Source organism: Protopterus annectens, chromosome 14.part0 (genome assembly GCF_019279795.1).
Source record: "Protopterus annectens isolate FY-2018-M chromosome 14.part0, PAN1.0, whole genome shotgun sequence".
Taxonomy (NCBI): Eukaryota; Metazoa; Chordata; order Ceratodontiformes; family Protopteridae; genus Protopterus; species Protopterus annectens.
In genome coordinates this window covers 780,424,968-780,494,868 of record NC_056748.1, presented here as the reverse complement: position 1 = coordinate 780,494,868, position 69,901 = coordinate 780,424,968, and the positions used below count along the sequence as shown (strand labels likewise).

Here is a 69,901-nt window from a genome sequence, read left to right as displayed (position 1 = left end):
TCATAAAGTGGAAGGATCGGAAGATCGCAAGCACAGAAGTGCGAAATTCAAAATCTCGAATGCAATTCTGGTGTTGCGATGTGTTTGTTGATTCAGGTAAGTGTTTATGTTTAAGGATGTTGGGTGGGAGCTGTAGTGTGTATTAGTGTGTGTTGTTACTGTGATGTGTGTGTGTGAGTGATGTGTGTGTGCGAGAGGAATGTACTTTGTGTGGTGGTGTTTTGTGTAGGTGTATGTAGTGCGACCTTGGAGTTAGAATATTTAAGTAAGGATAGGTGTGTGTGCTTGTTTACTTGTGTGCATGTGTGTTGTAATGGTGTTTGCAAGTATTAGGAGTTTGAATTTTGCGGTTTTGCAGTTTCGGGATTTACGGCTTCATGACTGTGTAGATTCAGGTATTTGGATTTTCTACTTTATAGGCTCGAGATTCTGTAATTTGAGATTTCAGAAGTTCGAGCTTATAAAGTGAATCGAATATATATATATATATATATATATATATATATATATATATATATATATATATATATATATATCGTTTAAGCCACTTAAGCTAACCTAATATATTAAAACCTCTATCACTCTGTTCAAACAGTTACAGGCTCCTGAGAAGCTTACTTTTCAAACTGCTTCTCCTTCATAGATCAAATATATATCGAAAATAAAATTGCCAAAGATTCCAAGGACAACCACAAGGCATTCCATAGTTATGTCAAAAATCTAAATGGAAATGATTAGATCTGCTCTGAGCTACAATAGAATGGCATTAAATATACTGATCCCAAGGATATTACCAATATCCTGGCAGATCGATTCAGTGCCAACTTCACCCCCTTCTCAGCCCTTAATGGACCCATCTCAATACCAAAAGATTTCCAAATTCCAGTAATCACGGCCACACAGGTAAAAAACACACTCTCCAAAGTAAAGAATACAGCATCTTTGGAAACAGATGACATCCCAGGCTGTGTACTACATGAACTACAAAATTAACTGGCACCTCACCTAAGTGTCATGTTTGATCATAGTCTCATTTCAGGCTTCGTGCCCAATGAGTGGCGCACAGCTACAGTTATCCCACCCCACAAGGGAGGGATCCACCTTGGATACCGGGAACTATCGTCCCATCAGTCTGACGAGCCTGATCTGCAAAGTCATGGAATGCATTATCATGGAACTTATAAACAAAGACATTGGCAACCTTCAAACACTGGACCCCACCCAGTTTGGTTTTATAAAGGGCCAATCTTGTCTCCTCAACTTGAACGACTTCTTCAAATCAGTCTCTAGAGCTGTGGATGAGGGTAAGGCAGTCCACACAGCCTATCTGGACCTCGTCAAGGCCTTTGGCACCATGGAATCATAGATAAGCTTACTAAGCTGGGCATTAATCCCTACGTCACTCAATGGGTTACTGACAGAACCCACACTGTAAAAGTAGCCGATTCAAAATCCAGCTCCAGACAAGTGACAAGCGGAGTACCTCAGGGTTCAGTCCTGGGACTGCTCTTGTTTGGCATCTACTTCTCTGAAGTACAGGCCAGCACTAAGGGACTCTGGCTAACAAAGTTCGCAGATGACTGCAAACTGGGAGCCATTACTGATTCCCCAAATGATGTGGATATTCTGCAAAAGGGCCTTACAGAAACAGATGCTTGGTGCCAGAGCCATGGACTCAAGCTCAATGCCAATAAATGTATAGTTATCCCATTTGGGAAAAAAACATGTACCCATGAATTACCATATAAGTGGCAATACACTAAACACCAAAAGTGTGATAAGGGACTTAGTGACACAGGTGGACACTGGTCTCACCTTTGATAACCACATAGCCAAAACAGTCAGGAAATCCTTCTATGTGGCACACCTCATCACTAAGGGCTTTTCATCCAGAAAAATGGAGGTAATTGTCTCACTGTACTCATCCCTCATTAGATCCATTATAGAGTACAATGCCCCATTTGGTATGTACCTCACAAGACATCTGCAACAACTGGAAAGGCCACAGAAATACCTCACTAAAGGAATCACAGGCCTAAAGCAGAAGCCCTATGCTGATCATCTAAAAGAACTCCAGCTATACTCTGTTACATATCGCCAACTCAGAGGTGATCTCTGCATAACATAAAAGGCCATGTCAAACCCAGTGCTGTTGGACATGCTGCACTTAAAGAAATCCCAATCCCTCAGAGCCACACTCTCCAGGGATCTAAACCTGGTCATCACAATGAACAAAACATGCTGGAAGGATAGGTTTCTGACCCAGAAACTCCCCATACTCTGGAATAGACTTCCCATACATGTTAAGCTGAGTGCCTCTTTGGTCCTCTTCAAAAGGAACCTTGACGATTGTATGGGAGATAGGAAATTCACCCCAGGGATCACGTCAGTTGCATTGCTAGACAGGGGACCAGGGAAGTAAATATTCTGGGAAGAAATAGCCAGAGAATTGTTATGGCTAGGCTTGTATAGGCCCAAGGGCCGCTAGCCTAGTACCAACCTATGAACCTATGAAATAGTGCAAGCAATAATTGCTCCTTGGACATAAACCCACACTATGAAAAATCTGCTGGTTTGACAGATTTCTTACCAGATTCAACCTGCACCTTTGAAAAAGTATCCCCGTGTACAAGGCAGAGCGCGTACATGAGAACCTTCAAAACAAACCGTGATGACTGGATAGGTAACCATAACATCAAAAATTCCTTATATTAATCCTAATGATACAACAATAAAAAAATGCAAACAAGTCAACTACAAATAAGACAAAAAAGTCTGAATAAATCTCAAAGTTAATTTATAAGAAAAAAATAACTAATTAGATGATTTTGTTTTGTCTGTCTTCTTTTTATTTGACCTGTTTGCAGTTTTTGCATTTTACTGTGTTACAGCTGTTTGTCCAATGGATTCATCTCAACTGTCTAGATTTTTCAGAATGTACAGGTTTTCAACTCATAATTTTGATCTATTCTTGGTAAAAATTGTAGTTTCCTGGCAAATTGCTGGGGACTGAAGTCATTAAACAATGACATACACTTGAGTTTCAGACTTTATATCCCTTCATGTGTCCCTTCAAGAATAAAAATTGCAAGTGTGACTAGTGCCCTAGATAGTGCACACAAACTCAAAACATTTTACTCTATCAACTTTCTAAGTTTATAAGAACAATATTTAAAATCTGTCCCTTTGTTTGGGCCTTTGCCCATCCCCCCATTATTTCTGTCTTTGCCCAGAATTATTCTGCTGAGAGGTTGAGTGGTATAGTCCAAGGAATTTTAATAATTGTATAGCTCTCTTATCTAGCCTAACTATTCTATCCTTTTCACCACAATGGTGATATGGTTACATTTCCTTGTGACTCTGCAGCACTAATCAGTGTAAAGTTATAAATGCATCATACCAGCCCATTGTTGTTAGGATGGCAGTCTTTTGCATTCTGTGGCACTCTAAGATAATTATAAACATGTTTGCTGTGTACAGATGTAAAACAGAGTAAGAAATGATTGTGCCACCATGTCTAGTAGCTAACACATCTACTTCCATAATGAAAACAGCAGGGATCACGACCAGCAGTTTGGCAGTTATCTAGGGCACTAGATGTGCTTGCAATTTTTATTCTTGAAGGGATACATGGTACTTGGTTATATGATATTTAAATACTGCTTCCTCCCATTTAGTTGTTGAAATTCGAATGGTGCTATTTGCATCGTTAAATCAGTGTGTTAAAAGTTTTTTTTTAAATGGACTACAGTAATATTTTTCTACAGTATGTGGAGCAAACTGGATTATAGAGACTCATTCAGTTTCACATTTAATGAATAAACTGTGCATGGCTATATCAGGATTTATCCACAGTTGACGTGGTTTAAGCCAACCATCGGTAATATACCCACAAAATGGAGTGAATTATTACTACTATACAATTACATTATTTAAGAAAGAAATTGCTTAACTTTCTTAAATAATGTGTTTGTATAAGGGCACTTCAGTCTTCTTCTGTGGTGTCTTCCCTATACTGATATACTGACATGTTTATGGGACTTACATTCCCATGCCTTCACAGTACAATAATGCAAGAAAAACAATGGAGAAAACAAAATTGTTGAGTCACACAGATGTTAGCGTGGATAAGGATAAATTATGTGCTGTTAATATTACGCAAGAAGCCAAGAACTACAAGATAGAAGATATTCAAAATGAGAAAAAAATTAGAGGAAAAAAACTGTCAAAAGCTTCAAATGGAAATTTGCATTAATTAATGCAAGAGTTCAATGATTATTATTGTATAAAACAAGAAACTTTGGGCCATTTTGAAAATGAAGTGACAGAAGGAGGGTGAAAATATAAAGAACAAAACCTACAGATTTTTGAAAGGTATAAAAATGAAACATGGACATTTGAAAGAAACCCAGATGTGATATGGTGCAATATTTATGCAAAGGAGAAAGTCAAACTAATCAATACAAAAAAATAAAAAAAATCAGTTCCAAAGATATTTAAAAAAAAAAAAACACAGGCAAAGTCACCTAGATATGAAACATTTCACAATACAAAAAAATAAGATCACAAAGGTAGAATGTAGAGCAGAGGATTAGGAAAACAGAAGTTAAATAGAAAGTGAACGAACTAGAAAGAAAACGACGGCAGAGACAAAGCTGAGACAAATAAAATCCAAACAGTTTATTTAAAGATGAGCACTTTTGTGCCAACCAAGGTGCTTCTTCAGATGAATAAAAATGAATTAAAAATAATTACATTTAAAAACTGTGGCAAAATAGAATACATCCATTCAAAATCCTACATAATCATCACATGAGCCGAGTAAAAATATATCAGCCAATAAGATTTGTCAATTCCTATCTCATGATTGGCTGTCCCTAAAAGGTATTGGGTTAGTTCATCAGGAAAAAAAGAAAAATGTTTCACACTTGTCAAAGGATATATAAAAATCAGTGTTTATCAGGATTACATATTCCTTGTTCTGAAGGAGGTACAGGCATCCTCAATATTGATTACACGTACAGATTCACACTCATAGGACTGCATGCATATCAGCCAACCTCACAAAATCCAAACATAGTGAACATTTTAAAATATGAGGAGAACAAATCTAAGATGACTTCCTTGCTTAGTTTAGCAGGAGCATATCAGTGTAAAGCCAGAATGGAAATCAAACCAGAAGTCAGCAAAAATCAGGCAGCAACTGAAAGTACCAAAAAAACAAAAGAAAGAATATAAAAAGAAGGATCACATGAGAAGACAAGAAATGTGGAAAAGGCATAGTTATAGTTGCAAGTACAGAAAACTCCTAGAACAACCTCATGCCAATCAGGATCTGATGCAGGAATGGTTAAGTTGAAGTGAATTTAAGCCAAAGATGAAAGGTTAATATTGACTGGCCAGGATAGTGGACTACATACATGTTGGTTTTCAAAGTGTATTAAACATGGAAGAGAATAGTGCAGGTTTTGTAAAACAGAACTGGAAACAGTTGTACATCTTGTTGCTGGGTGTGATACACTAATTTCAGAGGCCCTGTATACTGAAAGGCATAATAATGTGGCAAGACTGTTGCACTGGCGATTCTGCAAACATTATAATAATGAAGTAGCTGAGAATCATTGGAAACATAAGCCACAAAGCAGTGCAGAGAATGATAATGTTTATATCAAATGGGATTACCCAATTACCTAGAGCCAACAGTTCAGAAAATAGATATGAGAAAACCAGATATAGTAGTGCATGAAAAATGACAAAAGTAGCATTGATCTTTGAAATTACTACACCCAGTGTCTTATGCACAGAGAAAGACACAAAGTCATAAAATATCAGGATCTGTATGCAGAAATGAGGACAATATGGAAGAAAGATACCCAGACAGTTCCATTAGTAGTAGGAGCAGTGTGTCTCATAAAAAAAGAATTTACAGTCATATTTAGACATAATACCAATACATGTAACTCCATTTGCAGGAGGAGTCCATTCTGGGCACATTGCAAGAAAGAGAGAAACAGAATCTCTTTTGCTGTTTATTTTTTTAAGTATTAAAACAATAAAGATTTATGAGTGACAGAGCAAACATATAAGGAAAATCAAACAGGTTTCTGTTTGTTTAGCTTTGAAGAATGTACCTGATTTTTCTTATATTTTGCTCTGCTCTTCAGCATAGCCCAAAAGAAAGGCTGGCCACTCGATGGTACTTCAGCGGCCAGTAATTTTTCTATTGGCATATGCTCGATTTACAACAAGCACACTGGTTGGGCTGTCCAGTCACCATGCTCGCTTTTAAATAGTAATTATCATTATTGCATAATTCCTTTTGCTTTATTTTATTATTCCATTAATTGACAGATTATGTGTCTGATTATAAAAGAAATGATTAAAAGAAACTTTGATCAGGTAAGCAGGGTACTATCTCAGAAAGAGGTCATGAATATGATTTACTTAGACTATAGCAAGAAAAACCATCACTGTACCGCACAACAGTTTAATGAACAAACTAGAAAAATCTAGAAATGGTGTTAGTCCACCATAGGTAAAAACAGTAATTAGGGAATGAATCACGGGAGATCTTAACAAAAGGTGTTGGTTCAGATGAAGGAAAGGTAACATGTTGGATTCCACACAGACCACAGCTGTGGCCAATCATTTTCTAGTTCATTTTAATTGGCACTGCAGAAAGTTTGGAAGGAAAAGTTTGTCCATCTGTTGATAACACAGGCTTATTCTGTCAAGAAAAAAGGGTACAGAAACAGGAAAGGCTAGGAGAATGGTCCAAGATATAGCAAATAAACCTTGAGCAAACTATAAAGCCCAACATGATGGGCATTAAAGAGAAATAACTGTCTGGTCAGGAGTGGTTATGGAACTGACCCTGCAGGTGGAGGACCTCCCCTAGGAAGAACTATTATTTGCCTGTAACACCTATGCTGAAGGACATCATTTTACTTAGAAAATGAGCCTTGTGTTAAGTTACTTTGCATTTGCTTTGTCATTAATAACTATTATTTTTTTACTTAAATTAGTGGTGGTTATGTCCTTGTTGTTTGAAGAAGCATTTCATATACAATTCCCATAGTGTGCTAATCAAGTGCACACATACGCACACACAAACACACGTGTGTGTGCAATGACACACAGACACAGACAGGCAAACACACACACACACACACGCGCACACTATTTTTAAGGTATGGTAGGACTCCATCTAAACTAATTTAAAGAATATTTAAAAGCTGTTTTTTATATATATTTTAGTACTGCGGTGGTGGTGCTGCGGTAGCGTTGTCACCTCACAGTTAGATGTTGCCCATTCGATTCTCAGTTAGAGCGTCTTCTGTGTGGCGACATGCATGAATGGGTGTTCCTTCGTTGAAGGTTGTGCGTTAGGCCCGGCAAGCCAGCACGTCAAAATCTACTGCCAATCATTAGCAGACCGGAGTTCCGCTGTGGCAACCCCTAACCGGGAAAAGCCGAAAGAAACAAACAATTCTATATAGCTTAGCATGAATCTCAGAAGTAGCAGTATAATTACTTTTGATATGCTTCCTAATTCTGCTACCATATTTTGACTATATGACAAACCTGTGACCAGAATGCCTATGAGATGCAGTTTCCATGTTGTAGCTCCATTAGAAGACAACTTTTGTGCACTGTCAAAATTGAATGCGAAATCTCATAGAAACTTATATTGAAATCACAATTCTTGATTAAACTTCCAACACTATTTATTCCAGAAAATAAATATGTTTATGTAGAGTGCAGCATATCTCACTGGAGAGACTTTTTACTAAATTGAACAGAAGCCACAGCTACAGAATGGAAAGCAACTGATGGCTTGAAGAAAAGTTTTTAATCATGGTATATGGATATATTGTCATAAGTAGGCAAGTAGGCAAGCCTGTTTGTAACCAGGATCTCCATGTACATTAATATAACCCAGTGGAAGGTAAAGCATCAGATATGGATATATATGCAGCATGTCCACTCTGCACTGTATAGCAACAGCTTGCCTATTCTGCTGTTTTTACCATTGTCACCAAAAAGAGGCCTGTAACAACCCTGTCGCATGGTAAATGAATAATCTGGTAAGAAGAGAAACATGTATGGTACATGGGTTAAGCAGTTCATAACCGACATCAGATTTAATGTTTCTTTGTAACAGGTTTGTGAGAATAGCGTACATGTAACAGATGCATGTGACATCAGAAACGGCATAATTAGGTAGGCATAATCAGATGTGACATGTATAGGCTGGTTGTAGCAAGTATAACACAGTAAGTAAGTGCTTTCAGACGTGGAGTATGAGCTTAGTGAGCCATACTTGGATCTGGTCAGCAGGTTTGTCAATCTTGTAGACAGTTCTGCAGAGAATTAACCATGGATTACACACCCGTGGACTCAGTTTTAATTAGTGACTAGGGAAGTGAAGATTCCAGTGGAAGGGCTAGGACAGGAGTAGCCCTTATCAGCTCGTGTATCCTGGGAATGAAGGAGAAGGTATTGTCATCTTAGTGTTAAAAGCCCTGTTATGAGATTCTCTGACAGAGACTGGGGGAGTTATAAAATGTGTCAACTTAATAAAGGGGAAGGGTTTCGAGTATGAACAATCACTTGTGTGAATGAGTCAAAATTCCATATTATATCCACTACATGGTGATGGCAGAGTCTGGAATTGATGACCATCATGCTACAGTGAGTCAGGAGATTTTTGTTTTTGCTCCTAACCTTGGACGTAGTTGCCTTTCAGATACAGTGCAGCAAATGCTATATGAGGTCCCTGTGCAGGTGCTTACTTCCACTTCCACATTTCCGCTGTGCTTATCTACAGGAAGATGCTCTCCTTGGCAGGTTTGCAACCCCCGCTTTCCACTTTCTTGCATGGGGCATGCACCTGCTGTGTGACTTTCTGGTAATGCTCCTGCAGTCAGTCATGTTCCAACCTCTCCCACCAAGGTGGCTGAGCTGCCACCTCTCAATGGTCAGCTCCAATACAACCCAGTTTATACAGACTGCAACAAGGGAATTAAACTCCAAGTGCCACAAAAACAGACTTCAGCCGAGGCTTTTCAAGTAAGAAATTAGTATTTTAATCTTTCTGCAGGACATCAGACTGACAGTTGCAGCATAGCCTATAATGCATTGATATCGGCTACTAAATAAGCATTTAAACATATTCATATTATCTGTAGACAGAGTATGTAGACTTAAAGGAACTTTTAAAAAACAGACCAACTTATATTCTATAAGATTTTAATGAATTTTCATAAGAATTTAACAGCCCATGATAAAACCACCAAATGCAAAACTAAATCATGTATATGGGGCTAAATGTGAGTCATGGAGTGATCATGACATATGTGTTAATTCCTCTTTCCTTCATCTTTCATGGTGTACCACCAACATGCAGGGATACACATCTTGTTTTAGTCTGAGTGCTCCCCTCACGTGTTTTGTCTTATACTGTAGCTAAAAAATGTGAATTTACATACCACAAGCCATCAAAACAAAGTATATTCCAGTGTGGAAACTATATAGTCATAATAACAAAGTAGCTGTATCCTATGAAACAATCACATTTAGGGAAGTGGATATTGAAAGCATATGTTGTGAGCCTAAGTACTGATGCAAACTTTCACAACATGGTCAAGCTTAATAGAGTTCAGCATTGTTCCTTTGATCTGTTTTATTTTTGTTAGCCTTATCTTCTGATCTTCGTCTTCTTCTTTTGTCTTCACTGGAGTCGTGATAAAGGCCTTCATCACTGGCAGTCTGTAGGCTATCAAATGTACCTTCCCTTTCCTTTGCTTTTAATGCCTTTTCACCACGTTGGGGTCTCTTAAATAATTCTGAGCACTTTTCAATGCAGTTAAACCGAGTTTCAGCTGTACAGGCATACATTCCCGCTGGAACTGCAAGCACCATGGCACACACGATGACAATAATGTGAATTAACTTTTCTCGTTGTTCCAGCTCGCTAACATCATTACCAGTCACAAAAACTATGCATTGGCCTCTTTGAGGAGGCTGATTCCTTAAAGCCACACATGCTTCATATTTTGTGGCTGGTAATAAATCATTTAGAGCATAGCTGTTGATGCCTGGCCCAATTGAGATGGTTGCCTTTCTAGCAGTTTCATATCTGCCAAAATGAACTGTGTACCACGTTTCAGCTGGATTATCGACTGCTGCATACCATTCTAAGATTATTCCATACACTGTTTGCTTTGTGATTTTTATATCTATGTATATGTTTTCTTCTGATGTTGAAGATGGTGACAGAGCAACGGATGGAGCAGCTGTTTCTGGGGTCATAACACTGAGCACTATCTCAACTGAAGAGTTACCAATGAAGTTAGTAGCTATGCAGCTGTAATGTCCACCATCTGTAGACTGCACCGAAGGAATAATCAACTCCGACTTGACTGTGTCTTCATCAACATGAATAAGGGTCACTGAAAAATGATCAGAAAAGGTTAGTGTTGCACTTCTGTTTTAAGTAGGATTTGCAATTACACAGTCTTTTCTGTTTGGAAGGACTAACTATAATATTGCTGAGCATTAAAAATAATTTGTAATAATACAAAATAGGATCATTAGTTTCTATTGATTTGGGAGGCTTGTTATAATGCACAATTCTGAGTACTGACAACTCTAACTTGAAGCATTTTCATGGGTAAGGCTTTTGAAGCTATTTTTTTGCAGGCAGTGGCCAGTTGACTGCAACCGCTGCAAAAGGGCCCACAATGGTAGGAGGACTCACTACAAATAGATCAACTCTAAGAAAATATTAATTTTGCTAATCCCTTTGAAACTGTGTTTATCAGTTCTGCAGCTGTTTAAGAAAATCACAGCTGTAGTTCACATAGCACAAAAAGAGGAAAATGTGTAGCAAAGTCTATTGCTCGCAACATGTAATTTCTGTTTACATGTACCATACTAAAACACATACAATATATATAATTAATTTCTTTAAAACCCAAAAACTAATGGTACCATACATATCAAGACTGCTGCAAATTTGATATGAAGCAAACTGTATCAAAACTTCTAGGCCACTGAAGCAGTGGTTAACACATGCTAGTTTCAAACTATATTTCTACAACATTTTAACTGAATAATTTGTATTTAAAATGCTGGAAAGTGTACTATACATGCCTGAACACAAACAATAAAGGAAATATCTGGTATTGTAGAATGTCTGTTGCTAGAACCAATCAGACTTATGCCAGAGGTGTTAGAACTGATTGGCAAGTCAAACTTTCCCAGACTGCTAAACCATCCTCCAATATCCCATAATGCACTCTTCCCTCTTGTCTCGGTTCTATTTTTCCACTGCAACAGAGTTGTGGTATATTGGATGGACCAAAGAAATTTGATGGCGTTCTATTTCTGGTGAGTTCCTTGTTTTATTTCTCTTCTTCTTTCATTGCCCTTATTTATATGAAGACTCACACACTTCTTATTTTCCCCCCATTTTGTTTTTATAGCTTGCACAGTCTTATAAATGTGGAGAAATGTTCTACTTACAGAGCTGTAGTATTCTCTCATTTGTTTGGCTGTAACTTGCAACATCCATTTGCTTTAATTCTAATGGCATGAAGCAAGGGTGGTCACTTTAATTCCTTACTAAATGACAGATATCCCAAAAAGATCTAGCAATTAAGGAAAGAGTCTTCAGGAAGAAAAGATTCTCTACCCACTTTCCCTGTTACTCCTCTTAATAGTAAGGCCGACAACAAATCTGAGTTTACATCACAAGCACTCATGTTCCTCTTCTTTAGAAATAAAGAGCTTAAAAATGATGGTACAGAAAGCTGAGTCACTAAGAATGGCAACCTTAACTACACTGGAACCTGATACCACAGTTACAGATGATTCCAGGTTATCAGTGTATCAGTGGTATCTGCATTTTCTCCTCATCTAAATTTGCCCCCCCCCCTTTTAAACAGATGCAGTTAGATACAGTTTTCTAATGAGTGCTGTGAAGCACCTAAAGGCCAAAATCCCCTAGCAGAGCTTGTTATTTTCTACATAGGTTCACAGGTGTGCACTAGGCTAATGGCCCTGGAGCCTTTACAAGCCTAACCCATAGAAGTGCCCTGGCATTATGTCGCCCAATATTGGCTCCTAGTGCCTCTATCAAGTAGAGCCACTGGAGTGATCCCCGGGGTGAACTTTCTATTTCCCATCCATACATCAAAATTTCTCTTAAAGAGGGCCACTGAGGTGCTTTGCTTGATATGTATGGGAAGTCTATTCCAGAGCATGGGCTGTCTCTGGGTTATGAACCTGTCCTTCCAGCATGTTCTGTTGATTGTGGTAATGAGGTTGAGGTCATCTTCTGGTGTCACCTCTTTGTCAGACTTTCATGCATTATCACTTGGAATCAATTTACCTGTCACCAGTGTGTTGAGCATTAGCTCATCTGACATCTCACAGCACCAGGTATAGGCATTACCAGCACTGGAAGGGCAGACATTTGCTTCCAGGTCCCTGCTTTTTACATGAGATAATTTGAATGCCAGTACAATTCCCCTCTATTCTGGGGATTGCACTCTTCTCTTAATATGGAACAAAATTGATGCTATCCCAACTGGAGACATCAAGTAAAACCATTATTATCTGTAATGTGCCCATGCCCTACCAGTTCTCATAGCAGAAGTGTAGCCATGGTTAGTCAGTCACAGTTTTGGTGGTATCCCATGGCAGATACAACCAGAGAGGCCTACATCAGACCTTATGTGCACAATTGTCCAAGGAAAAGGACCCAAATGGAAGGTCCAATCAGGGTATTAGAGGTACATAACAAGCTTCTAAAACAGATGACATTTTCTTCTAACACCATAGTGGGTAAACCATTTGCTCTGTCTTCCTATTTAGTAACACTGAAATTAGATATGTAATCCAATTCCCTGTTGTAAGACCTGGAATTGTGGGTCCTATAATCATGAAAACTAAAGTGTGGTTTACACAAAAAGCAACAGATCTTGTAACTCAATGGAATTTTGTAGGGTGTCTGCACTCCTGCTGAAGTGGGACTGAGCTGTACCTACCACGCTGCTGTTTAACACAGGGATGATATTTTGGAGTAAGGGGAATCTCATATATATATATGAGTGTGTGTGTGTGTGTGTGTGTGTGTGTGTGTGTGTGTGTGTGTGTGTGTGTGTGTGTGTGTGTGTGTGTGTGTGTGTGTGTGTGTGTGTGTGTGTGTGTGTGTGTGTGTGTGTGTGTGTGTGTGTTTGTGTGTGTGTGTGTCTGTGTGATGTGTTAATGTCCTAATCCCCAAGACTCAAACCGCCAATCAAATTCACTTGACTGCACTATCAGTTAAATTGACAAAAGAACAAAAAAAAGATCTTTTTTTCTTTTGCTGGAGGCAAGTTTCCTGTACCCTCAACACCTGCTGCTACATATCTATCTACATTAGATATATCTATACATATGCATATATAGAAACATAGACAGATAGATATATCCCCACCAAGATCAAACATTAGTGGAGAAAATGAAAACTCAATAAACCTCATTATCTAGCAATCTCACCCAAAGTCCATCTCTGCATTCAGCAAAGCATGAATTGGCCAAAACTGCTTTCAGCAAACTCTCTAGCTGCTACAATCAAATTGCCAGGTTGGCCACAGAAACTCCCTACAGGGAACACCATTGTCAAAGCCTAAACCTCTTAGGATGGCTAGAACTCCCCAGGCTAATTCAATATAATCAATTTACTGTAGCATTCAAGGTTATTAACCATCCAGAAAAAAAAACATTATCCATCCTTACAAAAACGCTAGGCCACTTTGTACCACTACAAGACTTTTGGTTCAATCTGTTAAAGCTTAACAAACTATCTGGAGAATTTTTGTTTGCAAATTCAGTAGGCAAAACCTGGAATTTGCTCCCATCTGACCTTACTCTGAACCCCTCCCTTAATCAGTTAAAAAAAAATCTAACCCAGTATTTTAAAACTCACTGGTTATGTCCTTGCTCTAACCCTGACTAAAGCCTATTATACTTCCATATCCCTGCAACTTTTTATTCACAACAACTTACACTAAAAGGTTTGAAAAGAGAAACTGTAACATCTCTGCAGATACTCTGTATATAGCTGCACTTATAGGTTTGATAAGAGAAACTGTAACATATTTGTATATATTTCTGAATATAAACTGTATTCTTCATAGGCTTGAAATGTGAGACTGTAACTTGTATGTTAATACAATATGTTTGTGCATATACTGTAACTTGCTTGTCTTTATCTGTTTTTAAGTTTGGAGCTTTTCTCCCCAGGCCTCCACTGAAAATGGACATGTATCCAGTCAAACTATCCCGGTCAACAAATGTAAAATAAAAAAAATAAAAATAAATAATAATGATCTTGAATTCCATGTTGCAATTGTCTTTCTGTCTTTCCAATATAAAATGTCTGACATGCATTACAGCTGGCCAAATATGCAGCACTGCTAATACCACAAGTTTATCTGTCATTTCCTCCATAAGTCTGTTCTTTACTAGGTCCTAAAATAAAGGACGCTAGCCATGTATTTGCATATCTTATAGCTTCCACAAATAATATTGTGTCATTTAAGAAACTTTCCACACAATTAAATCACTCTTCCAAAGATCATAATTGTCAGCCTTGCACTTTAGCCTGAACTGAGTAAAACATGCTGCCTTGGAGACATAGTTAACAGCTGGCTCCACAGATAGTAATCTAAGTTGCATATCATCACTTTGGAAGTTGGAGAGGTTCTGCTGTTCATTCAGTCTTTGCAGGAGTAGAATCTGCAAACTTATATTTACATTCATCCTGAAATTTTGCAGTGATATAGTCATTCTAAATGAACAGATGGACTCATTAGTATCTCCTCTGCAATGTTTTGTAGTTTTTGTGTTGCCCATACCATACTTGGATAGAAGGAAGTTTCTCTGTTCACCAGTGAGAGTGGGGAGCTTTGATCAGCCTATCTGTCCCTGGAGGAGTGTTTTTCAGCTCAGAATTTGTAGTTTATTGGCCATTTTGGGCTAGTTTCTATCTCCTTCATCTTTCTGCGATAAAAAACCCGCATTTGCGTGGTTTTGCACACTGTGTAGCACCGGTTAGCTAGGGTTAACTATCCCTGGCTTCACAAAGACTGCTCTTCAGTTTTTCCCTTACAACTAGTCAGTCTTTCAGCCTAAAGCACTCAGACCTGCACCTTTTAGCCCAGCACTTGTTCTAAATCTGCTGCAGCACTAAATAACCCCCAGCACTCAACCCCCGCATCTGCCAGAAGGGAATAGTCTATGTACTTCCCTACTTGACAACTAGTTCCCCATTTAACAAAAGCAAACAGTCTTTACTACTTATTCAGGCATGTCCAAGAGACAGCTCCCAGTGTACTCTCCAGCCTACCTTATGAACCTGGGCATCTTGAGGCAATGTTACAACTGCCTCATGTACACAGACAACCCTCTCTTTCTACCACCAACCACTAACACTTACGAGAGATGCACTTATACAGCCAGTCTAGAGGCAAATGTCTCTCCAACAAAGACTGGAACAGACAGTCAAGAGGAGAAGGTAATAACTTGCAGCAGCCCACTCACTACCCATAGACCAACTAAACCAACACCTCCAAAACCCACACATAGTAACACCAAGACATATATGGAGGTTCTTATTAAAAATCTAAATCTTCCTAGGCAACAGAGACCTCCACAGTATACACACAAGCAACCACCTCCCACCAACACACCCCAAACAACACATAGCCCACAAACTTGGTGTGCCACACAACCACAGCCCATAAGGCAAAACAACATACCCAACACACTAGTGATAGGTGACTCTATAGTCAGGCGCACCAATGTCTCACTCACCAGGTTGGACAAAGGGAAGGTTACTGTCAGCTGCTTGTTGGCTGCCAGAATCCGCCACATAATGCATGCACTCAGGTCACTACAAAGCAACTACAAATATGACTCTGTTATTGTCCATGTTGTTGTAAATGACCTGAGACATACCTCCCTGGACTACATGAAAAGAGACATGGAAGAGCTCTCCGATCTTGTAGCACAAACAGGTATGACCCTAGCCCTGAGTACCATCCTGCCTTCACGAAGAATGTTACAAGGATAAAATGATCAACTTCAACAATTAGCTGAGCTTCTGGTGTCATTCAAAGGGGATCCAGTATCTGTCTGCCTGGGATGACATGCTTGACAGGCCACGATGCTTCACCAGAGATGGCCTGCACCTGTCACCCCTGGGATTCAGAATATTGGCCAAGGCTCTTGCCTCCTCCATAGTGCCTTTTTTAGGCAAGGCTCAAAAAACAAACCCACCACCATAAGAATTACAGGTGACAAAAAACTGAGGGCAATGCTGTTCAATGCTAGGAGTCTAAGCCTCAAAATGCATTCACTCGAGGCACTCCTCAAAATGGAGAACATCAATATCTGTGCAGTGACTGAAACCTGGTTTAAGGCTACCAATAGCACCCCAGCACTACCAGGCTATAGTTCATCCCACACGTTTCGGCCACAAAACCTGGACCAAAACACGAAAGGTGGAGGTATGTCCATCTTCATCAAGGACATCCACACCTCCAGGCTAGTTGCAAAACACGATGCCTCTGAAATCATCCAAGTGCAACTAACCCTGGACAAAAATGCATTCCAAATTGTAGCTTGTTATAGATCTCCCACCATGACCCAGGACCCTCACTCCCCATTCCTGGGGACATTGAAAAAAATGAGGGTCCAACCAAATAACATAATAATGGGCGATTTCAACTTCTCTAACATAAGCTGGGAAAACTACTCTTGTACTAATCCCCTTACTCAATGATTCCTGGAATTTATAAACTCCCACCAGGGGCAACAGTATTCTGGTTGGACTTGATCATTACCAACATGGGTGACCGGTGCTCAACGCCCGAGATCAACTCCTCACTTGTTAGATCAGACCATAAACTAATCACCCTAGATATCTACATTCCGACCCCACCTCCACACAAGGAAACCATCGTAAAAAATTTCTCCAAAGCGAACTTCACGCTACTCAAAACTGAGGTGGCTAACTTCGTGAGTCCCCTGCAGATGGATAATACAGTCACTACAGTCATGATTGCTGAATCCTACATGAATACACTCTACAAGCACCTGCATGAGTGTATGGATCGTGCTATCCCTAAAAAAACCAAGACGCTATCCTCCAAAAAAGGAAGTCGATCTGGTGGTCCCCTGCCATTAACAAACTCTACAACAGAAGGAAGAAACTGTTGCAAAAGAGAGTAAAAACCCAGGTATGGAGGAACTCACTGACGAGCCTCAGTAAGAAACTAAGATCTCTCATTAAATCCTTCAAAGCTAATTTTGAAAGAAAAATTGCCACGGATACCAAAGACAACCACAAGGCATTCTTTAGCTATGTCAAGAATCTCCATGGTAACACCCCAATCTGCACAGAGCTACAACAGAATGGCGCAAACTATACAGAGCCAACTGATATTGCCAACATGTTGGCAGATAGGTTCAGTGTAAAATTTATACCCCCCTCACCCCCAAAGGGCCTATAACTATACCAGATGGTTGTAGAGCCCCATCAATCACAAACACGCAGGTAAAAAATGGCACTCTCTAAAGCCAGTAACACAGCATCCATGGGACCAGACAACATCCCAGGGTGCATCGTACACAAACTCCAAAATGAACTAGCGCCCCCACCTAAACTCCATGTTCAATCAAGCCTCACCACAGGCTATGTGCCCACAGAATGGCACACAGCAATGGTTATCCCACTCCACAAAGTGGGAACCACCACAGACCCCAGGAACTATTGACCTATTAGCCTGACAAGCCTGGTCTGCAAGGTCATGGAGCGTATCATCATGGAACTCATAAACAAAGACATTGGTAACCTCCAAACTTTGGATGATACCCAATTCAGATTTGTGAAAGGTAGATCATGTCTCCTAAACCTGGCAGACTTCTTTGAAACAGTTACCAAGGCCATAGACGAGGCTCCTTTTGAAGAGGGCCAAGGAGACGCTCTGCTTGACATGTATGGGCAGTCTATTCCAGAGTATGGGGAGTCTCTGGGTCAGGAACCTATCCCTCCAGCATGTTTTGTTCATTGTGATGACAAGGTTTAGATCCCTGGAGCATGTGGCTCTGAGGGATTGGGATTTCTTTAAGTGGTGCATGTCCAACAGCTCATGGATTGACATGGCCTTGTATGTTAAGCAGAGATCACCTCTGAGTAGACGCTATGCCACAGAGTATAGCTGGAGTTTTTTAGATGGTCTGCATAGGGCATCTGCTTTAGGCCTGTGATTCTTTTAGTGAGGTATTTCTGCGGCCTTTCCAGCTGTTGCAGATGTCTTATGAAGTACATACCAAATGGGGCATTGTACTCTATAATGGGTTTAATGAGTCTCTTGTGGCAGGAGAGGGTTGATTTCAGCTATAAGAGCTGGAAATTGCTTGATGAAAGCTTATTTTGTACTTATTTGATTGGCCTGAGGTCAAACCTAGTCTAAAAGTTGCTTTTTTTGGATTATACATAAGCCTTGCATTTGCACAACTCTGCTGCTTGTGCAGTGGTGGTTAGCGATGCCCTGTATAGTCATAAACACCTAGAAATTGTATTGTAGAAGATGTATTGTAAAACTCTGGGTAAATCCAGGTAATAATGGTTAGGCTTGTGAGGCTCTTGAGCTGTTAGCCTAGTAAATCTCCTGTGAACCTATTAAACAAAGTCAATAAAAATGTGTTATTGTTAACTTGCCTATTATTCTGATATAGTATTTTAATTGTAATTTAAGAAAAAAGAAGGGTAACATTACGCAAGATGTTAAAACACTTAAGGAGATAATATTTACTTTTAAAAGTGGAGATTTAAGGTGAGAGAGAAATTTCGTCTTATGGTCCAATGATATGACAGAAAGTAGCAGGGATGCAGATTTCTTGGATCACAGGGCACTATGGGTAATAATAGGGGAAAGGAGGAAGTGCTAAAAGAAGGAAAAGGGATTAAAAGGGAAAGTATAAATAATGAATGCTTAAAGAAAAAAATTATTTTGGAATGATCATTTAATGAAGAAACAGTTTTACAGAAATTTTGCTTATTGATGTGTTGTATACAGTAAATTATAAAAAGATAATCTGACACACACACATAGATACACACACACACACACACACACACACACACACACACACACACACACACACACTGAAAGAAGGAAAAGAATTAAGATATGTGAATCTGACAGAAAAGGGGTGAAAATGTATTGGAGATGGGAAGTGAGAATTTTGAAATAGAGAAAAAATTATATGATAAAAAGGAAAAAGTGAAACTATTATTGTTTAGGCAGATTTTTGAAGAGATAAAATAGATGGTATAACCTTTTCTGAGGAAAAAGTGGAATGCAATGAAAGAAAAAATGAATTTTATAAAAGACAAGGATGGAAAGATGAAGTGCAGACAAGAGAAAATTATGAGTATCATGGAAAGGTATGTAGAAAAGATTGTTGAAGAAATTCAGATATAGGGGGCATTTGAATGTTAAAAAATTGGAAAAGAGCTTATGGAGGAAACAAAACAAAATTAAAAGAAAAGAATTTCAGAAAGCAATAAATGTGGGTAACAAACATTCAGCTCCTGGACCAGATGGCTTAGGATATGGTTTTAAAAAGTAATATCTGTTATGAGAAGGAGGGCCTTTTGAAGGTTATGAATAAAGGGATGAATGAGGGAATTAAAGAGGAAGAGATTCACAGTGGTATGATAACATTTTTATGGAAAAGGGGATAAAAAAGGATATAACAAATGAAGACCTATAATATAAGCAACACAGATTATATTTGTATGAAACTTATTCAGAAAATAATGTAAGTTTTGGAATAAAGAGTGAGGGGGTAAATGGAGTGAAGGACAGTGGGATAAATGAAATGCTTATTATTGTAAAAGAGATGGTAAATTATGTAATAAGGGAAATGCTGAAGGGAAATTAGTTACATGTGATGTAAAATCATTTGACAGTATTAATCATATGAAAACATAGACATTTTTACAAGAATATGAGATTGGAAAGAAATTGATTAATGTAATGAAGTCACTTTATGAGATGGCATAAGCATCAGTGATGGTAAATGGATGGATGGATGGATAGGGAAAAAGATAAAAAAATAAGAAGAAATGTAAAGCAAAGGTGCCCATTCACCATGTGGTTATTTGTGATGGTTATGAATGCAGTAATTCAAAACTGTGTTATTAATAAACAAGAAGCAAGAGGACATGTGAAATATGGAGTGAGGTTATGTTTAATGTTATCTAATAACTTGGTACTGGTAGCAAAAATAAGTTATGGATAATGAATGTTAAAATAAGGATAGAGAAAATGCTGGGAAAAGATTTGCTGATAAATATGCAAAAAAGTAAATGAGGAAAGTGGTGCAAATTAGAGTAATTTATTTTACAAATAAAGATACATGAGTTTTAGGAATAAGATTTGGGAGGTATATAATTGTAGATGAACAACTGAAATAAATGTTAAGAAAAATAAAGAGGGTAAAATTCTACACTGACGGGAAGTTTTCCATTTGTCCTTTAAAAAGATGCATATGTTTCATGAAAATTAACAGTTTTATGGATAAATAAATAATTGTTAGAAAGTTTTTTTTTACTTTTTAGGGTAGGTCAAGATGATTATGGTGAAAAGTTAACTTGAAAGATATATATATATAACAGAATGTAAAAACTATGGAATAAGTGTATCATATGAAAAAAAAAATTACAGCTGTTATATATGAAGATGTGTAAATAAAGCAACCTTTGCTCTTTGTAATAAGTGCAGTGGGATATTTTACATGCACCTGAGCTACCACAAGTCAGGCAGATTAAACCTTGGTTTAACATCTCATTTGAAGGATAGCACACTCAGGCATACAGTACCCCCTAATGTCAGAATGAATCCAGTCACCTGGGTGAGAATAGAACCCATAGTGTTCTGATGATCCAGCACTATAGGTGAGTGTGTTACATGCTGAGCTACTTACACTACACATTTTCAATTCATAATTTCCTAATTCAGTATATTTATACCAGGGTACTATAAATTCCATGTCCTACCCCTATCTATAATGTTCAGTTGAGTATACTGAAGGGGTACTGCAAAAAATGAAAACAGTTAGAAGAAGGCATGCCATTATGTACTAAGCAAAGACAGAGAAAGTGAAATGTGCTGTGCCCTTTTTCTCCAGGCTCAGTACATGTAATTATGTTTTTTAGTATGCAGGTCTTGCACAAGTGCTTAATAATGTACTAGTGTGCAAAACAAGCAATTTCTGCTACTTACTCTACATCTGAACTGTCTCTTGCAGTTTTCTCAAGTAATACACAAAATACCACTGATTGCCAGAACTCTTCTCTTTCGACTGTTCCCGTTAGGGGTCGCCACAGCGGATCATCTGTTTCCATTTCTTCCTGTCCTGCATATTACTCATTCACACCAACAACCTCTCTCACCACATCTATAAACCTTATCTTAGGCCTTCCTCTTTTCCTCTTACCTGGCAGCTCCATCCTTAGCATCCTTTTCCCAATAAACCCATCATCCCTCCTCAGCACATGTCCAAACCAACGCAATCTCGCCTCTCTGGCTTTGTCTCCAAACTGTCCAACTGGGGCTGACCCTCTAATATACTTATTCCTAATCCTGTCCACCCTTGCCACACCCAGTGCAAATCTTAACATCTTTAACTCTACCACTTCCAGCTCTGACTCCTGCCTTTTTGTCAATGCCACCGTCTCCATCTCACTACCCTCTTGTAGACTTTCCCTTTCACTCTTACTGGTACCCGTCTGTCACAAATCACTCCTGACACTCTTCTCCACCCACTCCACCCTGCCTGTACTCTCTTCTTCACCTGTCTTCCACACTCACCATTACTCTGAACTGTTGATCCCAAGTACTTAAATTCATCCTTCGCCAACTCTACTCCCTGCATCCTCACATCCTCACCATTCCTCTAGTCTCCCTCTCATTCACACACACATATGCTGTCTTAGTCCTACTGACCTTCATTCCTCTCCTCTCTAGAGCATATCTCCACCTCTCCAGGGTCTCCTCAACCTGATCCCTACTCTCACTACAGATCACAATGTCATCTGCAAACAGAACTAGTTCAGTTAAAATAAGACAAAAATGAGTTATTTATGTTAATTTGGTTATCTACAGTTATCAAGTAAAGCAGTCAAACTACAGTTATTTAAGCATAATCCTAAAACATGATCATATTTTTGAATGTTATCATATGACTCACACATTAGGATACTAGTAATACATAGTTTATCTTAGGCCATGGTTAGATCTTCCTTGGAACCACAAGTTTCAGTTTGTTAAGCTAAAATTTACTTGAAATTTAAAACAGTCAAGTGTTAGAGAAGGGTAGTGTCATTTTTAAAACTGTGCAGTGCACCTTGTTTGTCTTATATCTGAGATCCCCTTAATTTGGTTGAACAGCATTTGATTGACTCAGAAAACATTGAAACAATTGGGTGAAAGTTATTTTTATTGAATGTCCATCAGGCTGAAACCTTATTTCATATAATATAGTTAGTTAAATGTTGTGCTGTAATAGACAAGAAGAAATATATAGGAATGTTTGAAGATGTTCATCTGGGCATTTATCAAAACAGTGAGTGGTGCTGTGTATGACAAATACTGCTTATGTAAATTACATTTGTACCCCAGTAGTGATTCACACTATGTGGTCTTTTCTCTTTTCTACAAAACTATCTGACCACAGAGTTATTATATTTAGGTAAGGATGTGTGGGTAAAGCCCCTTACATCAGGTGAAGGAGGACTTGCCTCCCATTCAAAATGCTTTTCAAGGTACTTTTTGTATGATGCTTTTGGCTAACTATGATTCCAATAAATTATTTTTCAAATAAATGGGTTTTTACTTATTTTCTATGTTTTGAAATGTATTGAAATATGTTTTAATTAACATATATGTAATCTGCTAATTTTGACATCAGCAGCTGCTTAATTTTTCATTAGAGGCACTATTTAATTGCTAATAAGAGAAACAGTGTATGCTAAAAATCACTATACAGAGAAGCAGAAGGGAAAATCACCATGAAAAAAGAAAACAGCTCTGCTATACTGTTATACAGTTTACATGCAATCATTTGAAAGCACTGCTGGCTGTGTGGGCAAAGATGTGTTATTACCAATCAAATGCACAGCCAGTCAAAGTACAGGCACTTTTGTCCATGTGATCATGGTACAATGGAAACTGGAAACATATTCTTTCCATTTTATTGTGTATATACTGAGAGATGTGTGGTGTGGGGGTACAGTCTCCTACTAACAAAAAGAATTGTAAAAGCACATAAATCTTATATTTATGGTATTTTTTATATGCCAATACTTCAGATGGATTTTCTCAACCATTTATCTCCTGACAAGTTTACTTTTAGGCTATTAGACCTACATTCCATTACATGTATGATCTGATGAAGTACAGTATACATATTCCAAATAATAAGGAAAACAGGGTAGTGATTGCTATCTGAAAAAATGTGTCTGTCTTAAAAAATCATCTGAAGGTATAATATGTTATCCAAATGCTCACAGTAACTGACTTTTTTGTTTATTTGCTTCTGCCCCATGTATTTGCCATCAGCTGCTTCCCAGTGACCCACCTTATCTTCCACTCTTATTTTCCCCAGCACATCAGGCTTACCATCATAAAACAAGCTACAGCAAGTAGTGAAGGCTTAGTCTAAGAGACTAGCAAAATGGGTGGAGAGGAGATCAAGGTCGCTCTGTATGGTGTCATCCTGAGAGCTGGAGAAAGCTCAGTTTGGCAGAGCTACTCCAAGTTTGGCAACTTAGCCTGAGACCTGGAGAGAATCTAAACTAAATCTGAAGCATCCACCAAAAACTGCAAGCATATCTAAAGCTTGCATTACACGTTTTGAATTGTTTTCTACTTGCTGCTGCTTGATTGTTTTTTTCTGCACTTTGGAAACCTGGTTCTACTGTATCTCATAGCATAGGATAGAGCTGATGAATTTAGACTGTTTGAAATTTAGTGAGCTCTAAAACCAGCCAACCTACACGAGGAAGGCCATCCTACACCTTTGTGGGAGAAGTATGCAACACAAGACCCATCTGAGTTGGGGATTGTGAAAAAAGGGCTCTGTTTTGAGCTCCCCCATTGGATAATTTGAGTTTAAACTGCTTAATTCCATTTGTATTTAAGTACCACGTTTGTGCAGTTTTGCACTTAGTTTGGCAGAGCTGCTCCGAATTTGGCAACTTAGCCTGAGACCTAGATAGATTCTAAACTAAATCCAAAGCATTCACTGTGAACTGCAAAAAATAAGTATTATATTTAAGCATCAAGTTTTCATGTTGCTGCATACCGCTCAGTGGGGTTTGGCACTGCCATGTATAGACACAAATGTTTATAAAGACAAATTTTACCTTGATAACTGCTTGGGAACCTTCCTAAGCTTCCCTGCTCAACACAGCTATGCACTGCTGCCCAGAGCACAACTCAGCTGCACATTTTGAGGCATTGACTCAGGTCTCTACTCCTTAACCTCTCCATAGATTAGCTGATTTTACTAGTCCTGCAACAGAACCTCGTCCATATTGCTCACCCCCTACTTATTACCGAATACACCAGACATAATGGATGGACAGCTTCCAACCATTTCTTCAACCAGGCTGAGTGACATGGGCATCCTGAGGCAAGGTAACAATTGACTCATTTTTACTGACAACCTATTACTCCTAAAACATACAATTACAACATGTGAGAGATATATCCATACTATGAATCTGGAATCGATACTCTCTCTCTCTCTCTCTCTCTCTCTTTCTCTCTCTCTCTCTCTCATATAGCAACAAACCATATATCAAACAGGTTGTCAGCACACGCACTTCATATCTTCCACAAACCAAGTGCACAACACATAAACCACATATGCGGAAGTTCTCACTAGAAGTTTACCAAAAGAGCAGAGACCTCACAAGTGAAAACCTTCTGCACACAATACAGTCCCTACAGAATTTACTACACATAAAAACAAACATATCAGTGTCTCAACTAATAAGCCCCTAAGGCAAAATACCTCTAAACTAAATGTCTTGATCATAGGACACTCCATAGTGAAATAGACAGATGTACCCCTCACCTGGCTGGATAAAGAGAAGATCACGTTCAGCTGCCTGTCAGGTGTCAGAATCTGCCAGATCACTCAAGCACTCAAGTCTCTAAACCACAAGCACTGTTATGACCCTGTCAGAGTATATGTTAGAGTGAATGACTTGAGATGTACCTTACTGGACTATATGAAGAGAGATATGACTGAGTTTTCATATTATGAATCCCAGGCAGGCATGTCCGTAGCCTTAGGCAGTTTTCTACCTTCATCCAGTATGATGCCGCAATACAAACAAAAATGATTGACTTCAACAATTGGCTTTGATTCTGGTGTTTATCCAGGGGGATCCAGTATTTGTCAGCCTGGGATGGTATGGTTGACAGACCATGCTGCTTTGCCAGAGATCATCTTCACCTGTCACCTACTGGCTTTCAGTTACTGGCAAGGATACTTGCCTCCCCCATAGTGACTTTTTTTAGGCAATGTCATAAGAGCAAAATTCCCGATGTAAAAATACCCTCTAGAGAAAAACTCAAGGTTATGCTGCTTAATGCTAGGAGTCTAAATCAGAAACTGCACTCACTGGAAGCACTCCTTACTTTGGAAGACATCGATGTCTGTGCAGTCACAGAGACATGGTTCAAGGCCACAGAGAATACCCCAGCCATGCAAGGTTACAATGCCTTCCATACATTCAGACCGAAAATGAATGTTGAAGATGCAAATGAGGAGGTGTATCCATCTTTAATAAAGATAAATTCACCTCAAGACTGGTTAAACAGTACAACTCCCTAGAGTTTCTCCAAGTCCAACTAACTGTGAGAAAGACCCCCTCCACTTCATTGTTACCTGCAGTGCCCACACCATGAATCATGAAACCCACACTGCCTACCTGGACCTACGTGAGTCACTCACAATATAGCCAAGCACCATGGTCTTGGATGACTTTAACCATCCTTCCATCAATTGGGAAACATATATAAGCACAAACATGCTCGGCCTAAGGTTCCTGGACTTTGTTAACACAAACTCTCTGGAATAGATAGTCTACACTCCCACAAGGGGCTCTAATATCCTTGACCTAGGACTCACCAACATGGGTGATCACTGCACCACTCCATGTGTGGGACCATCTCTGGTAAACTCTGATCATAAATCAGTTTTATTCAAAGTAATGATCGCACCTGACCCCCACCCCCACCCCAGCAAAAAGATTGAAAACTTTCTCCAAAGCAAACTATAGCCTCCTAAGTGATGGTATAAATAGTTGCAAACCCCCTGCCACCACTGACAGCAGTGACTCCTATACTGAGGTGTTCACAAATGCCCTGTATAGACAGCTCTACAAATGTATAGACTCAGCCGTACCTGAACAGATCAAACCAAGGTCTTCACGAAAAAACAAGCCACCCTGGTGGACATCTAGCATAAATAGGTTATACAACAAGAGAAAGAAACTGCTGTCAAAGAATAAGAGGGAACAACTTCAGCAGAAGAAGAATACCCTCCACAGATTAAACAAGCAACTTAGACATCTTGCAAAGTCCTCAAAAGCTAATTCTGAACCTAAATTAGCATCCCTAGATAAGGATAATCACAAGGCATTGTTTAGCTACATCCAAAATCTAAAAGGAAAGGCCCAGCTTTGTGCTGAATTAGTAGTGGACAGTACCACTCATACTGAACCTGAAGATGTCACCAACCTGCTAGCAGACAGGTTTGGTGAAAACTTCACTCCCCTGTCCCCACCAATCATACCCCAAAGCATACCTGCCAGTAGTACTCTACCCAGTATCAGGAAAGAGCATGTCATAGCTGCACTCTCCAAGACCAAAAGCACAGCCTCTATTGGACCAGTTAACATCCCATGTCTAAATGGTCTAAAACAGGAGTTAGTGGAACCACTGAGCACTCTCTTCAACCACAGTCTATGTACTGGCTTAGCCCCAGCAAAGTGGAAAATAGCAACCATAATCCCCTTGCACAAAGGCTGTCCCTCAACTGACCCTGGGAAATATAGATCCATAAGCTTGGCCAGTCTTATCTGTAAGGCTATGGAGAAAGTCATCATGGATCTCATCAAAAAGGGTATAGGAGACTTTCAAACTCTTGACCTAACTCAATTTGGCTTCGCCAAGGGCAGACCATGCCTATTAAACCTGGTGGACTTCTTTGAGAGTGTCACCAAAGCCCTAGATGAAGACAAATCAGTACATATTGCATATCTCGATATGGCCAAGGCCTTTGATACAATCCCTCACTCAGGCATCATTGAGAAATTCACCCAGCTGGGGATTAACCCATATGTCATTAGATGGGATCCCAACTGGCTCACCAACAGAGCACATACAATCAAAGTTGGAGATTCTACCTCCACCAGCAGACCTGTTATCAGTGGTGTTCCACAAGGTTCTGTGCTGGGCCCACTACTATTTGGAATCTATTTCTAGGAAATCTAGGTGAAAATAGATAGCCTGTGGCTTTCCAAGTTTGCTGTTGACTACAAACTGGGTGCAATCATAGAAACCCCCATCAATGTCAACATTCTACAAAATAGGCTCAAACAGATAAATACTTGGTACCAGAGCCATGGACTTAAACACAATGGAAAAATGTATTATCATCCCCTTTGGCAAAGGAGATGTCCTTGCAAATTATAATATTAATAATACCACCCTAAGTTCAAACCCAGTGGTGAGAGATTTGGGAATGCATGTTGATAGCAACCTTAACTTTGATCACCATGTGTCCACAGTGATAAGGAAAGCCTTCTACATTCTACATTTCATAAGTAAGGGTGTAGCATCTAAAGTTAAGGAGGTCATAAACTCCCCTGTACTTGTTTCTCATCAGACCAATAATAGAGTACAATGCTCCCTTCTGTATGGACCTAACCAGGCACCTGCAGCAGTTGGAGAGACCTCAGAGGTTTCTCACAAAGAAAATTCAGGGTCTACAACACATGACCTACATGGACAGACTGAAGGCCCTGTCACTGTACTTTGTCTCATATAGACTGCTTACAGACGGCTTGTGCCTGGCCTACAGAGCAGTCTCAAACCCTGCCTTAATGGAAATGCTGTACATCCACAAATCAAATGGGACAAGAATCACTCACTCTTGGGACTTGAACCTAGCCTGCAACATTAACAGGACATGCTGGAGAGACAGATATGTCTCCCAGAGATTGACACTCCTCTGGAACAAACTCCCAAGTCATGTAAATCAGCGCTCCTCAATGACCCTATTTAAGCATAACTTGGACAATTGGATGGCAGACCGTAAATTTATCCCAGGGGTTTCACCTGTGTCCCTCTTGGACAGAGGCAGATGGTGCTGATCTTAGATCCATGACCAGTGCTGGTCTTTGATGCATGTTGCAAATATAGACTATATATCTTATACTATAAGGGAACAAGGGTATAACATGACTAGGCCTGTAAATCCCTAGGGCCAATAGCCTAGCAACTTCCTATGATCCTATGAAGCTATGATCCTATGTATGCCCTACCCACCATCCCACTCAATAACAAATGTACATTAGGTATGCACATAGTGCTGGATGATAGTCCACCTTCTTTGCTTGGACACCCCCCCCCCCAGATAGGTGAGCTGACAAAAATACCACTCAGTCTGTATGCCCCTGGCTGACTCTTCAGGAACTGAGTTTGATAATCACACCTGAGTTGTTTGTGTCACAACCAAGGCATCATATTTACAGACTCCAGAACCAGTCTTCTTCACAGTAACTGCATATGGAAAAACAATACACAGATAGACAGACAGACAGACATTTTTGTTCTTACCATTAAATCCTTTTATAACTTTCAGTGCATGTGTCCACCAGATAACTGGAGTTGGCCTTGCTGTAGCCAAACACGTAAGTGCAATGTTTGAACCTACAGGCGATGTGATGTTAGATACAGGAGAAGTGCACAAAGGTTTCATGCAGTCCTTTAGTTCTATGTCATGAAAAAATGAGCCAGCTCTGAACTCTGGACCTGTACATGTCAAATAGGGATTCATCAGAATAATAGGTGGCCCAACCAGCTTAATGAAAAGAACAAAACCTTTAAGGCGACAGTCACAAATCCAAGGGTTGCCATGGAGAGCCACTACAACATTTGGTGTAGCATCTACTTTTTGTTCAGACACATGAACTCTCTGGTATAAAGGCCAATTAAGGAAGACATCTTTAGAAATGATGGTAAGCTGATTGAAGGATAAATCTAAGTAGGTCAGGCTGGGCAGATATCGTAGTGCATACTCTGGAAGAACATCCAGTCTGTTATGCTTCAGATCCAGTATTTTTAAGTGTGGGTTATCCTGGAAGCTTGTCCAGGGTACAGAACGTAACTTGTTTCCTTGCAGCCGTAGTTCAGTCAAGTTTCCCAGGTTTTCAAGACATCTGATGTGCATAATAGTAATGTTGTTGAAGTTAAGCCACAGGTATTCCAATGATGTCAGTATGGAAAATGATCCATGAGGTAACTCTGTGAGGTGGGAATTTTCAATCCTAATCTTTTTAATATCTTGTGGAATATTGTCTGGTATTCTTCTTAATGATGTGGTCATACATAAGAGTGTTCTGTAGAAGTAAAAGAAACAGCAGTTAATTATCAGCTTCTATAGTTTCCTCATTATCTCTTAACACACAGAAAAATGTATTTATTTACTCTTATTAATCTGGATGAGTTCAGTACCTGTTACTCAGAACACATTTTGGTTAGAAAATAGAGCTAATGTGATAAACAATCTCAGCTCAAACTAACATTTTTCTTCACTAACTTGACAAAAGTATACTAGCATCATACCTACTTTATGAAATTCTGCACTCTATCACAATTTTAAATGCAGTCATTTACAGTTTATATTGAGCTCTAGTTTAATCAGATGGTTTATGCAGCTGAAAGTCTGTATTATGTACGGTATAAAACACCTTACCTGCCAAAACTATCATTTCTACAGTAACACCCAGTGATGCAAGATGGAGAGGCAGCATTTAACTTTAAGCAACCTAGAAACACAAAGCATATTCTATAAAGAGGGTCCATATTCTTCTTAATGAAATCACAATGAGCAGTTTTTAGCAAGATGGGCTAAAAGCTTTGAAGTAAAAAAAAATCCTATTAGGCATAATCTTCACTGACGCAGTTCTAATCTCTTGTCAGTGATCAAACGACAACAGAAGATATACCAGGCTAATATCTTTACTGAGAAAATTGAATACCAATGATTATTTCGTCTGCACTAAGTGAAATTAATAAAAATATATGTCTTACCTGACGCAATACATATTTATCTTAATCTAAGGCAAACATAACTGTCATCAGAATTCATTAAGCAAGGCTGCTCAGAAAATAAAGAATTACATTTTTTTTTAAATTATAAACTGTCATTTTTTTGCAGCATAATAAATATGAACACTAGTCTCAAACTGCATCATACAGTAAATAAATTATCCCTCAGAAACTTTAATGATTTGTGATTTTTTTCATTACACAAGCTCAAAGTTATGGTTTTCTAAAACCAAACATTATAGTCTAATAGAAATGCAGCTGTTTCTTTTACATGAGACTACAGAAATAATATTCCCTAAATAAAAATACAAATGCATAAGCAGCCGTTATTTTCTTGGGAACTATAGCCTTCTTACACTTACAAATTTATCAGAAATTTCTTACGGTTTTAGAATCTAGTCACAAAGCAAATGTCAAAGAGTTTGTTAGTAACATATTCAGCCCTTTTAGGATGTCTTAGTTAGGGCAATACATTACAGTATGCGGACTGCCTGATGTTATATCCTTCCTTATCACTCTGACTTGAGGGCAGAAGCTCTGAGATGGCAGATTTACAGTGATATGCAACCATTAAGTTCAGCTCAATCCCTTCTGGAACAAAAGCACTCAAACTGGTACATCAGTTTTATTGTTGGAATAACAGTTTTTGATGGGGAGGGGAGTACCTACTTTATATCTCTACCTGCACATGCACTGACATTATAATAGTTTGAAATTCATATGTGTTGTTTCTCATCTGCTCTAATAAAAACATTAAAGCCTGTAAAACATGCAGTGGGGAAGATGCTTCAGAAATGTTCAGGTTTTCCTGACTTGTGGTCTATAATCCAAGTTGGTATTTAACAAAAGTGCCCTTCTCCGTGTTCTCATATATAGTGTTCATTCCTTACCAGTCCTTCTACAATGCCTCTGGTAGGTAGACATTATGCATCATAAAATACCTGTTCTGGTACTGAGTCAGAGAAATATATGTGCTGTCCAGTACACATAACCACAAAAATGGCCCCTGCTAATGCGCAGATTTACTTCATTCAGACACTGCTTCTCAGCACATGTAATATGGGAAATGGGATTGTGTGAACAACACATGGGAGAACACTGGATATTTAATATGAGGGTATTTCTAAGGAATTCTGAAGGTTTTTACCAGTCTTTATGCATTCACTGGCTGGTAAACTGAAATAAGTTTCCATCTACTGTCCAGGAACTAGAATTCATGAAAACCTTTAAAATTGCACAACACCTTTCTGCTCAAGACCATGCTGCCCAGCTTTTGTGAGGATGTGGGGCAAAATTATCTAGAGTGGGAGGGGGTCACCATTTGGAACTACTCTTCTTATTCGACCATGTTGAAAAGATCTTACCTTTTTTGCATACTACATAAGCTGTTATATATTTGTAACACATATCATATCTCTTGTCTTACTTTTGATGTGAAACATTATTCCAAAGGTCTTTCATGTTTTTTTTCTTTTATTGAATATGAAGTGCTCTCAGCTTTATTTAACTCTTGCTAAGCATATTTTACATTGTCAAAATCAATAAAAGCATCTTGTTTTTATAGCCTAATGGGACATCAGTTCAAAACTAATAAATGCATGCTTCAAAAAAAAAAAAAAAAAAAAACAGAATAAGCATTTGTGAATTTCATTCCAAATGCTTACCTGCTGGAAATTAAAAAGCTTCACTGTGTTGTTTACCGTCACATATAGTGAATCTAATCTACTAATTCTGAGAACTAATTAAGTTAGCATGAGGCTTTACCAAAAGCCTTTACTCCATATGTTATGTTAGGATAGTGCTATCCTTGAAGTGGAAGTGGAAATGCAAGAATTTAAGTACTTGTTTGATATGGCAAGCATTTCTTGGTAAATGTTACATGTGTTAAATATGAAAAACTACAAAGGGAATTAAGCACTGGCAACCAAACTAATTTTAAGAAGTTGGTTAAGAAAAGATAACCTGATTGCAAAAATTCATTACCAGATAATCATAGAAATAGATAACAAGAGAACATGAGCAATCCTTATATACATATGGGTGCAGGACGTACAGAATACACAATAGCAATAGTCCATGTATAGTTCTACATGCATGCATGCAGGCTTGGTTACAAAAATGCAGAACCAGTAAAACTAGACTGCACTATTAGTGACTCCAGTCATGCATACTTCCATGACCCTTCTCCTCATATTTCCTCCTCACTTCCTTATATGCCATGCTCTTTTAAAGGATTCTTTAGTTTTACACTGTTCTAACAAACTATTTATCAACCACCTACTCACTGAAAAGACACTTGGTCATATCAAACTCTAACATGGACCTTCAGTTTGAAAATTCCATTCTTCTTAGCACCATTCGTCTTTCACTACTTAGTTCTTTAGAATTGTTTTGTGTCCCTAAATCATCACACACTTTTCCTCTTTATATTCCAGAATGAAAAGAACTGATTTCTCCAAAATTTCTGAATCCATCATTTCCCTTTATCACTTTATTAACCATCGTTTGTGTTCTGTCTTTCTTATATCCCTTTCCTAATATGGACTTCAGGACTACATGCAATATTCCAAATGTGGTCTCAGCTCTGGAACAGAATAGCTCATGTTCATGTCTGCAGTTTATAACCCTTGATATGCAGCCCAACCTTCTATTTGCCTTAGGTATTGCACTTCTGCATTGTTGCTAGTGATTAACTATAACAGTCACAACTAACACCAAAAATGTTTTAATTTCCTGTCTCTTTAAGCTGCAGTTTCACAGACGTGGAAACATATCCATGATTGCTGGTCTTCAGATGAAACACTTTAAATTTGTTGGTACTGAATTACAACTGCAATCTGTTTATGTTGACAGTTTCCTTAAACCCTCTTCAGTCTTTTCAAAAGAGTAGTAGTTAGGCTCTAGGCGATCAGTCTGTAAACCATTAAAAGCCTAGCCAATGACCCATATGCAAAAGTCCCAAGAAGGGAAATACAAGACAGACTGAGGGAGAATTTGAGGCTGCCCACCCAGTAATCTAGGTATATCACGAAGACAGTAATGGCGCTATTCTGCCTGACAGTTATTTGACATTTGTTCTAGAAGCATCATTCCAATGTCTTTTATTTATCTGTTGATGAAGGTTTAGTTCCTTTAACCTGGTATTTAGGGAACCATTAGTTCTATGAAGGATTAGAATGTCAAAGAGAGTTTGATCTTTTATTTCTAGAAAGACTAAACACAGATCTTCATGGAGGAGACTACGAGAGACTAAGCACAGAGAGAGGGTTGTCCGTCTATCCTGATAACTAAGATTTTTGAAGTTACTGATTTTTTCAGTTAGGAACCTCATAGGTATCTTAAGATGAGTGATATGTTTAGACAAATATATCCCAAAAGGGGCATTATATTCAATATTTCTTTGGATCTAGTAGAAATGCCTCTGGAAATTAGATGAGCCAGACAGTAGGCTTTCCTATCTACTGTGGAGACATAAAGGTTCAAAAAAATAAGGAATTAACAATAACAGTGCCTAGATGTCTTACAGCAGTGACTGACTGGAGGGATGTGCCATCGATATGATATGGGAAAATGGTGTGTTTACCAAAATGAACTATACTACTTTTTATTTTACATTTTATTTGAGACCACTATCCTTTCACCAACTGCTAACATTGTGTAACACATGTTGGAGCAATTGTGTGTCAGAGAAATTTGGACAACTTCCAATTTAAAATTGTCTCCAAGTTTATATAATCATGAGCCAGGAATGTTAGCCTGAGGGTTTGAAAAACAAATGCCAATGGACTATTGATGAGCCCTTTTGAATACCATGGTAACTTTCTTTTTTTACTTTCAGAAGGGAATTCTATAACTCTACCAACATGGGTTCTGTAAGACAACATTAAGTTATTAACTACATAAATTAAGGATTTGTATTCAAAATGACATGTTTGTCAATAATGCCTACATGGTGAAATGTGTCAAAGGCCTCGGCCAAGGACAGATATGCTGTATGCACTGCATAACTACTATTGACTGCTTTGATGACTTTTCAAATAAATTAGTGTGGTTAAAGAAGCAGGACCTTGCATTTAAGAAAACCAAATTGATGAGGGTCAAGTTTAACAGATTTTCACTGTCCTGAGTATTTAGGTTTGAGATAATATTGTCCATAGATTTGCACATGAGACTAGTAAGAGTAATGGGTTTTTAGTTACCAGGGTCAGTTGCTGGGTAAACCTTGTGCAAAAACATTACAATGGCTGTTTTCCAGGCTTCGGGAATCTAACCAGTGAATAGGCTTAGATTAAAGAGGGTAAATAGGGGTTCAGGTAGGACATATTTGGCACTGATAATCAACCAATCAGCTGAGTTACCTGAGCCCATGGATGAGGTGTTCTTAGCTTTTGGGAGGGCTTTCAGACTTGTTACGTAGTAAGTAAAGGTTTGGCTGGAACTGTGGAATCAGCGGAATACTGATAACTGTTGGTGGAGTAAAGTTTCCACTAAATTTGTCATCTAGGATATTAGTTATTTCCTTTGGGTCAGAGTGCTCAATATTATTGTGGACTAACTCTGAATAATGTTGGGTGTTAACTTCTTAACTGTATGACATACTTAAACAAAGATGTGTAGTTGTTTGAGGTTTTAGTGGCTATTTTAAGTTCATATTCAGATTTTAGCTTCTTAATGGCTCCCTTGAGCTATTTATTAGTTTAAGTTCCTTCCATCCACTACTGTGGCCAAAACATTTATGTCACCTACAGTGGGTTTTTATCCATTTTCTATGCCTCTTCTATGGATTCAGAGAAAAGGGCTGCAGACATGAAAGCTGCCTACTGCAAGTAAGTGCATTCTAAGCAAACATGGAAAAACTGATTCAGAGATGTGTTTAGTTGCAGTTTGTAATTTTCTTGTCTCTAAATCACATGTAATTATTGCTAGTGCTATAAAGCATTTTAGTGGTAATAACCACTGTCAACCCATGCATAGCATGGCACACAAACCCCTCTCAATCACTCTCCTGCTCATACACACACTGACAGAAAATCCACACACACACACACACACACACACACACACACACACGCACACACACACACACACACACACACACACACACACACACACACACACACACACACACACACACACTCACACACACACACAGACACACAGAGGCATTAACTCAACATGACACATACGCTCCTCATATAAACTCTCTGAAGGATAGAGTAACCCATTTACCCATACACACACACACACACACACACACACACACACACACACACACACACACACACACACACACACACACACACACACACACACATGCACGGATCTACACTATTGATTTCCTATCTAACCTTCCTACTGCAACTACCCAGACAGACATATACTAGTATACACACACACACACACACACACACACACACACACACACACACACACACACACACACTGCCACATACATACACACACTACCACCATCACAACTATTTCTCTACTTAACTTCCCTAAACATACTTGCAATGCAGTCTTTCCCACTGAAAAAAATGTAAAGAAAGAGAGAAAAAGGCACTTTGGCTGTGTTAATTATTACTGCTAGCTGTAATAAATTATGTAGCTGAGTGATTCTCTGAATCATTTCGCAAAGTAAATCCCTTCAGACAGGCATTTCCAGAGGAAAACACAAAGCAAATTAGTGTTAGCTGTGCCTCAGGAATGCCTCACTGTAAAATAGTATGGTCATTGGGATGGCTCATCACTCTGATTATTCCATGTAAAACCACTACTGTAGGCCTGTCTCTGAATCAGAAAGGGTTAACACGAGGGGCTGGCTGCTCATGTTAGGGCTTACTGCTCACTGTAGCCCCTTTTGAATTCCAGGGCTTCTGGTGTGAAATGCCAATATGAGAAAGGGCCCAGAACTCAAGGCAGACTTCTACTGTACTTTATTATTTGTCTCGCTCTCTCTCTCTCTCTTTCTCATGTGACAATACCACCTCACTGTTACTCTCTGCTTAATTCCTTCAAAATACGTTTTTATGTATGTGACAGCAATTTTATTTCCCACCATAGCCTATTTTAATTTGCTCACTAACCCTATTTGGTACAGAGTCAAACACCTTACTAAATTATAAAAAAATTACCAACTGGATATCCTGTACTAAATTCTGCTAGTATTCAGTCATAGAACTGAACCAAATCTCGCAATTGTCCAGAATTTTGCACTGTCCACATTATTGCCTCATGGTTTTATCTGTTCCTCATAAAATTTGTGGTTTTCTGGCAAACCATTGAAAACTGTATTCACTGAATAATGACCGACATCTGAGTTTCAGACTTCATATTTTTCAGAAGATGCATGCTAATGCAAAACCTGTTATTCTATCAGCTTTGCAAGTTTATAAGAGCAATATTTAATATCTGTCTCTGATGTTGGTCCTTTGTCCCACTATTTTTGGCTTTGAACAAAATTCTAAGGCAAAGAAGTTGAGGTATAAACTCAACTGATTTGCTTGACGTGATCTTCTGGCTACAATTTTTGGCTGTTGGCTCTTAGGTCATTACCCTACAGCTATTTTTCCATGATCTTTGCAGCAACCAGTGTCAACATCACAGCCTAGCAAATCCCCAGATTGTTTCCCTCTCTGCCTTGTGAATCAGTGCAGCATTTGCAGACTCAAAGTATTCTGGAATCTTTACTTAGTCAAAGTCTGGTATTCTGGCAATATCCCAGTTATTTTTAAGGATTCTTGGAAATGACATCACTTCTTTGCGCATTTCCCTCCATTAGAGCTGTAGTCAGTTTTCCCATCAGTGCCTCTCTTATCCTCTATGCCACAGCAGTTGCTAGCTAAATTGTCATCCAGATCTGCTTCACCCAAAAACAAAAACTGAGGAGCAAAAAGAAAGAGGGAAAAAAGCATCAATCTTCCAAATCTAAAAAAAATCAGCCCCTCTTCTTTTCTTTTTCATTGATTTTTGTTCTGGTTTTGTTCACTTCAACATTACATTACTGCTATCCTTCATTCATTCATTTATTCACATTCATTCACTCAAACGGTTGCAAAACTTCTAATGTTAAAATGAATGAATAGAATGTCAAACAGCAATCCATTCTGAATGTTGACAATACTTTCTTCAAATTCCACTTTTCCACTGGCATACTGCTGATCAGATGATGCCCCCTAACAGTTTGCACTCAAGCAGCTGTCCCCTTCGTCCTACCCTAGCTATAGTTCTGCTCTCCCCTTCGTCCTACCCTAGCTATAGTTCTGCTCTCCCCTTCGTCCTACCCTAGCTATAGTTCTGCTCTCCCCTTCGTCCTACCCTAGCTATAGTTCTGCTCTCCCCTTCGTCCTACCCTAGCTATAGTTCTGCTCTCCCCTTCGTCCTACCCTAGCTATAGTTCTGCTCTCCCCTTCGTCCTACCCTAGCTATAGTTCTGCTCTCCCCTTCGTCCTACCCTAGCTATAGTTCTGCTCTCCCCTTCGTCCTACCCTAGCTATAGTTCTGCTCTCCCCTTCATTCTACACTAGCTATAGTTCTGCTCTCCCCTTTATCCTACCCTAGCTATAGTTCTGCTGTCCCCTCTTTCTCCTCTGCTATAAAGGAATCCTGCATATCTTCTGTTTGCTAAATACAGAGGCAAAGAGTTTGCTAGAATCTATCTCTGTTTTTTTTTTTCTTTTTTTTTTTTGCTTTAATGCCTTTATTAAATGATCAGTTAAAACAGAAACACAAATACATTAACAGAAAAGCAAACAAACCATTTTCCATTTATCATATTCATGCATTATACATTATATATATGACTTCTTTCTTTTATAACATTTTTTCACTCCAATATTACATAAACTGCTCAGTTCCTGCCTTCATTTTTATCTCACTCCTCTTTCTCCTGGACATTATTTTGGACATATTCTTTCCATAAATTTCATTTAGTTCTATGTAATTTGCTCATTTTTTTTCTAAACGTCCCACCAATAGTTTTTCATCTCCTTTGCAGTACTTCAGTTACAGGCAATTTATATTTTGAGTTCCATTTTCTATTGGTTGCTTTTTTAGTAACCAATAGAATTAAACTTGGCAAGGGAATTCAAATTATGTGATCCAGCTTGAAAGAATAATTTCCTTAGTTACAGCCATTTGCTCCTCCAAAATTTCTGAAAGAGTATACTGTAGTGAATTTTTAAAATATGCCAACTTGTTGCACTGCCAAAAAGAATCTTCCCAGTTACCTCTTTGTTTTCCATCACTCCTTCAGCATTTGCTTTCTACCCGAGGAAAAATTCTCTGAAGTCTGCTTGAGATATAAAAATATAAAAATTCTACAAACAAAAATCCTAAAACATACAGACTTGAAGGCCTACTTGGGGGTCATACATATTTCCCTCCATTGTACCTTTGTGAATTACCTTTCCAATCTCTCCCCCAAATCATTTGAAACCTCTGAGTGGTTGTTATAATTACCGTGCAGTATTTATATGCCTTACTAATCATCACCTTTTAAACAGCAACTTCTGTTCTAGATTTTACTAAAAAGACTACTAGAGCTGGTCTTTCACTAATCACTCTCCCATCCCTTTATTCCTGCCTGTACTTTGATATCATTTCCTACCCACGGTAGTGGTAGCAAGATGTTGTCCCGTTCGATTCTCAGTTAGAGCATCTTCTGTGTGGAGACATGCGTGAATGGGCGTGCCTTCGTTGAAGGTTGTGTGTCAGGGCTGGTAACTCGGCATGTAAAAATCCACTACCAAACATTAGTGGACCGGAGTTCCGCTGTGGCGACCCCTAACCGGGATAAGCCGAAAGACACAACAACTTTGATATCATTTCCTGGTAAGGAAGGCAGTCTCTGACCTGCAGTCCAAACTTCTGCTTGGTGTCATCCTACTGTATTACCTTTCCCCCTCAAGTTATTTGCTGCCAATATTTTGGTTCTTTTGCCATTTTTCAATAAATTCCAAGCCTCTGTTGACTATTTTCTGGACTCCTACTTGCAGTTATCCATATTAGCAAAATCTCCTTACTCCTTCCCCATGTTGATTTAGTTCTTTTTATTTTATAAATACAATCTTTTTTGTTCTCTATCATACTTCAGTTCTCTGCACACTTTCATTAATGCTCTTGTCTCTCTCCCCATACACCACGAGAATCGCCTTTCCCCTTCCCCTTCCTTAGTTTTTTCCATCAAATTTGTCATTTTGACCTCCTTTCCTGTTATTTTTAATTCCCAAATGTATTCTTCTCTCCCTATATGCCATTTTACCTCCCACTTCTTTAAGCTCTCTACTTGCCCTTTATTGCCTTCCAGAGCTTGGTATTGAATCATTTTGGCATTCTCCTCCTTCTGTTATGGTATACGGATTCTGTTGTAGCTCCAAAAGGAAACTACAATGTACTATGGCCAGTTTTTGGAAGGGGTGACCTCATATCCATCACTTCTGTCCTGCTTAGTACTTGCTCAAGGATTGAATTGCAAAACAGTTTGTATTCAGGGCAAGGCACTACACTGAGTTATTAGGACTAAAAAGAAGTAGTGTGAACCTGTCCCTGCCTTATTATTTGGTCATCTAACTGAAAGTTTTCTTGCCCTGTCTTCTTTTTCAAAAAGAGCAGATTTAGTAACTCTTACCTGTATAATCACGGTTAATAACTGGTGCACATCACCGTTGCTACTTATCTGAAACATTTTCAAAAAATACTTTTGATTTTTCTTCTTTAACCTAAAATAAAATCTTTTTTTCATTACCATCGCCATACAGTAATGTTTTTCTTTAGCTGTGACACTCTTCTACTTACCAAACAGCAAGCCCCTGTGTCTCCTAACAATATAAAACAAACCTTAATATAATTGTATTTATTAATCCTCCCTTCATTAGTACTGCAAAAGAAAACCATCACTAAACACATTACTAATTTATTACCAAATCATAAAAAAAAATATATATATATATATATATATATATATATATATATATATTCATATTTCCAACAATTTACTTCATTATTGCACAAACACTCTGGGTAGGATTCAGAAAAAGTGCCTGCAGCTGCATAAACTGACTACTACAGGTGGGTCAAGTGGAAACAATGCTTTAGAGATGGTTTTAGTTGCAATTGGAAGACTCTATTATCAGCTAATTTGCATGTCTTTGAATCGTTCCTCTATAATTTGTTCTTTACTGCCCATTCTAACAAAGCACTCCCGGTGGTAATTTCATCTGGTGCCTAATGCATTACATTGGCACAGGCACCGCACCTCTCACATACAAATTTAGACTTGTGTATATGTGTATAAATCTATATATATATATATATATATATATATATATATATATATATATATATATATATATATATATACATATATGCACACACACATATATACAGTATATACACACACACACACACACACACACACACACACACACACACACACACACACACACACAGTCATCTTATTACATTCATGGAATTGCAGAGATGCACATATTCACACACACGAAGACATACACCACACACACTCCACTTAACTGTAATGCAGTTTGCCCCATTAACTTCAATGGGCAAATGGCATCTTTTGTCCAAGATAATAAACACAGTTGAATGATTTTCTGAATCAATTTGCAGTGTAAAAGGGTTGTTGCAGGAATGTCCAGGAGAAACACATGACTAATTAGCATCAGCCATTCCCCTGGATTGCCTTCTTATCTTGCTGCATGGCTAGAGGGAGTGGTTATTTTTCTGTTAGTGAAAAATCACTGTAGGGCACTCTCTGAATTAGAAAGGGTTACTGACAGCAACCCTTTCTGTATCCTAGGGTTTATTTTAATGTTCATCGTTCAGCACTTTATCCTTATGGAACATTCAGTATCATTGTCTACTATCACTATCACTGTGGCTAGATAGGTTGAGTGTTGACCTACAGTGTCGTAGGCCCTGGGAAGTAATACTTCTGAACCTATATTGGATGGAAAATAGGAAATTCACCCCGGGGATCACTTCTGTGGCTCTGCTAGACAGGGGTGTAGGAAAATAACTTTCTTGGGTGGCGAAAGCCAGGGAACTTTTTTGGCTAGGCTTATATAGGCCCCAGGGACAACAGCCAAGTACTATCTATGAACCTATGTATCTGCAAATATATTTTCATCTCCAATTCTCTCTTCTCAGTTTAACTTCCTGCCCCTTCCATCAAACTAAGAAACACATCTTCTGTTCCTAATCATTTATAACTGTATTGCACTGTGTCTGTTCCTCCTTTGTCACTTAACTTATAAATTAAAGTAACCTTAAAATAATAACACCTCAGTTGTCATGCTACAGTGTATCACGGATTCTAACCTTGCATGCCAGCTTCATACAGAGCAGCAAATGAGATACTTTATCTTAAACAGAAATAGGTGCATGTACAACAATATCATCAAAAAGACATACACTTTTACACCATTGACATTGATTTACATTTGCTCATTTAAAGTATTTATTTATTTATTTTATTTTACATTTGTTGACCGGGATAGTCCAACTGGATATATGTCCATTTTCAGCGGAGGCCCAGGGAGAAAAGCTCCACATACCAAAAAGAGACAGTATATACATCACTGAGTGATAAACTCAGGCAGACATGTTTAGAAAAATACTGACAAAGAATACAGGCAGATATCAATATACACAATGTGCAGACATTACATCTGATTGGCAAAGACGTATCAGAAAATGTGAACATAGAATATAATCAGATCTCATAATTCACGATGCTTAGATATTCAAATGCTATGAGACATAGATACTTGGCTAAACAACAGGTTGGGTAGCAAGACATGTATTAGTGAAGTTGTTAGTCAGGTTTAGAACAAGAGCACAGCCAATGCGATATGAGGTATTTTCTGAGTTCTCTTTTAAATAGGGGTAGTGAGGTTTCCTTGGTAATGGTAGTAGGGAGTAGATTCCAGATTTTACCAGTTGAGTTGGCAAATGTAGCATCGCCTGCAAAGTTGTTGGATTTTTGGGTCAGTATCATTAGTTTATCAGCTGAGCGTAATGGCCTGGGGACACTATGAGGGGTGAGAATATTTTTGACGGCAGGGATGTTATCAAGTTGATGGAGTATTTTATGTGCTACTATAAGCTGGTTGAACTATAGAGGGTTAGGATACTCTAGCCATCCCAGTTCTTTGAGGTTCTGGTAATGGTGGGTCCTAAAAGCCATGCCAGTAGCGAATCTAGCTATATGATTGTAACATCCTGATAATTTGTTGAGATCAGTTTTGGATAAGTTGGTGAGAACAGGGGAGGCATACATAAGGGTAGAGAAGAGGTGTGATCTTGCAATAGCTACCCTAGCTAGGGGGGGGTGAGGAAAGGTTTGGCTCTGTACAGCGAGCCAAGTTTTTTGTTGACAGACTTAATAGTGTGATTGACATATTTATCAAATTTAAGGTTGTTGTCTATTATTACTCCTGGAAGCTTTGTGTGGTCATCAGGGGAGATAATGGTGTTATTGCTAGATTTGATGTTGAAGGAAGGAGGAGAAATTCTATGGTTAGGGGAGAAAAGTAGTGGCTTGGTTTTGTTAGGATTTAGAAGCAGGCAGCAATTAGCTAGCCATGTTTCTACCATGCTGAAAGTGGTCTGGGTGACGGTTAGAAGTTGTGTAGGAGAGGAGGTGGAGCATATTAGCATTGAGTCATCTGCATATTGGATGCAGGTGGCTCCTGGGATGGTGGTGTGCAGATCATTGATAAAGATTGAGAAAAGAAGCGGACCTAGTATGGACCCTAGTGAGACACCTAGGGTTAGAGGAAGTTGGGATGACAGCTTGCTCTGCCATAAGACAGCCTGCTGTCTACCGTTTAGGTATGAGTGAAACCATTGTATTGCGTGTTGGTCTAAACTGATGGTTTGTAGGGTATTGAGCAGTAGCTGATGGTTGACCATATTGAAAGCTTTTGAGAGATCTAGGAAGAGTGCTGAAGATAATTTGTTGTTGTTACGATGAAGACTGATACCATTAGAGAAAGATAGAAGAGCCGTGGTGGTACTGTGGAATGACCTAAAGCCAAGCTGAGAGTCGGTGAGCTTTCCGTTTTGAATAAGAAAGTGCATGATTTGTTTGTGTATCCATCTTTCCATGATTTTAGCTAGTGGTGAATGAATGGCTATAGGTCTAAAGTTAGATAATTCTGTGGCACTTCCTCCTTTATGGAGAGGTATAACATGTGATATTTTCCATATTGCTGGGATAGATCCTTCTGAGATGGATCTGTTGATCAGAATAGAAATGGGAAGTGCTATGGCATCAGCTGCTTTTTGAAGATATTCAGCTGGGAGGTGGTTGACAGGTAGTGTAGTAGGTCTTAGCTTTTTGAGTAAGGTCAGCATCAGGTTGGTAGGTATGGTTTGAAAGGTAAAAGTAGGTTGGGTGCTGGGTGGATCAGGGCTAGATGTGCCAGAGCTGGTGTTTGTGTTTGATGGAATCAGATGGGTAGCTAGAGACTGGACAGTTTCAGTAAAGAAGGAGCTGAAGCTGTTTGCAATTTCTACAGGGGTTTTATCAAGGGCAGCTGATGGGGTAGGAGTGGCGGAATGGCCTGGTTGAAGAAGATCACTAATATCAGCCCAGAACCTTTGAGGTTTTAGCTAATATTTTTGTTGTAGGAGAGTGTAGTGATTTAATTTGTCTAGAATGACAGATTTTTTGATTTGGTTCCTTAGCTGCCGGTATCTTACTTGGTCCATAGGGGCTTTGGTAACATGCCACCTGGCCCAGGCATTGTTTCTTAGTTTAATTTTGGTTTTTGTTTCTTTAGATAACCACGGTGCAAATGTGGCTTTTACACAGATGGTATGGGTAGGAGCATGGTGGTTAGCCAGAAATCTGGTACTGAAGTACTCAACTGCTTCTTGTAATGGGAGTCCTTTCAAGACATTCCAATTACATGCTTTGAGTTCATTTTGGAAGTTGTCAAGGTTAAAATTCCTGATGTTTCTTATAGTTTTGTAGGTGGGCTGGTTGAGAATGTTAGTTTTGAGCCTAATAATATAGGTAAGGCAGTGATCACTTAGGTCATCGGGTAATGTACCTGACTTGTACTTTTGGCACAGTATAATGTCCCTTGTACTGTCTAACCCCCCCCCCCCCCCCCCATGGCCCATTACCTTTGTTTCCAGTTACTTAACCAGGCAGCGGTGCTCTTTCTTCCATCTTTAACTGCCACACTTCTTCCTGTTTGTTTCTCAAATCCTCTGAAGATCTACTTCTCCGTGACTCCCCTTCTTCTGCACCTGCTCATGTCACCACTTGTTTCTCCCTCTTTGCTTGTCACATCTTCTGAATGCTTATTCTTTTTCCAGTGATGTCTTCCTCCTCTACACCTGCTTTAGAAAACAATGTGCACCACACTTTTCTCGTGTTCCTACACAGTCATGTAGACAAAGTAAGCCCACAAAAAACAAATAGGGAGAGAGAAAAACAAGAACTTCAGTGGCTGTACTCCATACTTGACTTTGTTCCCCAGCACCATTATCACATATCTACACATTTGCTGGTGCCTAGACTTCCATTGGTTGATTCTGTTTTCATCACTGCTTTTGGCCACTGGCCCCTACTTTTATTCTTCCTTAGATTTGGTGTTTCAGATTGATGCAGCCCCTTCCCTACAATTCAGTCCTGTTTCTCGTCTGTCCATCTTCCTCCTGAAGATATTTGAACTGAAGATGCTCTTCTAGTATCGCCAAGTCTCCTGACATCTTTCAACAGGGATCTATTTTTGTCTATTCTCTCTGAGGTGCCTCCCTCCCTTCCCTCCACCTTCCCATACACTCTTCCTACCTTTTGTCTATCTTACCTCCTCCCCACTGTCTCCTGAACCTGTTTATCACATTCACCTGAATGCTTGCATTGTAGCCTTCTTCTGCAACTCATGGAACTCACTTTTTATTTCAGGCATCTGTCCCTTCTCCATCTTGCATTGGAATAGTACCCATCCCATTATGTCCTGCAGTCATACTGTTCCCTGCTCTTACTTTTCCTTGCAGTTGTTGTTTTTGCCACCCAGCAGAAGCAGACACAACAGCAGCTAGCATTTTTTTTTTGTTTCCCAACAATTATGTACATATGTGCATGCATGCATATATGTGTGTATATATAATAAATGCATATGTTTGTTTGTGCGCCTGTGTGTATTGGAATAAACAAAGAGAAAAAAAATGGCTGAAACTCCAAAATGTTTAACTATATATTTTAATTCAGACTTAACAGACTGATGTCTCAGCACAGAATGCCTTCTGAGAACTTTTAGAAAGAAAATGATCTTCACCCTTTTATACAAGCATTACATAACACCTTATAACAATTAAACAAGTAAACAATAAAATTTCTGACCATAATACCTAAAACCTCATAAAGACATATACAATTAATCTAAACAATACATTGCTCAACAAGAACTTTGTACTTATTATTTATGTATTGTTTGCTTGTTTGTTTGTTTGTTAACCAGGTAAGTGGACTAGTGCAGAATCTTTTGTAGTCACATCCTGGCTCACGAGGCTGAAGCAAAACATTATAAACATACAGTTTACATGAACTATGATCAGTATATAATGACCCCAATTAATATCCCACTCATGTATTTAGGATGAAAAATGTCATACTTCAAAATAAATTTTGAGTATGTTGGTGCCTCTTTTGGGGAAGGGTACTGTTTGACTGAGGGAGGTTGAAATGTTAAAGTCAAGGAAGTGTTGAGCATATTTATTTTTAAAGGTATACGTGTGTCAGTTTGTGGAGTGTAGTTAAATAGTTAAAGTCCCCTAGAAAAATGGTGTTTTGTTTATGGGGAGTAACTTTAATTTGTTAAGATATGTTTCATGCTTTGTTGGTATCATGGACTAGGAAGTGGTATGACGTCTTGTTTATAGATATTAGGATACAAAGGAGTTTTGAGGTCATTGTCCTAGTTGATCAGTGTAGAGGTGATGGCCTTTTGGATAAAAAAAAAGATATAAAACCACCAGTGTTGCTGTTACGGTACTTCCCAGATGTTGTGGTAATGTTTTTCATGTCAGATCTGGTAGCTAAGTTTATTGCACTTTGCATTACAAGACAACACAAAAGAGTGGTGATGTCCATAAACATCACATGTTTCAAACAGACCACAAGAATTCGCAGGCCAATTAAAGTTTATACTGCTATGTAACCAATAGTAATTAATCCAGAAGCTGCAACAGCAGCCTGCTCTCTCACTGGCAGGAAACAACCAGCTCCAAATACAAAACTGCACCAGCACAAAACAGCACTAGAGCACTGCAATGTGTAAACTAAGTAAAAAAAAAAAGGATTACTTCCCAGATGTTGTGGTCCTGTTTTTCAAGTTAAATATGGTAGAAAAATGTTGCACCTGGTTCCAGAGAATATATAGTGCACTTATGGAGAGATGCAGTCCCTTCTTTCCATGTTCTATCTTAATGAGGTAAATGACACAGCTGTCAGGTGAACAGTCCAATATTTGGCAGGTGTTGCTTTAGAATGACATGATGAACTGACACAGACAGATGCAAAGCACCACTGTATGAATACTTGGCTGCCACAAGTCAGATTTCCATGAATAGATTTTCTGAAACCTCCTGATTAAAACCCAAAAAGTCATATGAATCATAAAGTCCTACTTTCAGGGTCTATATTCATATTGAAATCCTGAACTCATGATTAAGCAAGCTTTTGCTCTTCTACTGCATGGGAGATTTCTGTCCTCTGTTTCTTTTCATCTTAAGACAGCTGAATTACTGCTCCAGTCAAACTCAAACTTCTTACCTAATAATGTCCATGGTGAGGGTCACATCTGGATACCTAGGAACTCATAACCAGAGGAAATAACCCTAATAGCACAATCCAGCTCACTACACTGGATAAATGAAAAAACAATAAGAGTAGTGGTATTTCACTGGCAACAAGCTCTCTCATTTATTGTATACAGCACACATCTCTTTACAGTACTAGATTACAGTTGAGCTCAACAAGGTCTTCTTTCACCTCTGATTCTGCCAAATCCTTTCCATTGGCTATGGTTTCACTAGATAGTAGATACGGACAGTAGGAATCTTGCATCTCCACATTTCATTAATTAAATGATGTAGCATTTGTCTACCTTATGAGAGTTATGGCTATTCCTGCAATTTACTTATGCTTCATTGGATTGACATGCAGGGCAATGGGCAGAAATCGCATCATATCAGCACCTGTCACAAGCCTTCAATGTGTTTTGCTTTAATGGCTCAGTCAGATTTTCCAGGCCTACAATAGTTCTAAGTCATCTGCCAGCTGATAATGCAAGGTAAGGGATTCCATTTAAAGCTGCTATCTGACGCAGCCAGTGTGATCCATAGCAAGGGCCTGGCACACATGCAAATTCAGCAATGTCCCCCACTGCACACTAAGATAGGGCTGCATAGGGCAATACTTTGTCTGGTCGCAGCACAGGACTAATTCCACTTCACCTCACTGGGTATGTGAAAAAGCAATAAGAGTAGTGATATTTCACCCTACTGACCTAGCACTTAAAGACAATCCTTATACCAAAGTTATGGATCTGGATTATCAACTTCCATTACCTATATTGCTCTAACATGCTAAATCTGCTCACGTTGGAGACCTATGGTTATGGACATGGGCTGGTGCGAGATGTACACCCGCTCCTCTAGGTTTTCAAGGGCCAAATGCTACATCATATAATAAAAAAATAGATCAGTTGGCATAATGGTTAAGGTGTTTGCATCCCATGTAGAAGGTACAAGGATCGATCTTGAACGCTGGCCACTACCTCTTTGGAGTTTGCATGTTCTCTCTGTGTCTCTCTGGGGTTCTTCCCACCTTGAAAAACATGCTGAGTGTTTCCATCTCAGACTCAATAATGAATGGAGCTGTGGGAAGCAACACAGACTCTACATGGTGCCCTATAGGCACCATGCTCTACAAAAGGGCCTTACAGAAACAGATGCTTGGTGCCAGAGCCATGGGCTCAAGCTCAATGCCAAGAAATGTATAGTTATCCCCTTTGGGAAAAAAAAAACATGTACCCGTGAATTACCATATAGGTGGCAGTACACTAAACACTGAAAGTGTGATGAGAGACTAAGGGACAGTGGACTCATCTTCGATAACCACATCGCCACAACAGTCAGGAAATCCTTCTATGTGGCACACCTCATCACTACGGGCTTTTCATCCAGAAAAAAGGAGGTCATTGTCCCACTGTACTCATCCCTCATTAGACCCATTATAGAATACAATACACCATTTGGTATGTACCTCTCAAGACATCTGCAACAACTAGAAAGGCCACAGAAATACCTCACTAAAAGAATCACAGGTCTAAAGCAGATGCCCTATGCTGACCGCCTTAAAAAACTCCAGCTATACTCTGTCGCATATCGTCTACTCAGAAGCGATCTCTGCTTAACATACAAGGCCATGTCAAACCCAGAGTGTTGGACATGCTACACTTAAAGAAATCCCAATCCCTCAGAGCCACACGCTCCAGGGATCTAAACCTTGTCATCACAATAAACAAAACATGCTGGAGGGATAGGTTCCGGAACCAGAGACTCCCCAGAGTCTGGAATAGACTGCCTATGCATGTCAAGCAGAGCACCTCTTTGGCCCTCTTCAAAAGGAATCTTGACGATTGGATGGGAGAAAGGAAATTCACCCTGGGGATCAAGTCAATCACCCTGCAAGACAGGAGTCCAGGGAAGTAAATAGTGTGGGAAGAAATAGCCAGGGAATTGTTATGGCTAGGCTTGCATAGGCCCTTGGGCTGATAGCCTAGTACCAACCTATGAACCTATGAACCTAAGAGTGATATAGACCAACGGTGTTTGGCATCTACTGTGGTGGGCAGTATCCTCAAGATAGGAGAACACAGACCACAGACTGCATGCCATGACAGGGCTAGCCACTCGCCAGTGTAAAATATGGCTTTACATAATTTGGCCATGTTGACTAATATCGCCAAATGGGCATCAGTATTTGCTGATGATAAGTGGTTTGAGGACCCAGCCTACTGCAACCTATGCCAGGGACTCAAACTAGAGGTGGGAGGGGTGTACATGCCTCTATTGGCCAGTGTGTGCTCACCATAAAGCCCAGCAGCCCTGGGTCAATAAGCTACTGGTCAGCTGGTGTCTAGTTGCCCAGCCTGGGTTACCTCAGATAACCTGCCAAACATGAACTGAGAACTGCTACATTCAATGTAGGTTCAGTAACAGGACATAGCTTGGAAGTGGATGACATGGTATGGAGAAGGCTGGACATCCTATGTATCCAAGAGATAAGATGGAAGGGCAGTGCCACAAAGCCACTTGGGTTGGAATCCAGACTCTATTACTCAGGAGGAGGACAGGCTAGAAATGGTGTGGGAATTGTGGTGAGAGAGATGCTTCAGAAGACAATGAGGGATATCATCAGAATTAGTGGCAGACTCATGGGAAATATACTGTAGTGTAATGATAGGGCAGTATTCAGAATCTCAGCCTAAGCCTCACAGCAGGGTTATGATAGTGAAGAAAAGAGTGCATTCAGACAGCAACTGCAGGACCTACTAGATAAAGCAGGACAACATGAACTGGTGTTGATAATGGGTGATTTGAATGCACATATCAGGACAGACAGAACAGGATATGACGATTGCCTGGATTCACATGGGTGGGGCAACAGGAATAAAGGAGAGGCCATTCTAGACTTCTGTCTAGCAAATGGGTTGATAGTAGCCAACACATTTTTATTATATTTTTATTTTACATTTGATTACTGGGAAAGTCTGACTAGAAAAGCTCTACATTTAACATGTGATTATAATTACAATTACAAAGTTTACATATACATGACTTGACATTTGTCACACAGAAATACAGATATTAAACATATAACATTAGATAAAAAAAACATTCATAGAAATAAACTTATTGATAGCATTGTGGCATAGTCTAGTACAGGAACTGAGAAAATTAATCATAAATAAACAAAGTGAGGAAATTTATCAGGAAATGAGTAATTTATAGACTGTAAGCCAGGTATTATATGGTTCATAAAAAGAGACAGGCACAAGATCTCATGCAACAGTGGTCAACATGCAACTAAGGTACACTTCCTCTTGGTAAGGAAAGGGCACTGAGGTAGAATCAGTGATTGCAAAGTCATCCCAAGTGAAACAGTCATCCCACAGCATAAACCACTCTAAAGGCTCTAAGGTCAACAGACACCAGTCTGAAGATCTGGAAGCTGATTGGAGAGAAAATCCAACAGTTCAAGGAATTATTCAGGGCAATAGCACCCCAAGAAGTGGAGGAAATAAGTGGTTTAAGAAGAACGGCAGCACCTCAAATAGCATTTGTGAGGACTACAGAACAGATATGTGGCTCAGACAGGTATGGAAATAAGGTATATAAGGAAAGCTGGTGGTGAAATGAAGTCCAGGAAGTCATCAAAAGAAAGAGTGAGGGAGGGAAAAAATAGAAGATAGAAAAGACAGACCCGGCTAGGAAGGAATGCTGGCCGGCCAGGAAGGAATGCTGGTTGGCTAACAGGCTAAGAAAGGAGTTGCAACACCAAAGAACACGGTATTGGAAGCACTCTACCAGCTTCTGAAAAGTGACTCAATATGTGGAACAAAGAAACTATATCATGTTGCAAGGAAAAGACAGAAATAATAAGATAGTCGGATATCCTTCATAAGAGATGCCAGCAACAACCTGCTCACCAGTCCGCAGGACTTCCAGTAGCTTCTGAATGAAGAAAATCCAAGCTGTACTACTCCAGATGCAGCTTACAATAAGAGAAGAAGAGGAGCCCACCCTAGAAGAAGTAAGAAAATGAAGTCAGGGAAGGCAGCAGACTCAGATGAAGTCACAGCAAATATGATAAAGATGCTGGGTGAGATAGGGGAGAAATGGCTTCTCAGGGTACTCATAGCAGTGCGGACAGAAAAAGATATCCCAGATAACTGGAGAATAAGCATACTTGTCCCAGTGTATAAGAATAAAGGGGACATCAACAACTGTGGACAGTGCAGAGCCATCAACCTCCTGCACATTGCATGAAAGTTCTGGAGATGGTGACTGATTAATGGATATGCAGAGTAGTAGAAAGAAAGATGGGAGATGAGTAGTTCAGATTCAGATCAGGATGCAGCACAACTGACCCGATGTATGCAGTGAGATAGATAAGTTAAGAAGAACCTAGAGCTGAGGAAATAGTCCAATTAGGCATTCTTACAGTTGGACAAAGCATATAACAAGGTCCCAAGAAAGCTGATTTGGGCAATACTGCAGTGGTTCAAAGTCCCATAAACATTAGTAAAATTAGTGCAGGCAATGTACAAGGACCCAATAACTTGAATACAAACAGTGTTTGGTCTCACAGAGGGGTTCCCTGTGGGAATAGGTGTGCACCAGGGTTCAGCTATGAGTCCACTGCTGTTCATACTGGTGATGGACTACATTAGCAAAAAGGTTGGAGGGGATAGATAAACAAAGTTGCTGCATACAGACAATGTGGCATTGTAGGCAGACACAGGGCAAGAACTTCAGCTAAGAATACGGGAATGAAATGCAAAACTGAAGCCACATGGGATGAACACATCAAAGCTAGAATCAGAGGGGCTACAGCCAATGGCATAGAGTGTCAGGTGTAATGTTTGACAGAAGAATGCAAAAGAAGCTGAAAAGCAAGGTGCACAACACAGTGGTGTGACCAGCACTACTGTATGGTACAGAAACCTGTGCAGTAAAGGCAGAGCAGATGAAGCTAGAGGTGATGGAAATGAAGTGCCTCAGAAGGGGTAGTAGGATGCACACTGTGGGACAGATGAAGAAATGAGGACATAAGAGCAGAAGCCAAAGTAGCTCCAATTTAGAAAAGATTAAAGAGAACAGATTACAGTGGATTGAACACGTGCAAAAAAGCAGAAGATGATCTGCTGAAGAAGATTTGGCACAGGCAGGAAGAATGTAAGAGGAAACGAGAGCATCCAGCAAAGAGGTGGATGGATTAAGTGAGAAGATCTGTGGATGGATTAAGTGAGAAGATCTGTGGATGGATTAAGTGACAAGATCTGTGGATGGATTAAGTGAGATCTGTGACATTTAGCATGAGTGTTGAGGAAGGCAGGAGTGAGGCACTTAATCGAGAGAGATGGTGACAGTTAATATGACACCCCAAACCTGTGTAGAAAATGGGAAAAATGGGATGGATGATGATGATGATGATAACCCACCTGATGCTGGTGGAACAGCAACACTTTCCATGGCTGAAAACTGTCTCTCAGGGCAAAACCTGCCATTTAGCGAGAAAAAATATGTCTTCCTGTGCATCCCTAACATTTTCCACAAGGTCATTTGCATTACGTATTTGGTGAAGTACCTATCTTTGCCATAACAGGTTAAGGGATCTTAACTAACTCACTTTTTGATTGTCTAAGAGCAACATAGGCCATCACCTTCCCTTCACAACAGTGCTCACTCATCTCTCAGGCCTGACTGACCCATGTTCAACTGCTGCTCAAATGGACTATTTCTCTGCATTGGCCCTCATAGCTCTCATCTTAATACTTGCTACTACCAGCAAGATCTGTACCTGTGCTGGCTCGGCCCAGATCATTGCCCCGAGGTTCAGTGTCAGTACAGTGACCTCTCGACCACTCATCATAGCATAACCGCTTCAGGTTCATTGATGGCCAGAAGAGCATTGGCAATTTGCACTTTAATCTGCTGTTCAGGTCATTCTACACTTCAAGTACTGCTTATCAGAAGTCATCCACTAAGGTGCATTCCTTGCATAATTTCTAGCTGTCAAATCATTTGAAAATTGAGAACAGCTTAAAGATTGTTTTGGCCCCAAGATCTGAATTTTTTTCATTTTACCAGATAAACATGGATCTTACTGTCAACAATACTGAAAAGAAATTGCAGAGGGAAACAAAACAGTAGCTAGACAGTTTGATTAGACCTTTGATATATTCTCAGGTTGATTTGAATGCCAGAACCATTTAGGAACTCTACCAAAGCTTTTTCTGGCTTTGACCAGCTCAGGTTTAGTTAACTGTCTTTATGGTTCCACCACATGGTAAGATCTCACTCCACCTCCCAATATGATGAATGAGGCTGGTGGTGTGAGTCCTGGAATGAGGATAGGTGAATCCTAGCTCAGCCACCATGCACCAGCTGTCACTTTCATTATACCATGCACTCTCCTGCCGACTCTTATGCACATTTGTTATACTCTTGGTCCATATTTCAGGATAGACCCAGTAGGTCATTGATATCAACTTACACTCCAGGCATCCATGGTCAGACTCCAGACATGGTGGAGAGACGCAGTCAGGCCACACTGAGCACAGTCCAGTGCAGCTGACATTCTGCAATAAGTCAGACACCCCCACAACCTACCCTGTGGGGGGAGAAAGGGGATGGTACAGTAGCAGTCATCTACCAGCATCACAGGACAGTGTGACTTAATAAACCCCTCCAGAAGGGGAGCTACCTTCCCACTGGTCTTCCTAGCAAACCCAAAGATGGTCACAGGGCTCCAACAAAGAGGAAATATACCTGAAAGCAACCAGCTAATTATGGTGGGAATCAACCTTCTGACATGACCAATACAGCTGCTGAGTTGAATCCTCTGGTTAGGTTGTGCAGGTCCACAACATTTACCTTTTAATGGCTTCATGCATTTCTGAACTTTATCATTAAAAATTCTTTTAAACTTTCCCTCACAGTTATTGTTATCTCTCAGTCTCATGACAGGATTTAGATTTAGTTAAAAAGTTTGGGCTGTCTAATTATGTCAGATTGTGTTTGCCCTTGTGACCTTCAAGGAGATAAAACCTAAACCTCAGGATGACCTTGTGGACCTTTCCTGATAACAGGCATACAGATAACTGGGCTTATAAATCCATGGCTTCATCAACTTTGCTATATTACAGACCTAATTAACAAAGGCCAAACATTTATGGGCCCAAAAGTATATACCATCACCTCCTATAGGCAGGTAACCTCCACCTTCCATTCACCTGGATGATGTCTAATTATGATGGATTATTTGTGTCCTCAAGCATTTCTGAAGGTTGAGCACACTGCCTTGCCCTAACTTGAGGAACTCCCCTTATCTGTAAGTACACAGATCCTCTTTCAACTAGGCTTCTGAATCCTTACATTTTTTTGTTGTTGAATTCAGCACACACCAAGGGAGTCTGCAACATTTCAGATCAGAGAGAAAGAGGCCTACCACTTATGGGACCAAAGGTACATGTCATCCCCTTCTATGCCCTAAGATCTTCTGCCCTCAGTGATCCATTCTCCTGGCAGCTGCCTAAATGTGTTGGATCATGCCTCAAACCAGTGGCATATAAAGTGTACTTTGGGCCCTGAATGATTTTCAAACCACAGGCTCCCACCACTTTTTTGATCTCTCATGAATATCTATATTCTTTTATATTCTTGTTTCTGATTTAAGTCCATTCAAATTTTTGCCTTTATAATCCATGTGTGTATGCATCAGTTAGAGCCACTTGACTGTGTCAACCTCAAATATCTAATTGTGATAAAAAAATGTCCACAGTAAACTATTCCAACATACATTACACAAATGCACACTAGCCCTGCAAAGCCAGACTAATGCTGTTTAACTTAATCATGACAGCCAGAGTCAGCCATTCTACAATCTTCAGGTCTCTATTAGTATGCTGAAACTTATTTCCAGTGAACACCTCTTTGTCGACCCGTATTTTGTGAAAATTACTTCTACGATTTTCTGAATTTAACAAGGGCAATTAAACAATTGCTCCACAGCATGATGGAACCCACAACTAACCAAACCCACCCAAGCAGGGGGATTTATCTTCCACACTCCCCCTAACTATATATATCAACTCCAAAATTGCACTACAGTGGGGAAAAGGGCAAAGTTGTGTAGATGGCCAACTATTTCATTGTTCTTGGAAAATTCATTGAATCGCAGAAGTGATTTTCACTGAATACATGTCAACAAAGAGAGGTTCACTAAAAATACCTTTCAGTGAACTAATACAGACCCCAGTCTTTTATGATCCATCAGGAAAAAGTACATATTTATGAGGAACAAACCAAAAATCAAAGCCAGTCTACAAAATCAGGAACAGTTGCGAGCTATGTAATTTCAACTTTGTTTTACATAAAAAGTAGCCACAATTCTTCCAACATAATTCATGCAAATGTTATACTATAACAACATTCAGAATAATAGTACAAACAACCCTAAAGAAATTCTGGTCAGCCATTAAAGAAATCTTACATCACAGCAAAAAATTCAACACCTACTCCTCTCCAATAAGTCACCACTCAATATGAAAATAGAATTCAACTCATAGATAGTATAGCATCCGTAACCAAGGACTCCTCAACATCTAATCCTAATCCCGCCCAACAGCTATGTTTCACCACATCCACTTTCACCTTCAAACATGTGCTCACATCCTATAAACTTAAATGCACCTAAACTATGCTCTACTTCAGCTGATGACCTTTCAAGTGAGTACCTTAAAATAGCAGCCAATAGCATTGCTTATCCTGTCTCAATCCTTTTACCTGGGTAAATCCAGGAATTCCATATTCCCTCTCTCTTTAAAAAAAAGTCACACATTGCCCCTCTATACAAAAGAAGAAATTCAACAGACTTCACTAGCTTTAGGCCTATAGCAATCTTATCCCCCTTTCCAAAATACTTGAAAAATGTATTCAAAAACAATTCCTAAGCTATGTCCTGAAGAAATAACTCCTATCTCCCACACAACACAGCTTCCACCCCCATAGTACTAGCACTGCACTTCTAACCTTTATAAATACTGTCAATAAGACTAGAGATAACAGCAAAGTAGTATCCTCCTTGTTAATAGATTTGTCTAAAGCCTTCAACACTGTTTGTCACAGCAAACTTCTACTTCAAATGTCCGCACTAGGTCTATCTCAGCCCACCTTTCTATGGTTCAAAAGCCACTTGTCCGGTAGTTATCAGTCAGTAAAATGGCAGTCCACACTCTTTATCCATACCTCCCAGTCACCCCTGGTGTACCACAAGACTCTCTCCTTGGTCCCCTCTTCTTTAACATTCTCACCAACACCCTCCATACATCCATAAAACAGGCCTCCCTAATAAAATCCAAACATGGCTCCGCATTCATTTGGATATCCAACAATCTGGCATACGTGCTTTCTAGTAGGGTAGCTTTAAGGAGTTGTGGGTTGGCAAAATGGTTAAGATATTTACCTCATAGATACAAAGTAGATGGTTTGAGTCTCACCTTTGTTCACTGTCTAGTTATTAGTTAGGCATGAAATAATCTTCAGACTGATTGCCTAGTATTTACCCATGAGCCTATAAAGATCTCCAAAAAAATATTCAAGAAGCTTTAACAGCCACTAAAGCGTGCATTTGTAATTTCTGACTAATGCCCGCCACTCCCAAAATAAACTGCTCTTTTTCCCCAAATACCTCTCACATGAAAAAAACAAAACAAAATTTAATATCCTCTCTCTTAATAATACAACCATCGAGGTCACTTCTCATAGAAAATTATTAAGTATGATTATGGATGATAATCTTAAATTTGACCTCCATGTACAAAATTGCATAAAAAAAAATGATCAAAAACCAAGGATGCTTTATAGGTTCATAGGTTCATAGGTTCATACCAGGCTATCTGCCCTAGGGCATTTATAAGCCTAGCCAGAGTGTGTTTGGCTTTCGCCACCCATTTTAAATTAATTTTGCTATGCCCCTTTTCGAGGTTAGTATACTGTGCCTCTGTCTAACAGTGACACAGAAGTGATACCCGGGGTAAACCTACGATCCCCCATCCACACATTAAGATTCCTCTTGAAGAGAGTCAATGAGGGACTCTGCCTAACATGGACTGGGATTTTATTCCAGAGTGAAGGGAGCCTCTGGGTTATGAATCTGTCCCTCCAGCATGTCCTATTTATTTCAGTGCTGAGGTTCAAGTCTCTCGAGCGCATAGCTCGATGGGATTTGGATTTTCTGAGGTGCAGCATGTCCATTAATTCCGTGTTGGACATGGCTTTATACGTCAGGCACAGATCGCCTCTGAGCAGATGGTATGCCACTGAGTAGAGCTGGAGTTTCTTTAACCGGGCAGCATATGGCATCTGTTTGAGCCCTTTGATCCTCTTGGTGAGGTACTTTTGGGGTCTTTCCAGTTGCTGCAGGTATCTGGTAAGGTACATCCCAAAAGGGGCATTGTACTCAATTATGGGCCTGATGAGGGATGAGTAAAGAGGCACGATGACCTTCCCTGATCTAGATGTGAATCCCTTCATGATTAGGTGGGCTATATAAAATGTTTTTCTAACCACTTTGGCCACGTGGTTGTCAAATGAGAGATTGCTATCAACTTGGGTCCCCAGGTCCCTAATTACTTCTTCTGTACTTAATGGATTACCACCTATGTGGTAATTTGTGGGCACTTTGTTTTTGCCAAAGGGGATGACTATACACTTTTTGGCGTTTAGCTTGAGGCCATGGCTCTGGCACCAGTTGTCTGTTTCTATGAGGCCCTTTTGGAGGATGCTTGTGTCTGCTGGAGAGTCGATTATAGCGCCCAGTTTGCAGTCATCTGCGAACTTGGTCAGCCACAGTCCTTCTGTGTTGGCCTGTACCTCCGAGAAATATATACCGAACAGGAGAGGTCACAGGACTGAGCCTTGTAGGACGCCACTTGTAACTGGTTTGGAGTCTGACATGGCTCCAGCAATTCTAACCATGTGGGTTCTGTCCTTGAGCCAGTTTGCAACCCATCTAGTGACATAGAGGTTTATATTTAAGCTGGTGAGCTTATCTATAATGCCCGAGTGGGGTATTGTATTGAAGGCTTTTGTGAGGTCCAGGTAGGCTGTGTGGACCACCTTCCCCTCGTCAATGGCCTTGGTGACTGTTTCAAAGAAATCGACCAGGTTTAAGAGGCAGGATCTGCCCTTAACAAAGCCGAACTGGGTAGGATCCAGTGTCTGTAGGTCCCCAATATCTTTTTTTATGAGGTCCATGATGATCCTTTCCATAGCTTTGCAGACCAAGCTAGTCAGGCTTATGGGGCGATAGTTTCCATGATCCGTTGAGGCACCACCTTTGTGGAGAGGGACCACTGTTGCTGTACACCACTCTTTGGGTACATATCCTGTGGTAAGGCTGTTATTGAACAGTAGTTTTATGTTTGGGTTTAGCTCTTCTTGGAGTTTATGAAGGACGCAGCCCGGGACACCGTCTGGTCCCATTGATGCTGTGTTTTTTGCTTTGGAGAGGGCGGCTCTTAACTGAGCATCTGAGATGTCAGGGGGGCAGCACTCTGCTGGGATAGATATTTGCCCTTTTGGTGGGGGGGGGAGTTTGCGCTGAACCTGTCAGCTAGGATGTTGGCAATGTCTGTGGGTTCGGTGTATTTTTTGTCATTTTGGACTCATTCTGAGCATATCTGGGAATTCCCACCCAGGTTCCTAACATAACTAAAGAAAGCCTTGTGATTATCCTTAGTGTCCTGTGCAATTTTTCTCTCGAAGCTGGCCTTAGACAATTTTATGAGTGCCCGTAGTTTTTTCCTAACACTGATCAGAGATGCCTTCCCTTTTTGAGATTTTGCTCTATCATGTAGTAGCTTCCTCCTTCTATTGTATAGTTTGTTTATGGCTGGGGTCCACCAGACAGAACGTCTGCCTTTGGAGGATTGGGTCTTGGTTTTATTTGGGATTGCATGATCCATGCATTCCTGAAGGTGTTCATAGAATGCGTTTATAAGGGATTCTGCGGTCTGGGCCGTATTTTCCACAGGCCCGGGGGCTTTGAAGGATTCCACCTCGGTTTTGAGGAGTGTGAAATTTGCTTTAGAGAAGTTTTTCACTGTGGTTTTCTGGGCAAGGGGTGGGTTGGGATGTGAATATCCAGTGAGATTAGTTTATGGTCTGATCTTACCAGTGAAGGATACACTTCTGGTCTGGAGCATAGAGTCCCCATGTTGGTGATGATCAGGTCCAGTATGTTTTCCCCTCTTGTGGGAGTGGTAACAAGTTGCTCCATAGCATTTGAGTTTATAAATTCTAGGAACCTTTGAGCTAGGGTGTTGGAGCTAGAGTAATGCTCCCAGTCTATGTTTGGGTAGTTGAAGTCGCCCAATATAATGGTGTTTGGAGAGACCTTCATATTTTCCAGTGTTCTCAGGAAGACCGAGTGGGATTCCAGGGTTTGGGAGGGCGGTCTGTAGCAGGCTATAAACTGGAAGGCAGTTTTACCCACTGTTAGTTGCACATGGATAGTCTCTGATGCTTTGTGCTGTGCCACCAACCTGGAGGTGTGGGTATCTTTGACGAATATTGATACTCCCCCTCCTTTTCTGGTTCGGTCCATGTTTTGGGGCCGAAAAGCATGGTATGAGGTATAACCTGGTAGTGCTGGGGTGCTCTCGGGAGCCTTGAACCAGGTTTCTCTTACTGCACAGATATCGATGTTCTCCATGCTAAGGAGAGTTTTGAGTGCATGCATCTTGAGGTTTAGACTTCTGGCGTTGAGTAGCATTACTCTTAGTTTCTTATCCCTTGTGATACCTATGGAGGTGGGTTTGTCTTTTGAGCCTTGCCTAAAAAAAGGCACTATGGGGGTAGCAAGAGCCTTTGCCAATATCCAAAAGCCCAGGGGTGACAGGTGCAAGCCGTCCCTAGTGAAGCATCGTGGCCTGTCGAGCATGTCATCCCAGGCTGACAGGCATTGGATCCCCTTTGAATGACACCAATACTTAAGTCAATTGTTGAAATTGATCATCTTGTCTTCATATTGTGGCATCATTCTTGGTGAGGGTAAGATGCTACTCAAGGTCAGGGTCATACCGGCCTGGGACACATGCTCAGAGAGCTCCTCTATGTCTCTTTTCATGTAGTCTAGGGAGGTACGTCTCATGTCATTCACACCAGCATGGACAATGACTGAGTCATATTTGTACTTGCCTTGGAGTGACCTGAGTGCTTGTGTTATGTGGCGGATCCTAGCACCCGACAGGCAGCTCACCGTGACCTTCTCCTTGTTCAGCCTGGTGAGCGGGACGTCAGTGTGCCTGACGTTAGAGTTACCTATTACAAGTGTATCAGGTGTGTTGTTTAGCCTTAAGGGCTGTGACTGTTCGGCACACTGGCTTTCTGAGCTATGTGTTGCACGTGTTTTGTTTTGGGGTAGCAGTTGCTTGGGTGTCTGCTTTGGAGGTCTCTGCTGCTTAGGCAGATTTTTATTTAGAGCCTTCGAGTATGTTTTTGTGTGTTTATGTGTTTGGTTTGCTGTCGTGGTAGGTCTATGTGAGACTGAAATTGTAGTGAGTGTGGTTTCCTTCTCCTCCTGACAGGTTTCGCCAGTACTGAGTTGAGAGAGCTTAGCCTCCAGTTTGGCTATATGGTTGCATCTCTCACATGTGTTGGAATTTGTTGGGAGGAGGAGAGGGTTGTCTGTGTACATGAAACAGTTGTAACATTGCCTCAAGATTCCCAGATTCACCAGCTGGACCGGGGAAGAGATTGAAACTGACCTTTGGACATGCTAGAATAGTATTGGGAATTCCTTTATACTTGAAAAAAAAGGGCCAATGGGAAACAAGGTACTCAAGGGGAGTTTGTGTGGGTGTAGTGCTTTTAATTTTTTAGTGCTGACTTATATAATTGCTTTAGTGAGCAAGTGCCAGGTAACTTAAATGCAATGTGTTACAGGTAATTTAAATGCAAAAATGACAAACAGTAACTTTCTTTCAAGTGAAACAAGGAAATAAGTACAGTAAGCAATGCAGATGTCACTAGGGATCCACAGAAGCGCTGAAAAGCCACGGTTTAGGTGGAATTAGCGTTTCAGGGAAATAACAAGCAAACAAGCATACAAACAAAGCTAGATTCAGCAGGCCTGGATCTAGTCTATGCTACAGCAAACAAGGTGTACCAATTTCAGTAAGAAACAGTTCAAATATGCAGGCACTATAAGCCTTTAACCAGAAATTCCCAGCTCAGAAGGGCAGAGCCCAGCCTCTCCTCCCACAAGAGTGCAGACCACAAACCTTCTTAATGTAAAATAACTGGCCTGAAGCCCAACTGCTTAAACCAGAACTAATACACTTTTAGAATAACAGACACTGAGCCCTCAATCAGCAGTTCCCAACTTAGAAGGATGTAAGCTACCTGTCCTGCCACCACAGTGCAGGCCACAAACCTTCCTAATGTAAAACAACTGGTCTGAGCCCAAGTGCTTAATCCAAAAGATTTAGAATGATAGCTACACTTTAATCAAGTTACTACCAAGCAGTAATAAATACAATTGAATACTTTAAAGAATGCCTGGATTAGTGCTCAAGTTATACAAACAAAGCTAGATTCAGCAGGCCTGGATCTAGTCTATGCTACAGCAAACAAGGTGTACCAATTTAGTAAGAAACAGTTCAAATATGCAGGCACTATAAGCCTCTAACCAGAAATTTCCAGCTCAGAAGGGCAGAGTCCAGCCTCTCCTCCCACAAGTGTGTAGACCACGAACCTGCTTAATGTAAAATAACTGGCCTGAAGCCCAAGTGCTTAAACCAGAACTAATACACTTTTAGAATAACAGACACTGAGCCCTCAATCAGCAGTTCCCAACTTAGAAGGATGTAAGCTACCTGTCCTGCCACCACAGTGCAGGCCACAAACCTTCCTAATGTAAAACAACTGGTCTGAGCCCAAGTGCTTAATCCAAAAGACTTTGAATGATAGCTACACTTTAATCAAGTTACTACCAAGCAGTAATAAATACAACTGAATATTTTAGAGAATGCCTGGATTAGTGCTCAAGTTATACAAACAAAACTAGATTCAGCAGGCCTGGATCTAGTCTATGCTACAGCAAACAAGGTATACCAATTTAGTAAGAAGCAGTACAAATATGCAGGCACTATAAACCTTTAACCAGAAATTCCCAGCTCAGAAGGGCAGAGTCCAGCTTCTCCTCCCACAAGAGTGCAGACCACGAACCCTCTTAATGTAAAATAACTGGCCTGAAGCCCAAGTGCTTAAACCAGAATTAATGCACTTTTAGAATAACAAACACTGAGCCCTCAATCAGCAGTTCCCAACTTAGAAGGATGTAAGCTACCTGTCCTGCCACTACAGTGCAGAGCACAAACCTTCTTAATGTAAAACAACTGGTCTGAAGCCCAAGTGCTTAAACTAAAAGGCTTAGAGTGAGTTACGCCAAGCAGTAATAAATACAACTGAGTACTTTTAAGATGACGCAAAAGCAAAATAAAGTAGGAAGAAACACAAATACAGTAAAAGCAGATAATTTTTTTTTTTTAGAGCTAATAACTTTCTCATCAACACAACTTGAACTACATTCACCACTACTTACCTCTTCCCCTCGCTGCCTTAGAACACACTCACCCTCACTAGCCTCCATGCATCACAAAAAGCAAAACTTGAACAATATTATAATGAAGTGGCTAAATTTGCAGCAGATACCACTTTCAGAACCCACCTCTGTATAACACTAAAATGCTTACATTGGTTAGAACTATCCTATCAACTGACATACACCACCTGTAAAATTATCCTGCGTTCATGCCCAGAACTAAATATCATTGTACATAATGATGTTCCCACTTGGTAATTATGATCCAGTGACCAAAAACTACTCTCTGTATACAAATCTGTCAAATCTGTTGGACATGGTTTGTACTCATTACATGTTGCTAAGGCTTGGAAATCCTTATCTGCATCCATCAGGTGAATACCCTCCCTTCAATCTTTTAAAACCATTTTGAATGACTTACTAGCCAAAATCTGGCTCTGTTCTTGCTCACCTCCAGGATAAACTATATTTATAAATATGAAGAAGTACGTAATCATACCTTACAACTCCTTACTCCCCTTTCTTCACCCACTGCCTTACTTCAGTCAATTTCTGTCCCTGATTCTCCATTTAAATATACAGTAACCCAGTCTTTTCACTCATTTCATGTTGAAATTCCTATTTGTGTTACACGACCTTACTTTTAATTTCTCTAAACCTGCTAAAATTTCTCTAAATATTAAATCATTGTCATATAAGTTGTATCTATTCTTAACCAATGTTGGCACATTATTTCTAATTTGGTATAATTATTGTAGATATTTTTGTATTATTTTTGAAGATTGTAAACTTACTATTCTTAAAATGCTTTTGTAAAACATTAGAGCTTTTCTCCCTAGGCCTCAAATGAAAATGGACAGGCAGACTTTTCCAGAAATCATATATCAACAAATAAAATAGTCTTGCAACTAAACAAATGACCACTGGGTAAATGACTTTCTGCCACAAACACCCTCTACCCCCACCCAGCAATTATATCCACTTTGCCATGTACACCTTATCTCACTGTGATAAAAAATCTCAGTCTCTTAGCAGATGAATCAGGGACAAACCCAAACACTAATGAGGGACAAAGACCCAAAAATTGTGGTAGATTTTAAATATAGCTCTTATATATTGAGGAAGTTGCTAGAATGACAGTGCTCTGTATTCTCACACTTGGTCTTTAGGATATTAATTCTGGAAACTCAAATGCATGTAATTATTTAGTGAAATAAAATTCTCAGTGAGTGAAAACTGTACATTTTATGAGAAAAAGACAAAATATGAGCAAAATCAGGGATATTCTGCAAATATGTGACAATTTCAACTTTACTTCACACAAACAGGAGCCTGGGAATAATTATTCCAACATTTTTCCTAAAATGCCAGACTTTAATATGAGCAAACAAAATTTGGGTAAGTTGTTTTTAACCACAGTCAGCCCCCCCCCCCCCCAATTTAGTGACTGCAATCCATAAGGATTTGCCAAGCTAAAAACATGAGGCAAAGTCAGGGACATTCTGTGAAATACGTGACAGCTTCAACTTGTTTCATATGAACAGTAGCCAGAGAATGAATATTCCAACTTATTTCATGCAACCATACAGCCACACTTTTAAAGCAGCAAATGACAAGAGGGTAAATTGCTTTAATTCACAGTCACCCTCCTATGTATTGATTGCAATCCTCAAAGATTTGCCAGATTTGTACAGACCAAATATACTAGACAAAGTCAGGGGTAGTCAGCAAAATTAGGGTCAGTTTCAATTTTGCTTTATAAAAACATTTGACAGAGATTAATATTCCAACTTATTTCAAACAAATACACAATAGACCTTAAAGTCAGACTTTAAACTAAACAAGCAAGTTCTTTTCATCCAGAGCCAGCCACCCCATCCACCTCACATTACCACAACTAACAGCTGCACTTTCAAACCAGCAGTCCAAAGACTTCCACTCTATTATTTAATATTCATGGACTTTCTAATTGTTACCATCCCAATGAGTAATGGGAAGGTAATAAACAGAAAGCTGTGACACCTTACATAGGATGGCCATGGGCATTTTATTAAGTAAAGAAACATTTCTTTACTTTAAAATGAGTAAGTAAAGCACCTCAGGGGGAACACGGTTGCTGTCCTATTCTGCATAATTGCAAATGGTAGACACTGTGAGTGCATACAGGGAAATCCTCATGGTGTCTTTCATTTAACACTTTTTATTAAAACTAAAATAAATGCATGTTTCCATAATTATTATGTTAAGCAGATAAGCTAACTAAAATGAATTAGCAGTGCTGAACATAACAGAACTTTTAAAATTACAACTGTTTTGTTGACTGGCCATGCCCCCCCTCCAGAATTGCCCCTTTTATGCTGTGCCACTGAATAACGCCCATTCTTTCCAGGTTACAAACCTCAGCTACACTCTTGGAAATCTGTTCACATGGAAGGGGCAAATCCAATTTAATTCAGGCATCCAGACTGTACATGAACTCCAAGGGCAGTGCAAAGACATCATGGAGGGTAGCACTGTATTTATCTCCATCTCACAAGGGCCACAACACTCACAAGTTAATAAAAAATGAACAGTCATGGCTCTATTTGGACTTATTTGCATGTTGCACAACTGACCTAATCTGTTATTCTATCTTCATATGTAAACCATACAACCATGGTTAAGACATCCTTTAACATAAGACTTGCCATGCTTTCAATCATAAATCCATCCACATGTTGGCAATGTATAATGATGGAAGTGTTACCTTGAATTAGAATTGCATATGAATATTGTACCACTGCATGGCTTTTGTTATCAGCATTTCACAGATTGTGTACCATATATCAATGTAGACCACACTGGATTTTCCTTCTCCCCTGCTTGCCAACCATTTCTATGGCACCTTCCGCTTCACTCTCTCCTAGAGGATAACAAATCATGTTGGATCATGCCTGGTCTTGACCACCTCAGGGGGGTCAAATGCTACCTTGTGGAACTCCACTCAGTTGCAGGCAATTATATTCCCTCCTTCTCTCTCACTCTCTCTCAGTTTCCAATTACCCAGTTTTCCAGATCTGTGTAGTCCAAGTGATTTTTCAACTTTTCAGACTCAGCTAGTCTAGACACATAACTTGCAAGAACAAAGTTCCTTGCCACCCCTTCTGTGTGCAGGTGGTCAAACATACCAGATTGGCCTACCTTATGGAAGTCCCCCGTGGCTGCAGGGAGTCAGATCATCTTCAATTTGGTTTTCACACAGGGTACATAATCTCTTTGGTCTGGCCAGGTAATTCCACTGCCTTGGTCACCTTCCTAAAAAGTCATATCTCCCACAGACCTGCAAGGCTAAAGACAACTGATTTATTGAACACCATTAGCCCATACCAGGGGATACAGATTAAAAACAATAAAGGACTATACCTTCTGTGTAAAGAAGGTGATAAACCTGCTGAGGTACACGAGGGATGGATACTGTGTGTCACCAGAAGCTGCACAATATCTAGTAAGGCAACTGCACCAAGCAGATAACTAAGAGGTATAGAAAGATCAAGCATGTCTGTGGTCAGACTGCAATGTGGTCATTAAATTGAACCAAAACTTGAGCAAAGTGCACAGATGCACCATAAGCAACTTCAAAGATATCTCTTTAGGGTCATATGGAAACCCATTTCCCCCACGATATAAGGCATGTTGATGAAGCTGGGCAGATATCAGAGTCCTACCACAATAGTAATGGCCTTCTTTTAAGTTAAGAAGGCTGGTGATGAACCTTAGAAGGTTGACAAAAAGACAAAGCTATTGTAGCCACTCACAAAAATGGTGACTGATCTTTGGAAGTAAATATTAATAGCTTTACCACTTACAGCCCTTCTGTAGTCAAGGACTTTCTTATGGGACAGATGGATTCCACAGGTAGAATCCTCTGTGCAATAACTAGGCACTGTATATTGCTCCATCAATTCCTTGACATTTCTGTATTGTATTGATCTAGGGAAATTTTTCAGAATGTCAAGATTTTGGCACCATCCTCAAGGTTATACCACTTTAGGAAACATCATTTGAAACATAAGAGAAGGAACGGAGACCCTGGATGCTTATAAGCTTGCATCCTAAGAATTCATTTTAGCTCCATCTGCTCCAAATAGTTGTTACAGTCACCACCTCTCACATTTTTAAAAACATGTTGTAACACCCTAAAACAATGCCCTTGCCAAAGATCAATCTGAATGCCCTGGACATGATTTTTCTTTTAGGGTGTTACAACATGTTTTTAAAAATGTGAGAGGTGGTGACTTAACAAATATTTGGAGCAGATGGAGCTAAAATGGATTCTTAGGATGCAAGCTTATAAGCATCCAGGGTTGAATAGTCAGGCTAATATCAAACCAATTTTGAGTGGGCAGAGGCTTAAGGCACATAAGAAGTTGCATTGATTGTATGAGGAAATTATGTCATTGTTTTTGGTGCAATTTTCTCTTGTTTTTGATAGGTCAAGTGTTAGTTTAAAAATGTTCATTTTTTTTAGTTTCTTATAGGATCTGAAGAAGCTGTATGTGAAAGCGCTTGTCCTTTTTTATCTGATTTTTACATGGAATTTGTTTGCTGCTATGTTTATCATCATTTTTATTAAAGCCGTGTCTTCAGTTGTGGTTGTCTAGTTGGTATATGTTTTTTCTGAAGTTTGGTTTTCACCTGGACATTCAGTATACACTGGTTATTTTCTTGTTTGCAGGGTTAATTCATGGCCTGTCCACAGCTATGAAACTTGAAGAACAAAGCCAAATCATGGTAATAATTTACATACCATTCTTAGTCTTCCATAATGCACACAGATCTGGTGTCACATGCAATATGAGCCCATCTATACAGTGCTGAGCAGATCCGCATAGTTCATGAGTTCTGGCATGTTATTACCAGGCAAATCAAGGATACATTTTATATATTGTTCTTATATGCTTAGAAAGATTTACACTGGCACACATTGCTTGAAGAATATGAAGCATAAAGACACCTTAACCAAAAATCCAGTACATGTGCTAGTAGACAGCATGCTTTATAAGATGGTCAGAGAAAATATCTAGCATATTATATGGCTTCTACCAGGAATTAAACCATGTCACAGTCACAGCTTTGCATCTTTCTTCATTGTGGCAAATGGATCCAAGTTCTATGCCTTTGCTATTCCTAAAGCATTGAAGAAGCAAGCAGCCAAAACTGGCATAAGGAATCTCTCACTGGACCTGTGGTGAAAATCCACAGTAGTATCTATAAATATGACCCATTCTATTCTGTTTTGTTCTCTTTGTTTTTGGGAGGAGCACCCCTTTACATTCATTAAAGATGTATTATTTGGTTTTACTTGTTTGCTGAATGTAGTTCCATAAGCATTTCCCAAAAAAAACATTGCAACTCACTTCTCAAATCAACTATTCAAGTAAAACTAGCAAACTCTATTTCTGCTTAATTAGCAGCAAGTAAAAGAATATCCTATTCATTTGGCAGATGCAAAATATGACAGTCAGGACCAGGACACTATAAAATGTGGAGACACAATGTCACAGCAGGGCAGTGTCAAAAAGAAAACATAACACTGTCAGAAGGAAGAGAGACAGTCACATCCCCAACATCATCAAGGCAAAACTTCACAAAGCACAAACAAGCAACCATCAGCAGACATATTGCAGGACACATCACCAGAGAATATGCAATGAAAGAAACATTGAGGAGCACAGCATATACCAGTGCCATACCCTGCAGAGCTTTATTTTTGCAAACCATTGCCAAGGATTTGCATTGTACTACACACTCAGAATTTTTTTTCCAAAACGGGTAAATTCAAGTAAGTCATCACAGAAGTCTTGAAATATAGTTAAAAAAACAGTTCTCTTTATCTTAACCATTTGATTAAAAAAGTCAAGTACCAGTAAGAATAAAGTGTCGATCTCCGTTGCAAGTACATACACGATCAAGGGGCAAGAGTTCTAGGATCATGCCTGGACAATTTTACTAGTTTTTACAGCTAGCTTGGAGAGGCAAGGTACGTAGAAACTGGGGTGCTGTTATTTGATATAAGGAAAGCATTAAACATGGTAACCTGGGATTTTATGTTTCAAAAAATGAAATTCGCTCTTCTGGGAGTGTAGTTGGCTAATGTGGTATTTATAACCTGGGTCCTTATTTGTGGTGAATGGGCATGTGATAGGTAAGATTATGATTGGATGCTGATAAAGACAGGGATGATCATGGTCACCTGTTCTTGTCAGTGACGCAGGCCTTTGAATCAAGGGTAAGGTATGAGTTATTACAGGCTGGGGAGGAGAACTGCTTCCCTTCCGCCACTGATCAGGTGACTCTATGTTACCCTTCGAGGATGTGGGAAATCAGTTGCTGAGGAACATGACGATCTTCCATAGATTTAGGTAGCTCTTAGAGCTATAGCACCATGATACAACATCAATGATACATTTATAGAAGCTTGTAATATTCTTAACTTTTCTGAAAACATCTACATATTCATGGCAAGAATTATTTTGCTGTAACACAAGGCTAATCTAAGTACTAAATCCTAATATTATACCCTTATTGTGTAGCTAATGTCTCTTCTAAATCTCTGCAGGAAAAATGTGAAAATTATTTAAATATATCATAATCAATATTATTTACAGCTGCACACATATAGCCATTTTTTTTTTAATTTTAAGATTAGTGGACTGAACCTCAAAATTCCATTTTTATTCATGAGAAGTTCCAGATATACACTGGAATATGAACAGTGGTAAAATGTCACCAGAACATCTAGTAATAGCAGACTAGAGCTGCAATCCAGATTTAATTTAGTAATCACCTTTAAATCAAATAGTGACCCATGTCCCATGCAGTAATGTTTCAGAATGCATGTTAACTGGTTTTCTAAACAGGTGAGTTGTGTATGCTGACAACAAGACTTCATCTCCAACTTTAAGTGTCAGTATTCAAGAACTGTACAAAATCCATATATATATAT

The 69,901-nt window shown here is 39.5% G+C and overlaps 1 protein-coding gene across 1 annotated transcript; it reads right to left on the bottom strand.

Annotated features, from left to right (window-relative positions):
* Positions 1-9,164: 9,164 nt before the first annotated feature.
* Positions 9,165-29,760, bottom strand: LRIT2 (leucine rich repeat, Ig-like and transmembrane domains 2). The gene is made up of 2 exons (XM_044055689.1): positions 28,986-29,760; positions 9,165-10,454 (listed from the first exon to the last, which is right to left on the bottom strand). Exons 1-2 carry the CDS (start codon positions 29,752-29,754, stop codon positions 9,652-9,654), a joined length of 1,572 nt encoding a protein of 523 aa, XP_043911624.1. The 5' UTR covers positions 29,755-29,760; the 3' UTR covers positions 9,165-9,651.
* Between the last annotated feature and the right edge of the window lie 40,141 nt (positions 29,761-69,901).

What these genes read in the sequence shown, in the direction of transcription:
- LRIT2 (XM_044055689.1), bottom strand. Translation starts at nt 29,754, where the DNA reads ATGACCACATCATTAAGAAGAATACCAGACAATATTCCACAAGATATT. An exon ending in AGTTATAAAAGGATTTAATG is followed by an intron (nt 10,455 to 28,985) that starts GTAAGAACAAAA and finishes ATCATTTTTCAG; the next exon opens with TGACCCTTATTCATGTTGAT.